Genomic DNA, 69,819 nt, shown 5'->3' on the forward strand with positions numbered 1-69,819 from the left:
AGGGACAGAAAGAGAGAGAAAAAAGCATTGATTGTTTGTTCCACTTATTTATGCATTCATTGGCTGATTCTTGTACCTGCTCTGACCCGGGATGGAACCCGCTACCTGGAGTGACGGGGTGATGTTCTAGGAATTCCAGTTTTATACCGCTCACTACTGTGACCAAGAACCTTGGCCCTGGAATATGAGCTGAGGCACTCACGAGGAACACAACTTTCCAAGCGACGGATTTCCAGAACTGGCTCAGGAATCTTGCGCCTGGAGGAAACATAAAACAGGATGTTGACTGTTTTTGCCATGGTAACAGACACAGAACCGGAAGTGGCGCCTGAGGAACAGGAAGTGAAGTGAGCTGCAAACCCACGTGGGTCCTGCGCGTGTTTCTGTGTGTCTGGGAGCCGCTTCTTTAAGTTTAATCGACATGGGTCGCTCGGGAAAACTGCGCTCCGGTGTCTCCGCCAAGTTGAAACGCTGGAAGAAAGGCCATAGCAGTGACAGCAACCCCGCCATCTGCCGCCACCGCCAGGCCGCCCGCAGCCGCTTCTTCAGCCGGCCCTCAGGTAGTGGGATCCAGACCCGGGTACGGCCGGCTACAGGGTTCTGAGCGGGCCAGGGTTTGGGTGGATCTGGGCCTCTTTGGCCCAGGCATTGGACCTTCCATCTCTTAGACTGCCGGATCTGGAGCCTGCTGTAAAGGTCCACCCTCCCCATTTAACATGTGCGGAAACAATCCATAGTAGGGAAATGACTTGTCTGCGACTATCAGAGTTGGGACTCATGGCTAAAATTAACCTGGTAGCTTTTTTCAAAGCGCTTTCACCTTCATTTATTTTCCATGCCTTTTGAGTGTAGCTACCAGCCGGTTCCTACCGGTGCTTATGGTATCAGACCGGGAGCAGAAACTTTTACCTGATGGGTTCCCTTTCTGGGTCCACCGGTTCGTTTTGTAGAGGTGATTCTTTTTCTCTTGGCCGAAAGGGTAGAGGTGTGGGGGGGGGGGGGTTCCTACCTTGTGCCTCTGGATTTCAGGAAAGAGCGACCTGACAGTTGATGCGCTGAAGTTGCATAATGAGCTGCAGTCAGGGTCCCTGCGCCTGGGCAAAAGCGAAGCTCCGGAGGTGACTCTGGAAGAAGATGTGTCGGCTCTCACGGAGAAGTCCTCCGCCACCTTCCTAAGCGGCCTCTCCGACTGCAGTAATGTCACCTTCAGCAAAGTGCAGCGCTTCTGGGAGTCCAGCTCGGCTGCCCACAAGGAGGTAGCGGGGAGTGTCGGAGGGCATGGGATAGTGAAGAGGGGAGCAACTCATGCTTTATATTTTCTTGCTGTTTCGTGACAGCAGCTGGCATTTCTTAGTGACGTGTCACCTCTCCTAACTGTTGAGTCCCCTACTTATTTCTTCTCCTAGGACAGGTTTCACTTTCTGCTTTTTCTAACAGCATCTCCCTGCTCAAGTTAAAGTCCTTCATGATAGAAATATTTTCTAAACATTTTTCTCTTCTACTGTACCAAACACAGGACTTTTTACATAGAATATTTTCAAGAAATATTTGTCGAGTAAAGTCATGCCGAGTAAGGGGTTGGAAAGTGTTTTATGTATAAATTAACTTTCTTAGTTTATTTTGTAAATTATATGTACTTATACTTTTTCATTTTTAAATGAAAAATGTCAAAATCACAAATAGTACCAAAGCGATGTGAGGGGAATGAAACATGAAAGTTGTTCTACCAACTTCTTCATGGTAGCTACTGTTAATTGGTCATTATATATCTACCTAGACCTCCATCCAATCGAAATGTAATGCAAATTATAAATATTTTAAATTCTTCTTGGCCCTGGCCAGTTGGCTCAGGGATAGAACATCAGCCCAGCTTGTGGAGGGCCCAGGTTCAATTCCCGGTCACGGCACACAGGAGAAGCAACCATCTGCTTCTCCTCCCTCTCTACCCTCTCCTCCTTCTCTCTCTCTCTCTCTCTCTCTCTCTCTCTATCTCTATCTCTCTCTTTCTCTTTCTTCCCCTGCCGCAGCCATGGTTCGATTGGCTGGAGCGAGTTGGCCTCTGGTGCTGAGGATGGTTCCATGGCCTCCGCCTCTGGCGCTAAGAAATGGCTCCGGTTTCAACAGAGCAATGGCTTCAGATGGGCAGAGCATCCGCCCCAGTGAGCTTGCTGGCTGGATCCTGGTGGGGTCACATGCAGGAGTCTCTCTGCCTCCCCTCCTCTCACTGAACTTTAAAAAAATAAAAAAGATCTTCTAGTGGCCATGTTAAAAAAAAAGTTAAAAGCAGGTGAAATTAATCTTTGTGTGTATGTGTGTGTGACAGAGACCGAGACAGAGAGAGGGACAGATAGGAACAGACAGGAAGGGAGAGAGATGAGAAGCATCAATTCTTCCTGGCGATTCCTTAGTTATTCTTTGATTGCTTTCTCATATGTGCTGTGATGGGTGGGGGGCAGCGGGCTACAGCGGAACGAGTGACCCCTTGCTCAGGCCAGTGACCATGGGGTCATGTCTGTGAGCCCATGCTCAAGCCGGCCACCTCGGCGTTTTGAACCTGGGTCCTCTGCATCCCAGTCTGATGCTCTATCCCCTGAGCCACCACCTGGTCAGGCAAAATTAACCTTAATAATATATTTCATTTTATCTAGTATATAATCAATGTAAAAAATAATAAGATGTTTTACATTCCTTTTATCATACTGAGTCTTCAAAATCTAGTGTGTTGTGTATTTACCTTTAACATCTCTATTTGTATGCTATATCTTTGTTGGAAATACTTGATTTGTATTTAGAATTCATAAAACTTACAGTTGCAAAAGTAGATACATATACCGAAGTTGTTCTAAAATTTTTTCTTTTTTTTTTTTTTTACAGAGACAGAGAGTCAGAGAGAGGGATAGACAGGGACAGCCAGACAGGAACTGAGAGAGATGAGAAGCATCAATCATTAGTTTTTTTCGTTGCGACACCTTAGTTGTTCATTGATTGCTTTTTATATGTGCCTTGACTGCAGGCCTTCAGCAGACCGAGTGACCCCTTGCTTGAGCCAGTGACCTTGGGCTCAAGCTGGCGAGCCTTGCTCAAACCAGATGAGCCCGTGCTCAAGCGGGCGACCTCGGGGTCTTGAACCCGGGTCCTCCACATCCCAGTCCAATGCTCCATCCACTGCGCCACTGCCTGGCCAGGCGATCAGTATTTCTCTATTAATGTACATTGCTGTTCGTTATTATTTCAAATAGTTACATAATATTTGAGTCTATCATTCTTTATTAAATAATAACAGTATAATATTAATTCCCTAGTGGTGGCTGCCTGGTTGTTCCAGTTTGTTGATGAGATGAACATATTCGTACATAAATGCTTGCACATTTGTGCAGATATTTCTGTAAGAGATAGCATCCTGACGGTGGAAGTTTGGCAAACATGTTTTGAGCTTCCTATGTGCTCGGCCCTGTGGTGTGTACCCCTGGCTCTGAGTGCTGCTCATTTTGTCGAGGAAGGAGGAAAAGAAGCTACTGTTGGGTGGGGCTGGATCTAAAATAAATGTCATCAGTGTCTTCTCTTCCATATGCAGATCTGTGCTGTCCTGGCTGCTGTCACAGAAGTGATTCGCTCCCAAGGAGGGAAGGAGACGGAGACTGAGTACTTTGCAGCACTGGTGAGGGGGTGTGACTTGGGGGTGGGTGTTCGGAGCAGTAGGTCATTCAGGCTATAGTGAGAAGGCCGGCACCCCTGACTTATAGGAAACAAAGGACAACCTTGAACAAGTGAAAGTATCATACTTCAGTCCTTCTCCAATGACTTGGTAAGGCTTGCTGCATTATTCATGTAAAACAAAAACCCACTACTTTGGGTTTTATCTCCTTAATCTATGAAGCTGAATAAGGCCTAGGGCAGGGGTCCCCAAACTTTTTACACAGGGGGCCAGTTCACTGTCCCTCAGACCGTTGGAGGGCCAGACTATAAAAAAAACTATGAACAAATCCCTATGCACACTGCACATATCTTATTTTAAAGTAAAAAAACAAAACGGGAACAAATACAATATTTACAATAAAGAAAAGTAAATTTAAATCAACAAACTGACCAGTATTTCAATGGGAACTATGGGCCTGCTTTTGGCTAATGAGATGGTCAATGTGCTCCTCTCACTGACCACCAATGAAAGAGGTGCTCCTTCTGGAAGTGCGGCGGGGGCCAGATAAATGGCCTCAGGGGGCCGCATGTGGCCCTTGGGCCGTAGTTTGGGGACCCCTGGCCTAGGGGGATCCTCAATAAAAAAATGCTTTTCAAAGTGTCATTTGGGAGTCCCTAACACCCTTTTGGGGAGTTGGCTGAGTCAAAGTTATTTCCATAATAATACTAGAACATCATTATCTCTTTCACCCTACTCTCTCATGAGTGGACCGTGAGTTTTCCAGAAGTGTATGTGATGTCTGATGACATTGTTTTGACAGCTAATGGAATTGTCCTTGCATATTCTTGTGTTTTAAAAATTCCTCAGTTTTAATTTTGTTATGGTAAATATCAGTAGATATAACCTACATAAACAAAACCTCTTTGGGGAATCCTTAATAATTTTTAAGGGTGTAAAAGTTTGAGAATCACTCCTCTAGAATGAGGTTAGCAAACTACTGTCCCAAGGCCAGAAAGTCACAGAAAGGGTGAATTGCTAGCCCAGAGACAAACAGTGGCAATGCTGGGATTTGAACCTTCGACACCTTCTTGGTTATAACCTTTCTGCTGGACACATGGTGCCCCCAGCACCCAGTTTGCCCGGCACGGCACCTTTCCTGCTCACACCCCATGATCTGGCTCACAGATGACGACGATGGAAGCAGTGGAGTCCTCGGAGTCTCTGGCTGCCGTGGCTTACCTGCTGAACCTCGTCCTGAAGCGGTGAGTCCTGGCTTCTGTCTGAACTCCGGGGCTCTTTGTGGGGAGGAGAAGGGAGTGTGGGCAGGAGGAACAGGATCAGGGAATTGTTAAAAAGGATGAAAAGATACTGGAGTATCAGGGTGGCTTTGTGTGAGTGCTGGGGCCTGGGCAGCCCAGGTGCAGTCAGTGGGGCAGGAGGGATTGGGGGTGTTGGTGCAGGTCTCTGGGGACCTGCAGCCAGGGAGAAGGTGGAGAGAGGATTGGCAGGGATTTATAAGGGCCCATCTGGTGGGTAATACAGAGAATGGGTAGTGGAGAAGGCGAGGGAGGCAGGGAGCTCACGCACCATGGAGAGCTCACTATATCAGCTGTCGGAAGGGCGAGCTCATTTGCTGAACAACAAGCAAGCTGTCCAGCTCCCTCCATCAGACCAGGGCAGGGGCTGCCCCCAGCAGCCCCTCTGGGGTTCTGACTTCCGCAGTTCTCTTCCTGCAGTGTACCCAGCCCTGTGCTCATTAAGAAGTTCTCCGATACCTCCAAAGCCTTCATGGATATCATGTCCGGCCAGGCCAGCAGCGGCTCCACCTCTGCCCTCCGATGGGTTGGTAGTTGGTTCTCAGTTTCTCCCCTGGGTGTATTCTATAGTCTGTCTGATTTGGCTAAAGCTGGGATTCTCCCTGGGAGGGCTGTGGGCACTCTCTGGACCCTCAGATGGATCCCTTTGGGATTTTCTTGGAATCAATGAGAAACTGGGCTTTCTCCCCACCTGGCTGAAGAGGGTGGAGCTGAGAGACTCCGACTCTTCTCTAAGGTCCTCTCCTGCCTGGCCACCCTTCTGCGGAAGCAGGACCTGCAGGCCTGGGGCTACCCCGTGACCCTTCAGGTGTACCACGGGCTGCTGAGCTTCACGGTGCACGCCAAGCCCAAGGTGAGGCTACTGGGCCCAGAATATGGAATGGACCAGCCACTCCCGGAGGCAGGCTGGGGCTGGGCTGGCGGGTTTGAATTGATGCCGAGCTTGCTTGGAGTCCTGGGCTCTTGTCCCCAAGTTCTGTCTCCTGCCTCTGAGTTCCCATCTGTGTGAGGGGCAGCCCTTCTATAGGAGGCATGTTCACTGTCAGGCCCTTCTGAGTCTCTACCGCCTCACTGGCTGGTGACGTATTAGTTACAGTGACAGGAGGGTTGGGAGAGGCCAGAGGGGGCCTTTGGAGTCACACAGACCTGAGTTGGATACTGGACTCACAGCTTGTGCTGCAACTTTGGGTGAGTAACTTAATCTCTGAGCCTCAGTTTCCCAGCTGTAAAAGAGGGATAATGATATCAATCACGCTGTGAGGGTGTGGGAGACTCCAGGTACTCACAGGCCGGACACAGTTCCTGCTTATGGCAGGTGCTTGGTTAGTGGGAGTTGGCCATAATTTCCTCCTGAAATTTAGGGCAGGGAGTATGTAATAGTAATGACAGTCCTGGTAACTGCTCACTGTGCTGAGCACTGTTGTCCCAGGTGGCTGTTTCCCTGGGTATTCCCATGGTCTTTCCCTCACTTTCTTTGCAGTGACACTTTTCTGACTGTTGGGTGAAAAGCAGCAGCCCTGCTTTATTGTTTGGGATGTACTTTTACATTCTGGTGTATAGTGTTTGTTTTTCTGCCTCCCAAGTCGGACACGGGTCGTTTACTCTGTTCATGGCCACACTGCCAGCACTAGGAACCGTGCCAAGCCCTGGCAGGGTAGCTCATCAGGTTAGCGCGTCGTCCCCATACACCAAGAACAGTGCTGGCTTGGTTGACGCTCAGCGTTGCTGATGATTGAATGAGTGTTGTGAAGATGAGGGCGCGGAAGCTCAGAGATTAAATCGTCTGGCTTGCTTAGGGCTGTTTGGTGAGTTAGGCGGACAGCAGGAATGAGAGCCAGGGTTTGTCTCACTTCACAGCTTGGGCATCTATACTTGAAGCTCAAGGTGTACCATCTGCCATGTGGGAGACACATCATCATGACTTGTTGGAAGACGGTTGTGCCGATCACCCAAGCTGCTGGTGGAATGCTGACCCAGCCCTGACACCTGTCTTTACCCCTCAGATCCGGAAGGCTGCCCAGCATGGAGTGTGCTCGGTCATCAAGGGCAGTGAATTTATGTTTGGCGAGAAGGCTCCTGCCCATCACCCTGCTGCTGTTTCCACCGCCAAGTTCTGCATCCAGGAGATTGAGAAGTGTGGAGGTGGGAGACGTACTGAGGGCGGGGCGGGCCGGGGCTGGTGGGGGAGGACGGGGAGAAGTGTGGAGGTGGGAGACGTACTGAGGGCGGGGCGGGGCGGGGCTGGTGGGGGAGGACGGGGAGAAGTGTGGAGGTGGGAGACGTACTGAGGGCGGGGCTGGTGGGGGAGGACAGGGAGAAGTGTGGAGGTGGGAGACGTGCTGAGGGCGGGGCGGGGATGGTGGGGGAGGACGGGGAGAAGTGTGGAGGTGGGAGACGTGCTGAGGGCGGGCCGGGGCTGGTGGGGGAGGACGGGGAGAAGTGTGGAGGTGGGAGACGTACTGAGGGCGGGGCGGGGCTGGTGGGGGAGGACGGGGAGAAGTGTGGAGGTGGGAGACGTACTGAGGGCGGGGCTGGGGCTGGTGGGGGAGGACGGGGAGAAGTGTGGAGGTGGGAGACGTACTGAGGGCGGGGCTGGTGGGGGAGGACGGGGAGAAGTGTGGAGGTGGGAGACGTGCTGAGGGCGGGGCTGGTGGGGGAGGACGGGGAGAAGTGTGGAGGTGGGAGACGTGCTGAGGGCGGGGCGGGGCTGGTGGGGGAGGACGGGGAGAAGTGTGGAGGTGGGAGACGTGCTGAGGGCGGGGTGGGGCTGGTGGGGGAGGACGGGGAGAAGTGTGGAGGTGGGAGACGTGCTGAGGGCGGGGCGGGGCTGGTGGGGGAGGACGGGGAGAAGTGTGGAGGTGGGAGACGTGCTGAGGGCGGGGCGGGGCTGGTGGGGGAGGACGGGGAGAAGTGTGGAGGTGGGAGACGTGCTGAGGGCGGGGCGGGGCTGGTGGGGGAGGACGGGGAGAAGTGTGGAGGTGGGAGACGTGCTGAGGGCGGGGTGGGGCTGGTGGGGGAGGACGGGGAGAAGTGTGGAGGTGGGAGACGTGCTGAGGGCGGGGCGGGGCTGGTGGGGGAGGACGGGGAGAAGTGTGGAGGTGGGAGACGTGCTGAGGGCGGGGCTGGTGGGGGAGGACGGGGAGAAGTGTGGAGGTGGGAGACGTGCTGAGGGCAGGCCGGGGCTGGTGGGGGAGGACGGGGAGAAGTGTGGAGGTGGGAGACGTGCTGAGGGCGGGGTGGGGCTGGTGGGGGAGGACGGGGAGAAGTGTGGAGGTGGGAGACGTGCTGAGGGCGGGGCGGGGCTGGTGGGGGAGGACGGGGAGAAGTGTGGAGGTGGGAGACGTGCTGAGGGCGGGGCTGGTGGGGGAGGACGGGGAGAAGTGTGGAGGTGGGAGACGTGCTGAGGGCGGGGCGGGGCTGGTGGGGGAGGACGGGGAGAAGTGTGGAGGTGGGAGACGTGCTGAGAGTGGGCCGGGGCTGGTGGGGAGGACAGGGCCTGCTGCGGGGAGTGGGCTAGAGCCTCGGCTCCCCGTTGTCGGCCAGGCTCCAAGGACGCCACCACCACGCTGCACATGCTGACACTGCTGAAGGACCTGCTCCCCTGCTTCCCGGAAGGCCTGGTGAAGAGCTGCAGTGAGACTCTCCTCAGGGTCATGACCTTGAGCCATGTGGTGAGCTCAGGCTGAGAGCCAGCAGGCAGGGCACGCCGAGGGCGGTGGGGGCATAGCTGTAGACCCCAGGCCCGTGGAACTCCCTGGTCAGGCCAGAAGCCGCGCCTGAATGTCTTCCTGCCTGATCCTGCTCTTAGCTACAACTGAGGGCGCCATTTCATCCCTGGTCGGACAGGCTGGGCCGTCTTCTGGTCTTCTGCGTCCTGGTCCAGCTGGGAGCTGGCCTCCAAGGAGGGCAGAGTGAGGGTGGCGCCCTGTGGGGCTGGTAACTCCAGTCCCCTCCCTGTCTCAGCTCTCCTCTAGCCAGTCAGTTATTTCTCTTCTTCTAACTCACCGACATTTTTAGGGTGACTTGAAAGATACATGATGCCTAACCTGTGGTAACGCAGTGGATCAAGCATCGACCTGGAACACTGAGGTCACTGGTTCAAAACCCTGGGCTTGCCCGGTCAGGGCACATATGGGAGTTGATGCTTCCTGCTCTTCCCCTCTTCTCTCTCTGTCTTTCTATAAAATGAATAAATAAATAAATTTTTTAAAAAAAGAAAGAAAGAGGCCCTAGCCGGTTGGCTCAGTGGTAGAGCGTTGGCCTGGCGTGCAGGAGTCCCAGGTTCGATTCCCGGCCAGGGCACACAGGAGAAGTGCCCATCTGCTTCTCCACCCCTCCCCCCTCCTTCCTCTCTGTCTCTCTCTTCCCCTCCCGCAGCGAGGCTCCATTGGAGCAAAGATGGCCCGGGCACTGGGGATGGCTCCTTGGCCTCTGCCCCAGGCGCTGGAGTGGCTCTGGTCGCAACAGAGCGATGCCCCGGAGGGGCTGAGCATCGCCCCCTGGTGGGCGTGCCGGGTGGATCCCGGTTGGGTGCATGCAGGAGTCTGTCTGACTGTCTCTCCCTGTTTCCAGCTTCAGAAAAATACAAAAAAAAAAAAAAAAAAAAAGAAAGATACATGTTAACAATCCCCTACATTTCCATCATCGTAGCACAATTCTGTTCATCTTTATATATTCTCTTGTAGTGTTTGTTCAGACACATTTTTTTTTGTTTGTTTTGTTTTCTAGAAAGGGAGATATATATATAGAGAGAGAGAGAGGAACATTGATCTGCTCCTGTATGTGCCTTGACTGGAGATTGAACTGGCAACCTCTGTGCTTCCAGATGATGCTCTAACCAACTGAGCTAACCGGCCAGGGCAGAGACACATTTTTTTAAAAAGATTTATTGAATTTAGAGAGATGATAGAGAAAGGTGGGAGGAGGTACGGAAAGCATCAGGTCGTAGCAGTAGTTGCTTCTCAAGCCTGCAGTTTCGAGCGGTGACCTCAGCATCCCAGGTTGAGGTTTTAGCCACTGCACCACCACAGGTCAGACTCTTCAGACATATTTTAAAGTATTTATTATTAAAATAGCATAGTCATTATTTATAAAAGAAGAACCATTCAGAAGTGTATAAAGTGAAAAATACAAGGCTTTGTTTCCCTCTAAACGTCATTTCCTAAGATAAACAGTACCAGCAACTTGCTATGCATCCTTTCAGATATTTTCTCTGTATAAACTAACATACACAAAAGCATGAAGCACAGCTATAATTATAGAATGCAAACTATTTATAGCCTGCTCTTTTCTCTTTTAGTCCTTAATGTTAAAAATATTTTGTTCATATTTCTCTATTATCTTTGTTTAAATCATTTAAGACTTTTTACTGGCTGCCAAGATTTGCTAAAGTGACAGTGCTCTGAGTATCCGGCTGTGGGGGGCATGTGTGAGGTTCAGGGGCCTGGGTCTGCCACCCAGCTCACTGGCTGGAGTAGGAGGTTGAGGAGCCCAGGGCTTTGCAGGTTGCCCACTAAGCCTGTGTGTACTCTCCAGCTGGTGACAGCCTGTGCCATGCAGGCCTTTCACAGCCTCTTCCATGCCAAACCTGGTCCTGGTACCCTGCCTGCGGAGCTCAATGCCCAGATCATCACGGTGAGGCCGGACTGCAGAGGGGCGTGGCCCGACTGCAGAGGGGCGTGGCTATCTTGGGGTGGGGTGGAGTGGTCCTGTTACTTGGCCTGCAGGGTGGGGCTGGCTGGGCTGGGCTGGGCTGGGCTGCCCCATTGCAGGAGGCTGGTAGACAGACAGCCGGGAGACTGGCCACCAACTTAGTCGTAGTTAACTTAATAAACGATTTCAGCGTGGTCTCCTGGTATTTTGAGCAGGGGTTCTCAGTCTTAGGGATCTGTGGATGGATTTGGGGAAGGGTACAGAAACTCCCCAAAATTGTTTGTCAAATGTGCGTTCATGTGCATTTTTCCAGAGAAGGACTCTGGTTTTTGTCAGGTTCGCCATGGGCTGTGTGACCTGTTATGCTCGCCTGCTCCTAGGGCTTTTTCTGCTAGAGCAGAACTAGAAGGGCGTCGTGGAGCTGGGAGTGCCACGGGGGTTGTCACTTTGGGGCTGCATGTGCAGGCTTGTCCCTGGAACATCCTGGTACCTAGGGATGGAAGGGGTCATTGTCATTGGGCTGCTGCTGAGCACACCTGCTGAGACACCTGCTTATATCTTATCTCCTCTCTAGGCCTTGTATGACTATGTGCCCAGTGAGAACGACCTGCAACCCCTGCTGGCCTGGCTGAAGGTCATGGAGAAAGCCCACATCAACCTGGTCAGGTAAGGTGAGGTGGAGGGGCATCCCAGGGCCTCCGGCCAGATACCTGCCCTGCAGTGCAGGCGGGAAAGATGTGAGCCGGCAGCCGGAGGGGGTGCAGCTGCCGGGGGTGGCGGCAGTTCTGCATAAAGTGTGCAGCAGACCATCTCCTTTTTTGGGAGGTACAGGGCTGGACAGCATAGCCTGTGTTTGCTGGGGTTGATGCCCTTCCCGGAGCATTGACCAGCTAGTTGCAAGGACAGGCCAAGAGTACTGCCCTTGGGTGGGGACCAAATGCCATCCTGGTGTTGTCACTCCTGGCTGTCATCCTGTGCGTGTGGTTTCCTTCTCAGAGGATATCATCCGCTTTCTGCAACTCTGCTCACCCCCCTGGGGTAATGGTCCCCTTCTCTGGGGTGCCCTGTGAACACTGTTTCTCCTTTGTGTCTCTGTCATAACACTCACCATTGAGCTTGACCATTAATAGCAGTACCCTCTTGATAATTCCATTTCTCCTGGGTGAGGCTGAGAAGAAAATGGGTCATGTGTCAATTGGTGATGTGCATTTTTACCTGGAGGGGAGGGTGTCTTAAGTCCACGGAGACTCCACGCTGGTGTGTCTGTCCCTGTCCTCCACTGACGGGTTCCCATTGGCCTGCTGCCCCCCAGGCACCATGCTGGGTGCTGTGCACCCAGGTTTCACTGCGCTGATCACAGCCACTCCATGAGGAAGGTCTTAGCCCACCCCATAAACCAGAAACTGAAACACTGCGAGCCAGCTAGTCAGGCTGTGGCGGGGCACAGCCTGGCCTACCAGGCTCACGTCCTTCCTGCACCAAACCGTATCTTACCTGGAGGTGCTGGAAGATGGCAGAGTAGCCTCATTCCCTGCTTCTCAGCATGTCTCCTACAGAAGGACTCTCACAGTTGGGTCAGGACGTGTGTCCCAGGTGTTTGTTGTAGCACCATAGGTAATGGCAAAAAATCGAGTGACAACCTAACCGCACCCCAGGAGGGGACTGGTTAAACACAAAGAGGGAAGTACTAGGCGGCCATGAGAAATAACACACAGTGGACAGACCTCTGAGATCTATTGAAAAAAAGCAAGGTGCACAACAGCGTGGATGGTGTGATTATTTGTACACTCTGGAACCAAACTACCAGGGTATATGAATGCTGACCCCTCCCTCCACTAGCTGGTTGGCCTTAGGCAAGTCACTTGACTTCTCTGTTCCTTAATTTCTTCATCTATAAAATGGGAATGAATTAATGCATGTTACATCAGTACTTGACATGTGATAAATGTTATATAAATGTTAGCAATTGATTAATAACTGGGGCTTGTTTGGTATTAGTACCTGGAAGAATACTTGAGGAGCTTAACCTTGATTTTTTTCCCCCTGGAAGTGCATGTGAGGGTTGGTCAAGAGAAAGGTGTAAGGGAGACATTTATTTTATACCCTGAGGACCTGTTTGAGTTTTTTTACCACCTGTAGCTATTACTTGAATGACAGCACTTTTTAAAATTGCCCACAGGAGGGCCCTGTAGAGCTCCCCAGATCAGTGACTGTCTTGGACCTGGGCCAACTAGGTCCCCCAGGCCCAGGGCCCAGCAGGCCTCAAAGTAGTATTTTGTCTTGACAGGCTGCAGCGGAACCTGGGGCTGGGCCACCTCCCTCGCTTTTTTGGAACAGCGACAACCTGCCTCCTCTCACCCCACTCACAGGTGGTGACAGCTGCCACCCACAGCCTCCAGGTACCGCAGCGCCCCCAGACCCAGCTTTAATGGGGGACTCAGAGCGCGGGAGGTTCTGTGAGCTGCCTGTCTCCTGGGGCTTGCCCGAGGCCTGCCCTGCGTCCTGGGGAGGTGGTTCTCGGGGTGGAACAGGCTTCCTAAAAGCTTCAGGAAGCGAGCACCGAGGACGGCTGAGTGGCGGGGGCTTCCTTGGGCCCAGACAGTGTGGCCTTTTTTTGCAGGAGATCCTGAAGGATTGTGTCGCTCCCCACATGGCTGACATCGGCTCTGTGACCTCCTCAGCCTCAGGCCCTGCCCAGTGTGTCGCCAAGATGTTCAGGTGGGAACATAGCATCTGAGATTAGAAGGAATACAGTGTATTTTGTAGAAAGTTCCTTATGAGAAGTTGCTCATCACTTACGCTGGGCCATGTGCACAGCGCCAGAGCAGCTGCTGTTGATTTGAGCACTGGCCACGTTCCAGGTGCTATAGTGTGTAGTGTGGTGCTCGTGAGTGTGGACTCTGCCAGTCATCTGAGGCCAGTCCCTCTGCTTCTCTATCCCTCAGGGTCATCATCAGTTAAAGGGGACTAACAAAGGTGAGGATTTTTTTTTAACAGAGACAATGAGAGAGTCAGAGAGAGGGATAGATAGGGACAGACAGACAGGAACGGAGAGAGATGAGAAGCATCAATCATTAGTTTTTCGTTGTGACACCTTAGTTGTTCATTGATTGCTTTCTTATATGTGCCTTGACTGTGGGGCTACAGCAGACCGAGTAACCCCTTGCTCGAGCCAGCAACCTTGGGTCCAAGCTGGTGAGCTTTGCTCAAACCAGATGAGTCCGCGCTCAAGCTGGCGACCTTGGGGTCTCGAACCTGAGTCCTCCACATCCCAGTCCGATGCTTTATCCACTGCGCCACCTCCTAGTCAGGCATAGGTGAGGAATAAGTGAGGTAATATGTGTGAAGTTCTCAGAATAGCACCTGGCACATATGTAGTTAGGCGCTCAATAAATAGGAACTACTAGTGGTTTGGGTTCTGGGAGATAGGTACTGCCCCCATTTTACAGATACGCAGGCTGAGGTCCCCCAGCTAGTAAGTGACAGCCTGACTGCAGACTCCATTCTTTTTTTTTTTTTTTTTTTTTAATTTTTTTTATTTATTTATTCATTTTAGAGAGGAGAGAGAGAGGGAGAGAGAGAGAGAGAAGGGGGAGGAGCTGGAAGCATCAACTCCCATATGTGCCTTGACCAGGCAAGCCCAGGGTTTCGAACCGGCGACCTCAGCATTTCCAGGTCGATGCTTTATCCACTGCGCCACCACAGGTCAGGCTGCAGACTCCATTCTTAATCATGTGTCGTCCTGCTCTCCATGCCTCCGAGGGGCACCATTCACTAACACCCCCACCCTCCCAGCGCGCATGACAGCCTTGGAGCAGCAAGCACACCGAGTGGTTCCAAGAGAGGGGCTAGGATCCTTGGTGTCTCCTCAGGGCCTCTGTGCTCAGTTCCAAGGTATGGTGCTTTGGGTACTACTCCTCGTAAGGAAATAGGCTTATTTCTTGTGGACACATTTGGAATGAAGTTTCAGGAAAACAGGAATAGAGATGCCCCCACCCTAGCCTGACCCTTTTCCCACATTGACCTGTGTTGGCTGCTTATGCTGAAAACCTCCATTGGCGCTAGATTTTGGGAGATGGAGCCGACCACGGTGTGCGCGTGCTGGAAGGGCTGGTGGCCGGGCGGCCCTCCCCACGCAGCTTCCCCTTTCCGCCCAGATCACCTGTTCTTACCCTGCCATCCCATGTCGGGTCGGGCCAAGAAAGCACGGGATACTGGCAGAGGGTGAGCTTTTAAGGCCCAGTGTGGCCACTAGCAGAGTGACCCTGGCAAGTTTTTTCATCTCTCTGAGTCTCATTTTCACCATCTGAAGATTGAACAGATAACCTACCTCATGTGTTTTTCTTTTTTTGTTTTTCTTTTTTTTGTTTTGTTTTTTTACAGATAGTCAGAGAGAGGGCTAGACAGGGACAGACAGACAGGAACAGAGAGAGATGAGAAGCATCAATCATCAGTTTTTCATTGTGACACCTTAGTTGTTCATTGATTGCTCTCCCACATGTGCCTTGACCACGGGCCTTCAGCAGACGGAGTAACCCCTTGCTCGAGCCAGAGACCCTGGGTCCAAGCTGATGAGCTTTTGCTTGAACCAGATGAGCCCGCGCTCAAACCGGCAACCCTGGGGTCTCGAACCTGGGTCCTCGGCATCCCAGTCTGACGCTCTATCCACTGCGCCACTGCCTGGCCAGGCTCATGTGTTTTTCTTTAAGTACAAGGGTTACACAAATTAAACTCTTAGCCTAGAAAGTAGTGTGGACGCTTCATAAATGCTAGTTCCCCCCTTGGCATTGGCCTTCCCTGGGCCCTGACTGCCTGCTGCCTTGGCAGGGCAGTGGAGGAGGGCCTGACCTACAAATTCCACGCGGCCTGGAGCTCCGTGCTGCAGCTGCTGTGTGTCTTCTTCAAGGCGTGCGGGAGGCAGGCCCACCCTGTCATGAGGAAGGTGAGCTGGGGGCTGCTGGGGGGCTGCTGGGGCCAGGGAGGGAAGTGGCACTTGGGCTTTCAGACTGTGGGCTCCTGGAAGGGGCCTGGGTCTCGGTTATCTCTGCATTTGAATCCGCCCTCCGCGACAGTGCCCATAGCGGCTACCCAGTACTGTGTCCCCAGGAAGCGGACTTGGGCCATTGTGGGAGGAGCAGGAGGAGGGGCGGGAGCCCCCCACCTGCTCAACAGGGTGTCTCTCACCTCTACCTGTTAGCTTTTCATTTTTAATTTTCTAAGTTTTCTGTAATGAGTAAGTGTAGTCTTTCAAGCAGCCTTAGTCTCAGAGAGGTGACTGCAGCCCGGAGTAAACCATCTAAGGATCAGGGGCAAGCTCGAGAGGGGGCGGGGCCTGAGGGCAGGTGCCACCACCTGTCATCAGGAGGAGCAGGCCCGACCTCTTGGCGCCTTCCTCACTGCCCGCCCTTCAGCTGGAAAGCAGGCTGCCTCTGGGGGCCCGGCCTGGGCTCCAGCAGATGAGGTTGGCAGACTCGGCCTCTTCCGGGAGGTCCATGAGGACTGAGGCTGGTCGGGCCTGGGGCCTGTGGTGAGCCAGAGGGTCTGCTCCCTCTCAAGGGGCAGCCACGGCTCAGTGCCTGCTCACTGCTGGATGTCACACACAGGTCTGCCTTGGCCAGACCTTTCCATTTTTCAAGATATACTGGAAATCTACATTTGTATGTAAAATATCTTGATTTTTACAGGTTACTAATAAATAGATATTTTTTATTTTTTTTTAATCCTGAGGCATAGGAGAGGGGTCAGGCACACCAGTGTGACACATTTGGTTATTGGTTTGTGAACTCTGACTCAGAGCTTAACCTGGGCTCAGGCTGCAGACCTCATCGCATTGGAGGCGACGGCTCAGACTCAGCCGTGGGTGCTTGCTCTGCGAGCATGTCGTGACGTATAATCTCTCGTCTCTCTGCTCCAGTGTCTCCAGTCCCTGTGCGACCTGCGCCTCTCCCCTCACTTCCCCCACACGGCAGCCCTGGACCAGGCCGTGGGGGCTGCAGTGGCCAGCATGGGGCCTGAGGTGGTGTTACAGGCTGTTCCTCTGGAAATCGATGGCTCTGAGTAAGTGTGAGCCTGGCTGGCTTCCGTAGGAGCCCCAGAGGGTCAGGCGGCTTGCTCTCCCCCAGGAGGGTGTCTGCTCCTTCAGGTGAAGCCTCCGGGTGCCATGTGGGGGTCAGTGGAGAGGCCAGAGCAGGGCTCGCCGTGCTGCTCAGCTCAGCAGGGGGTGCACTGTTGGCTGAGCCGCCTCTCAGGCTCTCTCCTCTTCCTCACGGGGCCTTTCCTGCCTCCTTCCAGAGAGACTCTGGACTTCCCGCGGAGCTGGCTGCTGCCTGTCATCCGGGACCATGTCCAGGAAACGCGACTTGGTTTCTTCACCACCTATTTCTTGCCCCTGGCTACCACCCTGAAGAGCAAAGGTATGGGGCTCCCTGCAGCCCTGGAGCTCAGCTGCAAGCGGTTGGGAAGGCCTCTGGGCCAGCACCCCCACCCCAGGTCATTCGGCAGTCTCCCTCTGCCAAACAGGTGGCCAGCCGGCGGTGGAGTGCCTGACCCAGCGGGGCTGTCCTCCTCTCTGCCCTGAGGCCTGGCCCCGCCTTCTCCCATTTCTGGACCCTGTCCTGTGGCAGGTAGACAGTGGCCTCCTCCCCCACTAAGGAAATAATTACCCAAGCACTCAGCAGTTTATATGTATGCAGAGATGTTCTTAGCAGAAAACTCTTAACACCACCTACACGTCCGTCAATGGGGTTCCAGTGAATTTAGCTATGGTAAAGCCCACTGTGGGACACAACGTGATCATTACAAAGACCTTACGTGGGCATGTGTAAGTAGATGGTGAGTTGAACAGATTAGATTCAAATCTCAGCTGAGCCACACTAGTTTATTAACTTTGGGCAAGTTTATTCCATTTCTCTGGGTGTTCTTCCTCTGTAAAATGAGGATGATGATCGCTACATGAGGATTAAGTGAAATAATCATGTAAGTGCTCATTACACAGCCTGTCACAGAAATTGCTCCATAAATATTACCAACTTAATTTTCTTTTTAACGAGAGAGATAGAGGGACAGACAGACAGAAGCATCAATTCTTTGTTGCGACACCTTATTTGTTCATTGATTGCTTTCTCATATGTGCCTTGACGGGGGTGGGGGGGAGCTCCAGTCAAGCCAGTGACCCCTTGTCAAGTCAGCAATCTTGAGCTTCAAGCCAGTGATCTTTGGGCTCAAGCCAGCGACCATGGGATCATGTCTGTGATGCCACGCTCAAGCCTGCGACCTCATGCTCAAGCTGGTGAGCCCGTGCTCAAGCTGGATGAGACTGCGCTCAGGCCGGTGACCCCACACTTAAGCCGGTGACCTCAGGGTTTCAAACAGGTCCTCTGCATCCTAGGCCAACGCTCTATCCACTGTGCCACTGCATGGTCAGGCACCAGCTTAAATTTAATTGTCAAGTAAAACAAGGTTTCAGAACAATATATGTATAGTACAATCTTGTTCGGGTTTTTTTCTTTTTTTTTTTCTTTTTTTTCCTTTTCCAAGTGAGAGGAGGGTAGATAGACCCCTGCGTGTGCCCCAACTGGGATCCACCTGGCAATCCCTGTCTGGGGCCATGCTGGCAACTAAGTTATTTTTTGTGCCTAAGGCAGAAGGTCCACGGAGCCATCCTTAGCACCTGGGGCCAATGTGCTCAAACCAATCAAGCCATGGCTGTGGGAGGGGAGGAGAGAGAGAAGGAGGTTGGGGATGGGTGGAGAAGCAGATGGTTGCTTTTCCTCTATGCCCTGACTGGGGATCGAACCCAGGACATCCACATGCCAGGCTGACGCTTTGCCATTGAGCCAATCTGCCAGGGCTCAATCCTGTTTGTTTTTAGAAGTGCATGTGTGTTTAAAGAAATATAAGCAAGTCAGAAGAGATAGTGGCATTCCCTGAGGGAGTAAGATTATGGTGAGATAACGCTTTCTGTTTTTTTCTTTTAATTAAAATATATTTGTCTGACCAGGCAGTGGCACAGTGGATAGAGCGTCGGACTGGGATGCGGAGGACCCAGGTTCGAGACCCCAACATTGCCAGCTTAAGCTCAGGCTCATCTGGTTTGAGCAAAGCTCACCAGCTTGGACCCAAGGTCGCTGGCTTGAGCAAGGGGTCACTCGGTCTGCTGTAGTACCCTGGTCAAGGCACATATGAGAAAGCAATCAATGAACAACTAAGGTGTCGCAACGAAAAACTGATGATTGATGCTTTTCACCACTCTCTCCGTTCCTATCTATCCCTCTCTCTGACTCTCTCTCTGTCTCTGAAAAAAAAAAAAAAATTCCATTAATTTGAGAGAGAGATAAGAAGAAAGCAAGAGAGAGAGAGTGAAACAACTCATTCCTTTTAGTTGTGCACTCATTGGTTGCTTCTTGTGTCTGCCCTGACTGGGATCAAACCCACAACGCCGGTGCACCAGGATGACACTGTCCACTGGGTGACCTGGCCAGGGCTATCACTTTCTGTTTCATACAGATATTTTTAGATTTTCAGAAAGAACAGTTTCAGTCTATGGTTAGGAGGGAATCACCAATATTGTCCTCATCACTAAGTTTTTGGTTTTGGTGAAAATGAGGCCTGGAAGCTAGGAGGGTGCCCAGGGTCACCCTGTGTCCTTTGTCACACTCCAGCAATGGACCTGGCCCAGGTGGGCAGCACAGTGGAGTCCAAGATCTATGACACACTGCAGTGGCAGGTAAGGGGTCAGCTGGGGGACGTGGGGTGGGCAGTGCAGGGGCGTGGGTTGGTAGATGGCATTCTTCTTTACCATCCCCGCCCCAGATCTGGACCCTCCTGCCCGGGTTCTGCACAAGGCCCACAGATGTGGCTGCCTCCTTTAAAGGCCTGGCACGGACACTGGGCACAGCCATCAGCGAGCGCCCAGACCTGAGGGTGACGGTGTGCCAGGCCCTGCGCACGCTCATCACCAAGGGCTGTGAGGCAGGTACGTGTGGGCTCTGGAGTTGGCAGCTGGTGGCTGGCGGGATGATGACTGTGATGGCTCGAGTTCCCCGACCCCCATCTCCTCTGGGCTTTCTGCGACTCATTGAACTGAGCCGTATAGTTCATCCGTTGCAAGGACCAGGAGCTTCTGCTAGGGACACAGGGGTGCCGAAACCACCCCTTTCCCTCTCTACTTCCAGTGTGCTGACAGCTGGGGAGTTTCCCAGTCAGCGTTGAAGGGTTTCACTGGCCCCCGAGGCAGGAGCCATGGAGGAGCATAGACTGTTGTGGCACCTCGTTCTCTTTGCCTGGCCTCAGCCTCTCCTGTCCCACAGAAGCCCCACACCCATGGTCCTGTCACAGGTCCTCCAAAAGGCTGCCTCTGGGCTGCAGCCTGCGGGGTCATGTCCTGTCCCTTTGATGCAAACTTTGGTCCTCCTGACAGAGGCCGACCGTGCCGAAGTGAGCCGTTTTGCCAAGAACTTCCTGCCAATCCTCTTCAACCTGTATGGGCAGCCTCTTGCAGCCGGGGACACCCCAGCGCCTCGCCGGGCTGTGCTGGAAACCGTCAAAACTTACCTCACCATTACTGAGCCTCAGGTGACCTGGTGGTCAGGGGAGGAATGCTTTTAGGGATGAGTATTGGGTCAAGTGTATCGGAAAGGCCAAGAACCTGTGCACCAGGGTTCACGTGGGCCTGGGCCCCTGGAGAACAGGAGACCAGATCCCAGCAGTGGTCTTGGGTTGAGGCTTCTAAACAGGAGGGGGGGAGGTATAGTTCTGTGACCTGCTGCTACTCTGTATTTCTCGTCCCTTTGGGCTGCCAGCTGGTGAATGGTTTCCTGGAAAAAGCCAGTGAGAAGGTGCTCGACCCTGCCAGCTCTGACTTCACCAGGTAAAATGCCCCCCTTGAGCTGGGGCAGCCCAGGAAGCTAAAAGGTGTATCTAGCAGAAGGCTGGGGATTCTCTCTGGAATAATTTAGGAAAGGCTTGGTATCGAAGGTTCCAGCTTTACTGCAGGGCCTGGCTGACTTCTTTTTGGAATAGCAATATAGCCTGCTAGGGAAGGATGAGGACCCTGGAGACTCACTGTCCTGGTTCAAACCCCAGCTCTAGCACCGATAGGCTGTGTGACCTTGGACAAGCTACTTCCCCACTGTTTGTCTCTATGTCCTCCTCTGTGCAGTGGATAGGCTAACAGTACCTATAGCATGGCTGTGAGGCTAGAAGGGGTTAACACCTGGAACAGTGCCTGGTGCCTGATGAACGCTTGATTAGGTGCAAGCTCTGTCATTCACAAGCTTCTTCAAGGCCCCTTGTCCTCCTCATCCTGACTTCTCCCACCGGCCTCGCACCCAGTAGACATAAGAACACTGGTAGTCTGCCCTTTTCCAGCCTTTGCTAAGCCCCTCCTTGGTCTCCTGCCCTGAGCAGATTGTCGGTCCTGGACCTGGTCGTGGCCTTGGCTCCCCACGCTGATGAAGCCGCCATCAGCAAACTGTACTCCACCATCCGGCCCTACCTAGAGGTGAGCCCTGGGCTGGGAGCCCCACACAGCCACACTTGGGGTAGGGGCTCCTTGGAAAGGTGGGACCTGTTTTCATCTCTTCCTGCTGCCCAGGATTAGGTCGTCATCTGCTTTCTCGTGGTGTAGCTGCCCTTTGTATCCTGTCTAACCCGTCTGTCACATAGAGGCCAAAATGATTAAAATGCTCAGCCGTACTCAGGCCTCACTGCCGAGGTGTGTCTGGTAGAAACGAGGGCGTACTCCTCTGCCTGGCTTGCTCCCTGGCCCAGCCGGGCCCAGCCCGGCCTGCTCCTCACTCTGATCACTCTCCTCTCCCCTTGACCCCTTCTGCCCCCTGCCACCACTCCAACCTCATTAAACTGTTTCAAGAGTTCTAGATATAATGGGCCCCTTCTGTGCCTTTGCACACGCTAGGTTCTCTGTCTGACATGTTGTGGCTAGCCATCAGGCAAAATTCAAACCAGCAGTGACCTGAAACTGTCACCACTGCAACAGTTTAGTAAGCAGGTACCGAACAATGTGACAAGTGCTCTGGAGTAGAAGGGGCAGACCCAGAAGTCCAAGGTAGAGCCACCTGACCTCAGGAGAGGTGTCCCAGGGGAGCGACAGAGTGCCTGCCTTTGAAACAGTAAGGGGTTAGGCCGAGAAAGGGAGCAAGCACAACAGGCACTGGGCGTTGGTGCTGCTGGTGTGAACGCAGCTTAGCGGTGGTGGGATGGGCTAGAAGGCTGGGTTGGCTTCTCTCCCTGCGGCATCTCCACCTGGCACAGTTAGCCTCTTGCTGCCCATGCTCTGCTGGCCCTTTTGTCAGACCTCATAAAGTCCAGAGGGCAAGGGCAGCTTTTCTGAATTTCCTCCAGTGCCGACCTGAGTTAATGGTGACTGCTCTGTTAATGTCATCAGGTTGGGTGGTGGGCCCCCAGGTACCCCTCTTCACCCAGCCCTGTGTGCCATGTGCCCTCCCAGAGCAAGGCCCACGGGGTACAGAAGAAGGCCTACCGCGTGCTGGAGGAGGTGTGCGCCAGCCCCCAGGGCCCTGGGGCACGCTTCGTGCAGAGCCACCTGGGTGAGCTGAAGAAGACCCTGCTGGACTCGCTGCGGACCACTTCCTCTCCTGCCAAGAGGGTGAGGGCTCCAGGGGCAGCCTTGCTCTGCTGAGGGAGGACCACTGGAGATGCTTAGTGGGCTGCAGAGGCTGGGGTGGCGCTGAGGGTCCCTCGCTGTCGCCTGCCTGCAGCCCCGTTTGAAGTGCCTCATACATATTGTGAAGAAGCTCACAGCCGAGCATGAGGAGTTCATCGCTGCCCTCGTCCCAGAGGTGAGGGCTGCAGAAGAGGGCTGTGTGCGTGTTTTGGGGGTTCCCTGGGTTGTGGCTCCTAAAGGCCTATCAGGATCAGGGGGGAGCAGTAGTGGGGGTGGGAGTGGGATTAATCCACTGCCCGGAATGTGGGTGCCCTTCCCTGCCCACTCTGCCTCAGGCCACCACCCCCGGGTGGCCAGCTCAGAGCACGTGCTGTGGGGCTGTCCGGGCAGGTGATCCTGTGTACCAAGGAGGTGTCGGTGGGTGCCCGGAAGAACGCTTTCGCCCTGCTGGTGGAGATGGGCCACGCTTTCCTCCGGTTTGGCCCAAGCCAGGAAGGTGAGGCCTGGGTAATGCAGGGCTGGGGTGGACGCTTTGCCTCCAGACCTAGGGAACACCCCTCAAAAGCACTGGTCAAAGAGGAAAAGGTAGGGAGCCCTGTCTGGCCCTGGACCCGGGCAGGCTGCTCCTCTCTGGCTGACTTCCCCTCCCCAGTGGGCCTGGGATGCAGCGTCTGGGCTGGGCTCTGCCCTGGTATAACTCGTCCTGCCCTCTGCCCTTCCAGAGGCCCTGCAGCGCTACCTCATCCTGATCTACCCTGGCCTCCTGGGCGCCGTCACCATGGTCAGCTGCAGCATCCTGGCTCTGACCCACCTCCTCTTCGAGTTTAAAGGTAGATGCTACCTCTTGAAGGACTGGGTGGCTGCCGATGGGGGACAGGTCAGGGGAGGGTGGGGAAAATGTTGGAGCCAAGCCCAGCTGCCTCCCATCTCCTCTGCTGCCCCGCTCGGCCCCCACCTCCTCACAGCTGCCTCACATCCCATTCTCAGTGGGTGGGAGGGTGTGGGTCCCGTGCCTGATTTCATTCCTGGGTCGACCTCGTCCCAGCGTTTGCAGTCCTCTTGGACTCTAACTCTTATCTCCAGACTGGGGGAGGAAAACAGCACCTCCTCCTAGGCGGCTGCAGGACCAGAGGAGATACTCCGTGGAAAGTGACCGGAAATGTCCCAGGCTCACAGAAGTCCCCCAAACAGCTCTCACTCCTGCGACCTGGCAGGTTGAGGTGGGGTTCTGGGGGTCTGAGGATGGCCCTCCGTCCGTGCCCCCACAGGCCTGATGGGAACCAGCACAGTGGAGCAGCTGCTGGAGAACGTGTGCCTGCTCCTGGCCTCCCGCACCCGCGACGTGGTCAAGTCAGCGCTGGGCTTCATCAAGGTGGCAGTGGTTGTCATGGATGTGGCACACCTGGCCAAGCACGTGCAGCTGGTGGTAAGTGTCCCCTTTCTCTTCTGGGTGGCAACGTGGCCTCCGGGCTGCCGTGTGGAACCAGTGAGTCCCAAGGCCAGCAAGTTTCAAATGTAGTTTAGCTACACGCTGGCTTATGCGACAGAAGGTCATGCGGCAGCCTCAGAAGGGACAGGTAGGGGAATGGCAGCTGGTGGAGGGAGGGGCACAGTGCCCAGGCTGCCTTTTTTTCACCACCACCCTTGGCTCCTCCACAGAAGTAAGGCTCCACAGGGCAAAGACCAGTGGGCAGGGCCATCCCTCATTTTACAGATGGGGAAACTGAGGCCAGACTGCCCCAGGTCACAGTGCCTAATGAGAGCAGCCCTGGGGACAGAACCCAGGAGGGCCCTCATTTCTCATTTTTTTCACCTCTTGTATTCTGATCTGGGTTTGCGGAGCTTCCTCCGGACACCCCTGCTGGGCTACAGAGACCTGGAGAGCTCTCTGACCGGGCATACCACAGGCAGCAAGCTGGGACTGACTCTCAGACCCTCTCTGCTGCGCCCGCTGCCTCAGCTCCCCTCTTCATGTGGGGTTGAGTTGCATCAGATCTCCAGGGTGATCCTGTTTGATATCTTCAAATCTGACAGTGGGTCAAGGCGAGAAGGAACAGTGAGAGTCAGGATAGCTGCCCCCACCTTCCAAAGCCTTCAGCTTAACTGGAGACCAAAGGTGGGAGAAGGGCCAGAGCAGGGTCCGTTCTGGAGTCACTGGAAATGATAAAAGCCCCAGAGGATTGGTGGGGACTTGTCCCCCGGCCCCATGGAGAGACACTGTGGGTAATATTTGCCACTCACATGTCTCCGAAACCAGGCCACATGAAGGCCTGAGAGCAGTCCAGGCAGAGATTAACTTCAGGCAATAGAAGGGACATGTGTAACCAAGAGAAACCTGCTGGTGTTGGGGCAAAGTGTGGGCCATGGAGTTAGATAGATCTGGACCAACGCCTTCCTGTGGCCACTTAGCTGCCACTCGGCTCTCTGTGCTCCATCTGTGCATGAGGGATGATGATGATACCTGCCTCCCTGGGTTGTTCTAAGGGTTCAGTGAGATATGCGTGTAAGGTGCCAAACACCGTTCAAGACTCTAAGCCGTAACCTTGGCAGTTTAGGGGAAAGACGGGTCCTGCCCGATGGTGGAGCCTGTTTGGCCCGATGGCTGAGCCAGGAGCAGGACCACTCTTGCGTTCACCTCTTAGCCGGGCCGGGTCCTCCCTTGTCCCAGTCTGGACAGCAGTGCAGGGGCAGGCAGGGGGGAGGCGCCCTCCTGCTGAACCCTGCTGCTCCACCCTGCAGATGGACGCCATCGGGAAGCTCTCGGACGACATGCGGCGGCACTTCCGCATGAAGCTTCGCAACCTGTTCACCAAGTTCATCCGCAAGTTTGGGTCTGTGTCCTGAGTGGAGGGAACAGGGGCGGTGTCGAGGGGTTTTCATCCCACCAGGGATCCTGCAGAGAGGGGGCCGGGTGGGGGGCCCAGTCTCTGCCCCGCGGCTGGAAGGGCGCTGGCTGCTGGGCGCATGCGCAGCCTGTGCACCTCACCTGCCCTTTGCTGCACTCAGGTTTGAGCTGGTGAAGGGGCTGCTGCCCGTGGAGTACCACAGAGTCCTGGTCAACATCCGGAAAGCCGAGGCCCGGGCCAAGAGGCACCGTGCTCTGAACCGGGCTGCTGAGGAGGAGGAGGAGGAGGAAGAGGAGGAGGAGCCTGCCCAGGGCAAAGGCGACAGGTGAGACCCCGATGGATTCCTGATGGGCTGGGCTTCCCCAGCGCGGCGCCTGCCCAGGCATGCCCAGCTGCCCGGCCTCTCCTGGGAGCCCCCTGACCCGGGGCCTCTGTGTCTTTAGCATCGAGGAGATTCTGGCCGACTCCGAGGACGAGGACAATGAGGAGAAAGAAAGTAGCAGGAGCAGGGAGCAGCGGAGGCTGGCTCGGCAGCGGAGCCGGGCGTGGCTGAAGGAGGGCGGTGGGGACGAGCCCCTCAACTTCCTGGACCCCAAGGTGGCCCAGCGAGTCCTAGGTAAGCAAGAAGCAGCTGGCCCATGAGCTCAGAAGACAGGCTTGTCTTGGTGCTGGTTTGGGGTAGGGGGTGACTCCCATGGAGGCCGGTGGGCACCACTCACCCTCACACATGCGCATCATTGTGCTGTGGGCACCCATTCAGGGCACAGGCCTGGTCTTGTTGGTTATGACAACAGTGTAAGTGGGTTAGGACTGGGCTTTCACCTCCTCACTGCCCATCTGTGCCATGCCAGCCACACAGCCTGGGACCAGCCGGGGCAAGAAGAAGGACCATGGCTTCAAGGTGAGCGCCGATGGCCGGCTCATCATTCGGGAGGAGGAGGAGGAAGAGGAGGAGGATGCCACCACCAGGATGGAGGAAGAGGAAGGCACTAAAGGTGGGGCCATCTGCCCACTCTGGGAATGCGGCTGCTCTGGCAGGGCCAGTGCTACACTCTGTTGTTCATTCATTCACTCATTTCTTCAGACCATTTGTCATGGGAGCAAACGTAAAAACAGCTTGTACATAAGGCAACTTGCTCAAACTTTTTGAGTTTCTCAAACTTTTTTTTGACCACATTAAGAAATCTTTGGCCTGACCCAGCCCTGGCTTAGTGGAGAGAGCATCAGCCTGGGATGCTAAGGACTGAGGTTCAAAACCCCAAGGTTTCTGGCTTAAGTGTGGCCTCACTGGCTTGAGCCCAGGGGCACCCGCTTGAGTGTGGGATCATAGCCATGACCCCACAGTCTCTGACTTGAAGCCCAAGGTCACTGGCTTGAGCCCAAGGTCGCTGGCTTAAGCAGGAGGTCATTGGCTCAGCTGGAGCCCCCAATCAAGGCACATATGACAAAGCAATCAATGAACAACTAAGGTGCCACAACTATGAGTTGATGCTTTTCATCTCCCTTCCTTCCTGTCTCTCGCTCTCTCTCACACACACATGCGCACTAAAAAAAGGGAGGGAAAAAGAACTTTGTATGTTGTAATGCAGCCATTTATACAATTCCATAATTCAAACAAAACTGAAAATGCAGTACTTTCCCTTACCGTGTCTAGAGCACTGTTAGTCTCTAATCTGTTCTGTTCTGTTTCTTTCTTTCTCTTTTTTCCCCAAAAGTGGGAACCTAGCCGAGGCCCAGAATCTCACTGAGAGGTAGGAAGAGCCAGACTCCTGCTCCCAGGTGTCTGACCCCATTGTCCCCTGTTGTCCAGGAGCCACTCGGATGGAACGTCTCCGAGGACTGTTTTGTCTTTCCTGCTGCCGCACTGCACGTAGCATCCTTTAGGTCACAAAGGCCTAGGTCTTCTACAATAAATCTGTCTTCCTTGTTTTCTGTTCCCACTGCCATGATCCCTGGGCCAGACTCACTGAAGCCTCCTAATCAGTGCTCTCCCACTGCCCCTGCCCCTAACTTACTAGCTGTGTGACTATGGACAATTACTTAACCTCTCTGTGCCCACATGGGTACAATACCGATACCTACTTCAGAGGATGAAATGGGTAACCTGAATGGCACATGTGCATGGAGGGGATAAATGTGACGACACTATTTTCTGATCTGGTCTCATCATGGCTCCTGTCTCACCCTTGATAATTCCATCTCCTTCTCGCTTCTGTGTACATGTCTTCATGCTGAAAGCACCCTGCTTCTCCTGCCTTCCCAAGCGCTCCCCACTCTGTAGGGTCCAGCCCAAGTCCTTCTGTGCGGTCTTCCCATGGCTCTTGAGCCTTCAGGCCTTGCTCCCTCAGAACTCTTGGCGAGTCCAGGCACTGCCCAGCCTTCAGTACTTGCTCACATGCTCTCTTGTGATGTCATGTGATTGTTGATTGACTTTCTTTGAGATTGTCTTCCCTCCAACTGGTCAATATTATACCTTTTTCTTTTAATATACTGATAGGTTTTTTTTTAAATCATGGTAAAATACACATGACCTAAAATTTACCATCTTAACCATTTTTATTTATTTATTTATTTTATTCATTTTTAGAGAGGAGAGAGAGAGGGAAAGAGAGAGAGGAGAGACAGAGAGAGAGAAGGGGGGGAGGAGCTGGAAGCATCAACTCCCATATGTGCCTTGACCAGGCAAGCCCAGGGTTTCGAACTGGTGACCTCAGCATTTCCAGGTCGACGCTTTATCCACTGCGCTACCATAGGTCAGGCTATTTTTTTTTAGATTTTATTTATTGATTTTTGGAGGGGAGGAAAGAGGGAAAGAGAGGGAGAGTAAGAAAGATGGGGGAGAAGTAGGAAACATCATCTCATAGTAGTTGCTTCCTGTATGCGCCTTGACCGGGACAAGCCCAGGGATTTGAACTGGCAACCTCAGCATTACAGGTTGATGCTTTATCCACCACAGGTCAGGCCATCTTAACCATTTTTTTTTTTCTTTATAGGACAGAAGAGTGGTTGAATTTTTTTTTATTATTATTCATTTTAGAGAGGAGAGGGAGAGACAGAGAGAGAGAGAGAGAGAAGGGGGGAGGAGCTAGAAGCATCAACTCCCGTATGTGCCTTGACCAGGCAAGCCCAGGGTTTCGAACCGGCGACCTCAGCATTTCGAGGTCAACGCTTTATCCACTGCGCCACCACAGGTCAGGCCATCTTAACCATTTTTAAGTGTACAATTCCCTAGTGTTAAATACACTCACGTTGATGTACAACTAATCTCTAATCTACAGAACTCTTTTCATCTTGCAAAACTGAAACTCTGTACACATTCCGCAATTCCCCATTACCCCTCCCTCCACCCCTAACAACCACCATTCTGTAGGAATTTGATTTTGAATAGGAGTCAAGGTACCTTACATAAGTGGGAATCATTCAGTGTTTGTCCTTTTGTGACTAGCTTATTTCACTTAATATAACGTCCTCATGATTCAGCCATGTTGTAGCATTTGTCAGAATGTCCTTTTCAGTGTGCATGGTGTTTTGGTTTTTTGGTTTTTTTTGGTTTTTTTTTAAATTTTTTTTTTATTTATTCATTTTTTTTTTTTTTTTAGAGAGGAGAGGGAGAGACAGAGAGAGAGAAGGGGGGAGGAGCTGGAAGCATCAACTCCCATATGTGCCTTGACCAGGCAAGCCCAGGGTTTCGAACCAGCGACCTCAGCATTTCCAGGTCGACACTTTATCCACTGTGCCACCACAGGTCAGGCCTTGGTTTTGTTTTGTTTTTTAATTGATTTTTAGAGAAAGAGGAAAGGAGAGAGAAAGAGAGAGAGATTGATTTGTTATTCCACTTATTTATGCATTCATTGGTTGATTCTTGTATGTGCCCTGATCGGGGCTATTTTTGGGGGGGGGGGGGTGTATTTTTTTCTTTTTTTATAGTAGCCATGGTTGTGATGTGGTATCTTATGGTGGTGGTGGGTTGTTGTTTGTTTTTTTTTAAAGACTTTATTCAATTTTCAGACAGGAGAGAGGGTGAAAAAGAGAGGGAGATAGAGAGAAGGGGGAGGAGCAGGAAGCATCAACTCTCAGATGTGCTATGACCAGGCAAGCCCAGGGTTTTGAAACGGCGACCTCAGTGTTCCAGGTAGATGCTTTATCTCACTGCACTACCACAGGTCAGGCCTTATGGTGTTTTTTGTTTTTTTAAGATTTTATTTATTGATTTTACAGAGAGAAAGGGAGGAGAGTGAGAAGTATCACTCATAGTTGCTCCACTTTAGTTGTTCATTGATTGCTTGTTGTATGTGCCTTGACTGGGCAAGCCCAGGGTTTCAAACCTGTGACCTCAGCGTTCCAGGTTAACGCTTTAACCTCTGCGCCACCATAGGCCAGGCCTTATGGTGGTTTTGATTTGCGTTTCCTTAATGATTAATTGGTGATGAGCATCTTTTTATATTTGTTTTGCATTTGTATGTCTTTTTGGAGAAATGTCTACTCCAGTCCTTTCTCCCACTTTTTAATTGCGCTGTTTTCTGCTGTTGAGTTGTAAGGGTTCTTTATTATTTTTTAAATGTTTATTTTATTGATTTTAGAGAGAGGAAGGGAGGGGGGAGACAGGAGCATCTGTTCCTGTATGTGCCCTGATCAAGGATTGAACTGGCAACCTCTGTGCTTCAGGATGATGCTCCAACTCAGTGGTCCCCAACCCCCGGGCCACGGACTGGTACCGGTCCGTGGGCCATTTGGTACCGGTCCACAGAGAAAGAATAAATAACTTACATTATTTCCGTTTTATTTATTTTTAAGTCTGAACGATGTTTTATTTTTAAAAAATGACCAGATTCTCTCTGTTACATCCGTCTAAGACTCACTCTTGACGTTTGTCTCGGTCACGTGATACATTTATCTGTCCCACCCTAAAGGCCAGTCCGTGACAATATTTTCTAACATTAAACCGGTCCGTGGCCCAAAAACGTTTGGGGACCACTGCTCTAACTAACCAACTTATCCAGCCAGGGCTGTAGGGGGTCTTTATATATTCAGCATATCAACCCTTTATCAGATATATAATTTGCAAAGTTTTCTCCCATCCATAGGTTGCCTTTCAGTCTTGATATGTCCTTTGACACAAAGAAGCTTTTAAATTTTAATGTATATAGTCCAATTTTTTTTTTTTTTTTACAGAGAGAGAGAGTCAGAGAGAGGGATAGACAGGGACAGACAGACAGGAATGGAGAGAGACGAGAAGCATCAATCATCAGTTTTTCGCTGCGACACCTTAGTTGTTCATTGATTGCTTTCTCATATGTGCCTTGACCACAGGCCTTCAGCAGACCAAATAACCCCTTGCTCGAGCCAGCGACCCTGGGTCCAAGCTGGTGAGCTTTTGCTCAAACCAGATGAGCCCGCACTCAAGCTGGCGACCTCGGGGTCTTGAACCCGGGTCCTCCGCTTCCCAGTCTGACGCTTGATCCACTGCGCCACCGCCCGGTCAGGCTATAGTCCAATTTCTTAATGTAGAGCCAATTTATTGGTTCATACTTCCTTATATCCCCACACAAGACCCAGCTGTACAGGGCAGAATGAACGTTCTCAAGTAGGAGAATAAAGCGGTCGCCCAGCCGAGTGGAGTGAGTGGGGCTGCAGGAGTGCCTGCCCCCCGGGGAACCTGCATTCGCTTCGAGTTGCAGAAAAACACTGTATTGACCTCAGAAGTGGGATCATTGCTTCCTTAAAGGGCAACTGTACCTGGGACTTAGGAAGGGGAGACTAAAGGGTCAGTGTTCAGGGGTCTCATCTCCTACAAAAGGACACAGGATTTCTGGGGTGCCAGAAGGAGGCAGGGGAGTTCGGGTGGGCTCTGGGAAAACAGCCTCCCTGCGTGCTCACCGGCTGCTCTTCCTTTTGGCTCCAGGGGAGGATGAAGAGATGGATGACCTGATGGAAGACTTGAGCATCAGAAATGTGAGTAATTCCTGCTGATGGAGGGCTAGGGCCTCAGCCTGACAGCTTCTTCCTGACTGCTGAGGAGCGCTTGGGGATGTACACAGCAAGAAGTCCAGGGTGTGGGTGCCTGTGCCCGGAGGGCTGGGCTCTCTCCTATGTACCTCGGCTTCCTCCGTTGTTGGCTGGGTTGTCCAGCTGAAGGAGGATAGAAATAAAGCCATGTCTCTCCATGAGGACAAATGCTGTGCAAGGGCGACAGCTGGCCTGCATGCTCCCGGGGCGAGCTCCCACGTGGGGTGGGGGCATCCGTCATCCAGAAGTGCTGAGGACCGCACAGGTCACCTCACAGGAGATGGGGGCCATTTATCCCCATTTCCAGAGGGGCCCACAAAAGGTAAGTAGCCTGCCCAAGGTCATAGGGGTCATTAAATGTCTGTCTTCGGGCCCAGACTGCCTGAACCCAGATCCTGGTTGAAGTGTGTGGCATCTAGTGATACTAAATAAGTGATGGCTGTTGTTACTGCATTTTCCCTGGAGATCTTGATCTGGCTAGAGCCTCCCCGGTCGCTTCAGCGCCTCTTTCCCCGTGGCTCTGCAGCCCTCCCAGGTCTGCGCTTCCTCCTGACCACAGCCCTGAGGGAGCACTCCCATTCAGCACAGCAGGACTGGGGCTCCTTGTCTCACGTACCGAGAAGGACCGAGGGTGGCCACGCTCTGAGGTGGCTCACGGCAGATCATCGCCTGCCATCGGGACCCCCAGGGGCTCTTTTGCATGGCAGTTGCTCAGTCCCACTCCTCTGCCTGCAGTAATGGCTGCAGTTTCGGTGGCACAGCTATTGCCAGGTTCCAGCTGAACCAAGAGCAAGCTGAGCTGTCACCCTTTGTGCTGTAGCCAAAGTTCCGTCTGTTTCCAGCCACTTTCTGTTTCTCTACGAGGAGTCCACTCTGCTGGGCCTCAGTCAGTGGAACTGGTGCCCACAGCCTCCCACGCACCCTGTGTGTGCTCCCTGCTGCTCCCTTAACTGCACCCTGTCCACTGTTGTCGCCACCCGCGCGACAACTATATTCCAGGGTCTCAAGCGGGAATGGTACGAAATTAAATGAAAATAGACAAAGAACTGAAGACATATATAAGATGGGTTTCAGGAGGAAGCCACAGCTCCTGCCAGCAACAAAATTACCACCCTGGCCTAGCCGCATCCTTTTTTATTATCTGGGCAAGGTGTAAATTAGCAATTCAGTGACATTTCCAAGACAGTCCAAGAACCCCACTATGTGTAGAAAACCCTCCACCAATACTTAACATACACAAAGAAGTAACTTCCTTCCAGTCCTTCTGGGGAGCATGGGAGACAGGACGAGCATCACAGCCTTTTGCAACTTAGGCAGGTGAGGTGGGGGGTTGGGCAGACTCTCAGCTTACAGTCAGCTCCGTCCCCAAAATCCAAACTGTAAAATACCCTGTTGATTTTTCTGTCCCCAACACACTGTCCCTAGCCGTTAAGCCAGTGAATGTTCCTCAGAATAGGGGCCTGAAGCCCCCTTGCCTGGGGATCCCTGGGTAGCTTGAACCCCAGGAATCTGTAGTTTTAAGAGGCTTCCTAGGCAGTGGCATAGACCGTAGCATGGTACAACATTCTTCTCTGCCTTGCCTGGTTGTCTGCTTTCTGGGCTCAGATCTCCCAGTGGGCTGGGTTGCTGTCAGACCCACCTCTCCTGCTTGGAGCCCCTAACACGGTGCTGGCGTGTAGTAAGAGCTGAGTCACTTTCTGTTGGATATTATTGGGTGAACTCTCCTGTTGCCACATTGCTCACAGCTCCTGGGACGGTAGCATGTTGAGGGACTGTGATGCCTGGCGTGAGCAGGGGTCTACCACCTGCCTGAGAGCCCCTGGACCACAGCAAGGTGGTCCTGTGTCCTGTGTCCCCAGGACCTTGCCCTTAGCAGGGGATCAGTGACTGTTTGACTCCTGCGTAGGGCAGAGTGGAGGTCATGTCAGGCAGAGACCTGGTAAAACTTCAAAGAGGCTGAGAACCTCGTTTACCCTGCGAGGAAGACTGGGGCTAAGCTGAGGGCAAGGTGCCCAGATAGGCACTCGCGACCCTGTGGGAGTTGAGTGGAGTGCCGAGACAAGCTCAGCGGGAGGACTGGAGATGGGACCTTGCCTCTGCACCGCCTAGCTGTGGAGTGCTGGACAGTTACTTGCCCTCTCTGAGCCTTAGTGTCCTTACCTGTAAGTAGGAGTCAGGTGCTTGGCAGAGGGCCTTTCCTGCTAATGCATTAGTGAGGATGATCGCATCCCCTGGTTCACGGACTTTGCTTACCCCTTTGTAGAAAAAACACCAGAAGCGCAAGCATCAGAAAGAGGCTGACGAGGAGGAGCTAGAGATGCCCCCTCGGTACCAAGGTGAGGCTTCCATTCTTCCTTGGATCTGTGTTTCCTGTCATGTAGATTAGGCAGGGTGTGTTGCAGGCAGAGCCGCGAGGTGGCACAGCCTGGTTGTCCTCAGTCAGCACAAGCGAAGACGGGCTGATACGTCCTCCCGAACCAGCACTGTGGGAGTCCATCCACGATGGTGTTGAAGTGCAGGCCGTGAAGGACACTGATTTGGAAGTGTCCTGATCTCTCTTAGCTGCAGCTCCCACGTCTGTGCAGGGGACTCGGAGCTGCTGTTCTCTCTCAGTGGCGATGTGGAGCCGGAAAGAGAGAGCCTGTGTGCCTCATGTGACAGATGAGGTTAAGAGGCTCCAGAAAGTTAAAAGAGCTGTGAGTTGAACCTGGGTCTGTCTGACTTCAAAGCCTGTGTTCTTTTTCCTAGAACAAATGGAGCAGATTTAGCTTTGGAGAGTTTAGGGTATTTTATGTTAGTAGAGAATATATGCTCCCAGAGGAGCCCAGTGGTCTGTCAAGTCAGCGCACAGTCCTGAGAAAGGCCTTTGTTCTTGGTTGTTAGGGGACAGAGCCAGGCTCCTGGCCATGACCCAGCTCCCCAGAGAGAAGGTGCCCATTGCCTCCTCCCACGGGAGGCTGCCCTGGCTTCGTCGGACTTATGGTCTCTGTGTTCCCCCTTCAGCTGGAGGCTCTGGCATCCATCGTCCTGTGCCCAAGAAAGCTACACCCGGGGCTGAGTACAAGGCCAAGGTATGGGGTATGGGCTGCTGGTGGGACGAGGGATCTGCTGGCAGAGCGTCTGGGAAGGGGCAGGACCGCCGTGCCCCTTCCTGTCCTGGGAAGGCACCTTTGTGGAGCCAGACCAGGGGCACACTGAGGAGCTTCTCAAGTCCAGGCCTTTGTTGCTTGGCCTTCTAGAACAATGGAAAGTCTTTGGTGCCACCAAAGCCAGAGAATGAAGGGGAGGGGGCAGAAGGGGAACCCCGCATTCCTAGCTGACTCTGTTTCTCTCCCTGAGCAGAAAGCAAAGGGTGACGTGAAGAAGAAGGGTCGGCTCGACCCCTATGCCTACATCCCCCTCAACAGAACTAAGCTCAACCGCAGGTACAGTGCCTGCAGGGTGGGGGGTGCAGGGTGGGGGTGCAGGGTAGGGGATGCAGGGTGGGGGCGGGGCCTGCTCTGGAGGGCCTGATGCTCATCAAACTCAACTCAGCTCATCAAGTCTCTTCCAGGTTTTTATTTTTCCCTTTTAACTTGCACCTTCATGTTGTTCATACCTACATGTTTTGTTAGCTTGAACTTCCCTTTGAGACGTGATGGGCAGCTGGTGTGGGGCAGCCGTCTTTTGACATCGTGGGAAGGCAGGCCGCCTGTTCTCAGTGAGATGTGACCCTTCTGTTCCTTGTCACTGCAGGAAGAAGGTGAAGCTGCAGGGACAATTCAAAGGCCTGGTGAAGGATACCCAGAGGGGTGCCCGGGTGGGACATAAACTCCGCAGAAAGGATCGTCGATCCTAAACCGCAGGGCCCCCAGGGCTGCGCTGTGGCCCAGTCTGTGGCATAGCCTGGACTCAGAATGACTTGTTGGAACCAGGACTTGGTTACTAGGAGGTACCCAGGGTTTTGGAAATTTCAAATGGCAATTGAGTTCTGGAGACATCCTCAGGACCTGGCGAGGGAGTTATGGCCTCAGTGCCTCTGCGTAGGCTGGTGAGGCGTCTGCATTCTGCCCGGTGCGGCGGGTGCAGCACAGGGGACGGTCTGCCATTTCCTCCAGCTGCTTCTAGCCACGTGCGCTCTCAGCATGGCTGTCCTCGAGGTGTGTGAGATTTGCTGTGACCAGACATAGAATAAACGTGCGCCACCATGCATTGTTCCTGGAAACATTGTGTTTTATCACCTACCCCCTTCAAGGACAAGAACAATGTCCGGGCCCTGGCCGGTTGGCTCAGTGGTAGAGCATCGGCGTGGCGTGCAGGTGTCCCAGGTTTGATTCCCAGCCAGGGCACACAGGAGAGGCGCCCATCTGCTTCTCCACCCCTCCCCCTCTCCTTCCTCTCTGTCTCTCTCTTCCCCTCCCACAGCCAAGGCTCCATTGGAGCAAAGTTGGCCCAGGCGCTGGGGATGGCTCTGTGGCCTCTGCCTCAGGCGCTAGAATGGCTCCGGTTGCAGCAGAGCAACGCCCCAGATGGGCAGAGCATCGCCCCCTGGTGGGCATGCCGGGTGGATCCTGGTCAGGCACATGCGGGAGTCTGTCTGACTGCCTCCCCGTTTCCAACTTTAGAAAAATACAAAAAAAAAAAAAAAAGAACAATGTCTGGTCATTGGCAGCAGTGTCTGGACCCCTTCCTCTCAGCCCTGGCATCCAGTCTGGGGCTTAGTATGTTAGCCCTAAGTCAGGCCTTGCATCTTGCTCGGGGACAGGAGGTCTCCCCAACTTTATTTTACGTCCCAGTCAAGGTGACATTTGGGGGATCAGGAGAGGCAGCAGTTGCTCCAGGGCTGGCCTGTGGAGCTGTGGTGGAGCACCGAGGACTGAGACCAGAAAGGGGGCTACAGTGTGGGCTGCTGCTGGGCTCAGGTTCCTCCCAGCCACTTTGTTCATTGATTCAAGTGTTTATGAGCCCCTCCGTCTGCCAGGCACTGCCTGATCACCCACCTGTCTCACCCTCACACTCTCTTTTTCCACACAAGTGGATCAAGTTGTGTACAGAGAGTCGTGTGATTTCTGCTGCCCTGGCTTTGTTGGTCGAGAGCAGATGAAGGAGCGGTGCAGACCTTTCTTGCTCCTCAGATCACTTGTCCATCATCCCAGGGTCCCCCTTGTGTGTGCTTTCCCAGCAGGTATCAAGAAGCAAACAACCCAGGGCTATTTCCCATCCCCAAATGGGAGGAATTATGCTTTATGGTTTAATGCCCTTGGCTCTGATAATGCTCCCAGGAGGCCCTGTGCACTGTTTCATTCATCCTCTGAAAGTGCTCAAGTCTTAACTTGATCCACTGTCCCCAAATTAGGACATTTCCTCCTGCTGATTTTGAGCTAGGAAGTTTAAGGAAACCACACTTCACCCAAAGGTGGCGCTGTTTACATGCCTTGTTCACAGAAAGTCTGGAATTGGACCACAAGCAAGAAAGGTGGTCAAAAAAAAAAATAAGAAAAAAAAGTAAGATTTGCAAAGGTGGTCTAACCGTCCTCATCATCACACTTCTGGACACTGAGATAGGCTTATCCATTATCTAGCCAGTTACTATTTCTTTTCTCAGGAAATAAAACCACAGGCAGTAGGAGCTTCATGTAAGTAGGTGTGGGTATGAGCCAATTGCCCAGTATTGATGTCTTTAAAAAAAAGTTTGAAGCCAACTTATTTATAGCATATTTTCTAAGGAGCTTTGTTTTCTTTCAAAGATGAGAAGGGCAGGTAACTGAGGAAGGTTGGTGTTAGTGATGTGCTGAACTCAATATTCTTTCTTTCTAGATTTTATTTATTGACTTTATAGAGAGAGGCCAGAGGGACCAGGGAATGAGAAGTATAGTTGCTTCATTGTAGTTTTTCATTGCTTGCTTGTTGCTTGTCGTATGTGTCTTGACCAGACAAGTCCAGGGTTTTGAACCAGGGACCTCAGCATTCCAGGTCAATGCTCTATCCACTATGCCACCACTGGTCATGCTGAATTCAGTATTCTTTTGGAAGTAGACTTCAAAAGCAAATTATCTTGATGCAGAGGCAAGAGTGAATATACCTCATAAACTTCAGGTGTTTGAAACATCTGTTATGAAAGTGCTGCTTTTGTTTCAACAGTGGGGGTGAAGGGGAATCAGGAGTGTTCAGTGTAAGGCTCACTCAATTTCACGGCAACTACAGTGGCTAAGGGTCTCCACCAAGATCCACATTTACCACTTTAGCCTGACCTGTGGTGGTGCAGTGGATAAGCATCGACCTGTATCACTGAGGTTGCCAGTTCAAAACCCTGGGCTTGCCTGGTCAAGGCACATATGGGAGTTGATGCTTCCTGCTCCTCCCCCTTCCCTTTTCTCTCTCTCACCTCACTAAAATAAAGCAACACACATTCACCACTTTAATTTCATTTTGCTTTTGGCAATGTCAGACTCGGAGACTTCTTCAGGCTCTTTTCTGGGGTCCATCCTCTGCTCATCCCCAGAAATGGAAGCCAGAATACCCCACCTGACTGCACTAAAGCAGCAACCCTTGTGTTGGCAGAGGGTTTGGTCAACGTGGGGGATTTGCAAGGGCAATTTGCTCATGACATGTCTGGACATAGGTGGGTCAGGTGAAACCAACCCTACCCAACGCACAGGCAGCAGGCCGGTGGGAACTGTCCTCACTGTTCATTCCTGGCAGTGGCTGTGGTATTGAGTCTCCGGTCTTATTTGCAAGCCTGCCTCAGTCCACATGCTTGATCACGTTTTTTCTGTATTGTTTGCATCGCGTAAGAAAATTACTTAAGATATTCAAGTAGTCTAGGCCTGATCTGTGGTGGCGCAGTGGATAAAGCATTGACCTGGAAATGCTGAGGTCGCCGGTTCGAAACCCTGGGCTTGCCTGGTCAAGGCACATATGGGAGTTGATGCTTCCAGCTCCTCCCCCCTTCTTTCTCTCTGTCTCTCCTCTCTCTTTGTCTCTCCCTCTCCTCTCTAAAATGAATAAATAAATAAAAAATAATAATGAAAAAGAAAAAAAAAGATATTCAAGTAGTCTCTTCATTCTTCTTGGTTGCATATCCTTCTTCCAAGGGTAACAAAATTAGAATGTATTCTATTTTTCACTATAAAAGTAATAAAGATTCGCAGATTTGGAAAAAACAAAAGTAAAGCAGGGGCGCCTGACCACGCGCTGGCGCAGTGGATAGCGCATCGGACAGGGACGCCTAGGACCCAGGTTTGAAACCCTGAGGTTGCTGGCTGGAATGTGGGATCATAGACATGACCCAAGGCTGCTGGCTTGAGCCCAAAGGTTGCTGCGTTGAAGCCCAAGGTCACTGGCTTGGCTGTAGCCCCCTGGTCAACGCACATAGGAGAAAGCAATCAATGAACTAAGGAGCTGCAACGAAGAATTGATGCTTCTCATCTCTCTCCCTTCCTGTCTCTCTGTCCCTCTCTCTGACTCTCTCTGTCTCTGTCCAAAAAAAAAAAAAAAAAAAAGTAAAGCAGGCTAGAATCTTCCAACCAAATTCTTCTGTTAACCCTAGTATATTTCATTCCTACTTATATATTTATTTAGTATTTTTCTGGAGTTGGAAACAGGGAGGCAGTCAAGACTCCCGCATGTGCCCGACCAGGATCCACCCGGCATGCCCACCAGGGGGCGATGCTCTGCCCCTCTGGGGTGTTGCTCTGTTGTGACCAGAGCCATTCTAGCGCCTGAGCAGAAGCCACAGAGCCATCCCCAGCGCCCGGGCCAACTTTGCTCCAATGGAGCCTTGGCTGTGGGAGGGGAAGACAGAGACAGAGAGGAAGGAGAGGGGAAGGGGTGGAGAAGCAGATGGGCGCTTCTCCTGTGTGCCCTGACCGGGGATCAAGCCCAGGACTCCTGCATGCCAGGCCGATGCTCTACCACTGAGCCAACCGGCCAGGGCCTATTTTATTTTTCTATAAATAGAACTTTTTTTTGTTTTGTTTTGTTGTTTTGTTGTTTTTGTATTTTTCTGAAGCTGGAAACAGGGAGAGACAGTCAGACAGATTCCCGCATGCGCCCGACTGGGATCCACCCGGCATGCCCACCAGGGGGCGATGCTCTGCCCATCCTGGGCATCACTATGCTGCGACCAGAGCCACTCCAGCGCCTGAGGCAGAGGCCACAGAGCCATCCCCAGCGCCCGGGCCATCTTTGCTCCAATGGAGCCCTAGCTGCAGGAGGGGAAGAGAGAGACAGAGAGGAAGGAGAGGGGGAGGGGTGGAGAAGCAGATGGGCGCCTCTCCTGTGTGCCCTGGCCGGGAATCGAAACCCGGACTTCTGCACGCCAGGCCGACGCTCTACCACTGAGCCAACTGGCCAGGGCCAAATAGAACTTTTTTTATATAGAAAATTAGTGTTTTAATATACAAGTTTATATTCTAAATTTGCATTTGACCCTCACGAAATTTTTACCCTGCCAATGAACGCACTTCATAACCATAGTTTCCAATGACTGCTACTTAAACATCGGCACTGTGGACCTGGCTCAGTTTATTTACAAAGGATCTTTGAGTCCATGAGGATGTTGCTCCTTATTGTACACAGGTGCTTAATGCCATCACTAGATGCTAGATCATGTGCAAAGCTGTATTTAGAAAGTGACATGATGACTGCTCTTTGTTCTATTTTTGGTTTACATTATGAACAGATAGATATCTGTACTCCAGAAAATAACCTTGATTTGGGCACTGTAAGCTGGCTTGCTGTCTCCTGAAGTCATACTTAATGTAGCTACTGCCATTGGAAACATTTATCAAGCTGTTTAAGGCTAGCCGAGTCATCCAGGACCATGGCTGCAGAGGCAGGTTTTGTCTCGCTCCAAGTCTTATTTTTTTTTTTTTAAAGGTTTTATAACTTTTTTTTTTTAATTTTTTTTAATTTTTTATTTATTCACTTTTAGGGAGGAGAGAGGGAGAGAGAGGAGAGAGAGGAGAGAGAGAGACAGAGAGAGAGGAGGGGGGAGGAGCTAGAAGCATCAACTCCCATATGTGCCTTGACCAGGCAAGCCCAGGGTTTCGAACCGGCGACCTCAGCATTTCCAGGTCGACGCTTTATCCACTGCGCCACCACAGGTCAGGCTCGCTCCAAGTCTTATTGATTGGTCACTAGCAGGCCCAGAATAAGGTTTTAAGGATGTGGTCGTCTATCAGTAGATACTAAGAATGTGGGTAGAGAGTGTGGTCCCTTGCAGCCATATACTCAGGGGTTGGTCTACATATTAGCTTTGCATATCTAAAATCAGCTGATCGCCTGACAGGGTGGCACAGTGGATAAAGCGTCAACCTGGAGTGCTGAGGTCACTGGTTCGAAACCCCAGGCTTGCCTGGTCAAGGCACATATGGGAGTTGATGCTTCCTGCTCCTCCCCCCTTCTCTCTCTCTCTCCCTCCCTTCAGAGAGGAAATAACCTAGCCAAACTGGTAATGTATTAATGTGTAATGAGAAATCTAACCGCGAAGGGGCCCAAGACATGGTGTCATGGTGACTGCTCTGAACATTCTCTGCCCTGCATAGAAAGTCAAACTCCAGGGCTTTAGTGAGCATGAAACAGTGAGGGGAATCGTACGAGTGATATATTAAAGATGTCATTGAGGTAGAACAGCTCTCCAGGTAAATGGAACGTGTCTCCCCACTGGGTCCCCCTCTATTCTAGTCAGTGCTGCAGAGTCAGCCAGACCCTTCCTAGACTCTTTGGAGCCACTTACCTGCTGTTCAGAAGCTTTTCTGAAATTTCACTTGGCTCCTACTTCCTTCACATGCACGTATGCCCGGATTGAATTTCCAAGCCCTACTCTCTGGCTTTCACCAGGGAGATGTCCTATTCCCTCTGGGACCTTGTACAGATAACTTATCCTAGCCATCATGTGTAGACTTCAAGGGTTTAACTTCTAGAGGGCAGCTTGATTTCCAGATTCCAGGGATGTCAGCCTGTAGACCCATAGCTACCAATTACGGGACTGATAACGATTTTAGATCAGAATTTCAGGGAGGATCTGAGGTACTGGTGACAGGCAGATGGATTTGTGAATGCTGCCAGGAATAGCCTGTGCAGTCCTTATGGCTCCTCTGCAGGTTTTGCAGGCTCTGGAAAAGTCTTGCTTTGAATCAGAACAGTTGCTACACCATACATCTTGGACTTGGGGCCACTGAGCCAGAAGTACACACCAAGCGATAACCTGGGACCAGCCCTCAGTTGTAAATATGCTCATAAAAAATGATGAGGTGCAGTATTACTTCAGTACATTTTACACAGCCATGTACAGTGATTGGATCATTGTGTGATAACACTTATCTAAAAATGTTTGCCTTGCCTGACCTGTGGTGGCGCGGTCGCCGGTTCAAAACCCTGGGCTTGCCCAGTCAAGGCACATACAACCAGCAGTCAATGAACAACTAAAATGAAGCAACTATGACTTGATACTTCTTGTTCTCTCCCCTTCTCTCTCTGTAAAATCAATAAATAAAATTTTAAAAAGAATTTTTTAAAAATTTAAAAATAAAATAAAATAAAAATGTTTGCCTTAATCATTCCAAAACATAGTCCAACTCCTTATAAGTAGGTGGGATACACACCTCCAAAACATAATAATCAGCAAAGCTGACAGCCAGTATTCTAAGAAAATCCTTTCCTGCCACATGAGGACATCACAGAGCTCACACGGACCCCTCAGGATTTCACATGGGTGCAGTCACACCTGTCAGTACAGAAATGGTAACAACTTGGGCTATACAGAGTCCTCCAGTTTACCAAACAGCCACATGCATCATCTCTTGATCCCTGTGACAGTCACATTATGATTGTGGTTTTTAGGAACATGATTCCACTTTACAGCTGAGAATCCAAAGGCAAAGTTAAGCAGGTGTGTCATAAGGTAAGCTCCCAAGCCTAAGGTAGAGATCGAGCCCGAGTGGTTGCACCCTAGGTAACTTAGCTCTGGAGGACGCGGTGCTGCAAAGAGGTTTGGCTATGAATTTTTTTTATTTTTTATTTTTACTGATTGATTGATTTTAGAGAGAGAAGAAGGGAAAGAGAGAGAAACATCAATTTGTTGTTTCACTTATTTATGCATCCATTGGTTGATTATTGTATGTGTTCTAACCAGAGATCAAACCCACAACCTTAGAGTATCAGTACAGCGATCTAACCATCTGATCTGCCTGCCCAGGTTGGCTGTGAATTTCAAAAGCCCTGGTGCAGTTGGGTCACCAGTCTGTTCCCTTCCCTTTCATCACCTTGCAGGTTCTTCACCCCCAAAGCCCTGAAACAGGCACTAAAAATAATTGTGCAACAGGTTTCTTTGTACTTGGTGAGAAGAGGGTGGAGCTGTCCCGGAACTGACTTCCTTGAGGACTGTTAGGGGCTGGGCAACAGGACTGGGCGGGGTGGGGTGGGGTGGGGCGGGGCGGGCGGGGCTGCTGGCTGGATATTCCTTCCTCTTCCCTTTCAAGGAAAGCGTGGTCTACGGCCATACTACCCTGAACACGCCGGATCTCATTTCAAGGAAAGCGTGAATTGGCCTACAGTCTTTCTTCTTCCTGTCATTTTCTTCTTCCACATTCCTTATTCTGACCCCCCACCCCAATCAGACAGGATCTTTGCCTTCACAAAGATTATGAGGAGACATGAATCTAAGTGTGTATGCCACGAAGGGACCTGATTTGGACAAGGGGGCCACGGTGGGAGGGCCTCTTGGAGTGAATGATATTTGTCTAAGACCGGAAGGGTGATAAGCTTTAGGTTAGGTTGTTTGCCTAAATAACCAAGACTCCAAAATTTCCAGATTCCCAGGGCCAAATGGCAGCAATCTGGTTGGAAAGTGGACTCCAGCAGGGCCCTGTCTTGATGCCCGCCCTGTTGCATACCAAGCTCATTGTTTTTACTTAGACTGTATGTGTGGGAGGGGTGCGGGGGAGGGGGGGTTGTCAGGCTTGGGAGGTGGCACTGCTAAAGTTCCTCTCACTTATGGGCTGTGCTCCAGATTAAGCAGTAGCATGTGCAGAGGCCCTAGGGCCAAAAAGAGTTTGGTCTCTCCAAAGAATTGATAAGCCCTGGCTGGATGGGTGGATTGGTTGGGGCATCATCCTGAAGGGCAGAGGTTGCCAGTTTTATACCTGTTCAAGGCACATACAGGAACAGATTGATGTTTCTGTCTCTCTCTCTCTCCCCCCCCCCCTTCCTCTCTCTAAAATCAATAAAATAAACATTTTGTAAAGCCAGTATCCACGGCCACCATCACAGCCGCCTGGCCCATGCAGGTTCGCATTGGATTCGGACAGATGGTAATGAAACAACGGAGCCAAGAACTGGTGGGCCATCATCTTTAATCCTAGCTTGCACCCAGCGGGCAAGTAAAAACACACACTGGGCTCCAAAACCCACTCATTCAGTGCTCACAAAGCTACTGACTTATCTGAGTTTCCTAGAATCAAAGGTTTCTAGCTCACCAGACTTATTCACCTCTGTTCCCCATCTCCTTCTCTCTGCACAAACTGGCTTCTTTTTCAACACTCCGCCATCTTGGCTACTTCTCCTGGCCTCCTCCGCGTAGCCTCTCTCTGTTCTCTGCTCTCTCCTCTAATGCTAATCTCAGGAACCGAGAGAGCAAGCTCCCTGTCTACCCCACTTTATAGTGCAGAAATCAAAACTTTTAATCCAATATACAAAATAGGGAAGTTTCCAATACAAAGTCACTTATCTGAGGCATGATGGGATTGCACCACCCCACATGAAAAGGTGGGAAAGGCTTAGTCCTAAAACTAAGCCCCAGGCTACAAGGATCCTAGCTGCCCACAGCCTGCCCCCAACACACATTAATAAATCACGCCCATGCCAGGAAGAAGGGCAACTAATATCAGCTGGGCGACGGGCTTCCACGTGGGCAGAACCATCTTTAACAAAGTGAGCATAATATATTTTATCTGACCAACAGTATGTAACAACTACAAATAAATGTTAGGTATTTTTACCTAAATTCTTTTTTTTTTTTTTTTTTTTTTTTTTTGGTATTTCTCTGAAGCTGGAAATGGGGAGAGACAGTCAAACAGACTCCCGCATGCGCCCGACCGGGATCCACCCGGCACGCCCACCAGGGGGCGACGCTCTGCCCACCAGGGGGCGATGCTCTGCCCCTCCGGGGAGTCGCTCTGTTGCGACCAGAGCCACTCTAGCGCCTGGGGCAGAGGCCAAGGAGCCATCCCCAGCGCCCGGGCCATCTTTGCTCCAATGGAGCCTTGGCTGTGGGAGGGGAAGAGAGAGACAGAGAGGAAGGAGAGGGGGAGGGGCGGAGAAGCAGATGGGCGCCTCTCCTGTGTGCCCTGGCTGGGAATCGAACCCGGGACCCCCGCACGCCAGGCCGACGCTCTACCACTGAGCGAACCGGCCAGGGCCTACCTAAATTCTTACCTAATTTAACATTTCAGGGTTTGTTTGCTCTTTTGGGGAGACAGCAGTCTCCCTATGTGGATGCATAGTCCATCTACAGCCACAAATTTATATAATAAAGCCAAATATACAGCAAGACTGCTAGAAAATATTAAACCCATATAGAAGAGAGAGAAGAGTGAGCCCCCAAATCAAGGCTAACGAGTTTCTAGAAATGAGCATTTGGTGGGCCTGTAGTCAGAGGGTGGAGCCATGGTGTACTTGGGGCTGGGAAGCTGATCTTCCTTCCCTGCTGAGAGCAGCTCCTGAGTTAAATGTGGTTTTTTTTTGTTTAATATTTTATTTATTGATTTTTAGAGAGAGAGAGAAGGGGGAGGAGCAGGAAGTATCAACTCCCATATGTGCCTTGACCAGGCAAGCCCAAGGTTTTGAACCGGCAACCTCAGTGTTCCAGGTCGACGCTTTATCCCACTGCGCCACCAGGTCAGGCCAGTTAGATGTTTTTATTATGTCCATTTTACAGAGCTAGAAACAGAGTCAGCTTTTTCTGAACTGGCATCCCATTGTATGAGAGGAATATCAGGAAGGGTTAGACTTGATAGGCCTGGATATAACAGCCAAGCTGCTCACCCAGCATCTTAGAGCCGGGGCAGCTTTGCAAATGGGAGCACTGAGGCCCAGAACTGGGACTGCTGCTCCCAGAATCTGGGGACTGGAGGAACCAGGACTAGAACCCAGGTTACCCAACTCCCAACCCAGTGGCCCCTCTAAAGTTGGTCAGGATACAGCCCTGGCTGGATAGCTCAGTTGATTACAGCATTGTCCCAATACACAAAGGTCAATATATTCAATGTCCTCAACACTGCATTTCCAAATGGGCAGGTAAGTGGGAGGGGTTTATGTTTTCCCAAATGATGTGAAGTGAGTCTTCTGTGGCTGAGACCAGTACTGTCTTCAATGAGATCCCCAGTGTCTGCCTGAAGGCATCTGAGATGGGAAAGGGAAGGCCTCAAGTGTACTTGCTTGTCAGAGTCTACAAGGTTTGTGGACTTGCTTATCCCTTCCCACCCCCAAGAAACCAGAAGCAAAGCTACTTGGGGAGGAAAACTTAATGACTTAATTGAAACAACCTGCCCTCTCTGGGACAGACTCACTAAGATTCCATGAAACAGAGGGCCTGTGAGACTTGGGAAATGGTTGTGAGCAGCTGAGAAGGCAGGCCAGCAATAACTCAACCCATCTTCGGCTGTGGGGAGAAGGTGTGGGGCTGCACCCCATCAGACCATGGAGCCCTTCTATTGAAGAGAGGCCTCTATTTCACCATCAGTTGGAACTAGCATCTGGCCCCTCTGTTCATTTCCCTGGTGTTCATCTCTTCTGAGCCCTGGTATCACTGGGTTATTGCTCTTTTTATTTTTATTTTTTTATTTTTTTTATTTTTTATTTTTGGTTATTGCTCTTTTTAAAAAGCGACTCAGGCCTGACCTGTGGTGACGCAGTGGATAAAGCGTCAACCTGGAAACACTGAGGTTGCCGGTTCAAAACCCTGGGCTTGCCTGGTCAAGGCACATATGAGAGTTGATGCTTCCTGCTCCTCCCCCCTTCTCTCTCTCTCTCTCTCGCTCACTTTCTTTCCCCTCTCTATAATGAATAAATAAAAAGAATCTTAAAAAGCGACTCAGGTCCCCGTGCCCACCTTGCTCACACTCCAACCCAGTGTTTACCATGCGGCTCACCCCTCATCCCTGCACATCACACACCCATTTTTTTATATATATAAATTAATTTATTTGTTACAGAGAGAGGGATAGATGGGGACAGACAGACAGGAACGGAGAGAGATGAGAAGCATCAATCATCAGTTTTTCGTTGTGACTCCTTAGTTGTTCATTGATTGCTTTCTCATATGTGCTTTGACAACGGCCTTCAGCAGACCAAGTAACCCCTTGCTCAAGCCAGCGACCTTGGGTACAAGCTGGTGAGCTTTTTTTTTTTTTTTTTTTTCCTCAAGCCAGATGAGCCCGCGCTCAAGCTGGCGACCTCGGGATCTCGAACCTGGGTCCTTCCACATCCCAGTCCAACGCTCTATCCACTGCACCACCGCCTGGCCAGGCACACATCCATTTTTTTTACCTCCCCCCGGACACAGATCCAGCCACACCCAGCTCTTTCGAGTTGCTTGGACATGCTGCTCTCTCCACTTTTCCATGTTAGCCTTTCTCCATCTGTGTGTTATGCTAAATGCTGTAACAAATCTCAAAATTTCAGCTTTTAACTCAAAGTTATTTCCAGATTTTCATAAGACTTCTGTACTGCTGTTTCTAGATGTTGTGCAATGGTGGTGGGGGTGGAGTTGCCATCTTGCACACATAGCTCCAAGATTGCCCTGAGCATTGACACCCCCAACCCCTCGGTGGCACAATAGGAAAGAGCAACGGATGATCTTATGAGGTTTTTATGGGTCAGCACACACCACTTCTGCTCACATTTCAGTGGCTAGAAATCAGTCACTTGTCAGGACTTAAGTGCAAGGGAATCTGGGAAACATTCCAGCTGTGTTCCCAGGGAAGAGGGAATGGGTTTTGTGAACACTCTGCCATACCATCCTTGAGGTGTCAGCCTGGGTCACCTTCACAAAAAATAATCCCTAACTCATTATGACTGGGTTGAGTTGCACCTTCTTGGTTGAACCACCATACTTGGTACCTAATCCTTTTTTTTTTTTCAAGGTGAGAGGAGGGGAGATTGTGAGTCAGCCTCCCACATGTGCCCGGACTGGGATCCACCTGGCAACTCCATCTGGGGCCAATGCTTGAGTACTGAGCTATTTTTAGTGCTTGAGGTTGATGTGCTCCAACAGAACTGTCCTCAGTGCCCAGGACCATGCTTGAACCAGTCGAGCCACTGGCTGCTGGAAGGGAAGAAGAAGAGAAGAGGGAGAAAAAGGGAAGAGGGAGGGGGGAGAAGCAGATGGTCGTTTCTCCTGTGTACTTTGACTGGGAATTGAACTCGGGACGTCCATACACAGGGCCAATGCTCTATCCACTGAGCAACCAGCCAGGGCCCCTAATCCTTTTATAACCCATGTTCAAGGTAGGGTACAATGATTGTGTTTTTTTTTAAGTTTTTATTTATTGATTTTACAAAGCTGGAGGGAGAGCGAGAAGTATCAACTCACAGTTGCTTCATGTTAGTTGTTCTTGATTGCCATTGTATGTGCCTTGACTGGGCAAGCTCAGGGTTTTGAACTGGCGACCTCAGCATTCCAGGTTGATGGTTTATCCACTGCACCACCACAGGCCAGTCCAATGATTACTTACTTATACATTTTAATGTGTTGGACCCTGTGGTTGTTTCCTATTGCTGCTGTAAAAAATTACCACAAACGCCTGACCTGTGGTGGCGCAGTGGATAAAGCGTCGACCTGGAAATGCTGAGGTCACCGGTTCAAAACCCTGGGCTTGCCTGGTCAAGGCACATATGGGAGTTGATGTTTCCAGCTCCTCCCACCTTCTCTCTCTCTATCTCTCCTCTCTCTGTCTCTCCCTCTCCTCTCTAAAATGAATAAATAAAAAAAATTTAAAAAGAAATTACCACAAACTTAGTGGCTCAAAACAACACAAAAATGTAAGCCCTGGCTAGGTAGTTCAATTGGTTAGAGTGTTGTCCCAATATCCAAGGTTACTGGTTTGATACATAGAGCAAGAATCAACCAATGAATGTAGAAGTAATTAGAACAAATTGATGTTTCTCTCTCCTTTTCCTCTTTCTCTAAAAATAATACAAATTTAAAAAAACAAAACAAAAAACAAGTACTGGCCCTGGCCGGTTGGCTCAGTGGTAGAGCGTCGGCCTGGCGTGCAGAAGTCCCGGGTTCGATTCCCGGCCAGGGCACATAGGAGAGGCGCCCATCTGCTTCTCCACCCTTCCCCCTCTCCTTCTTCTCTGTCTCTCTCTTCCTCTCCCGCAGCCAAGGCTCCATTGGAGCAAGGATGGCCCGGGCGCTGGGGATGGCTCCTTGGCCTCTGCCCCAGGCGCTAGAGTGGCTCTGGTCGCAACATAGCGAAGCCCTGGATGGGCAGAGCATCGCCCCCTGGTGGGCAGAGCATCACCCCTGGTGGGCATGCCGGGTGGATCCCGGTCGGGCGCATGCGGGAGTCTGTCTGACTGTCTCTCCCCGTTTCCAGCTTCAGAAAAAACAAAAACAAAAAAAAAAAAAAAGAACTATCTTAGTTTTGGTATTCATAGGCTTGAAGTGGATCTTGCTGGGTTACAGTCAAGGTGGCAGCCGGGCTGTGCTCCTTCCTGAACACTGGAGGGGGAATCTGTTTCCTTGCCTTCTTCAGCATCCAGGGGCTGCTTACAGTCCTTGCCTTGTAGCCCCTTCCATCACCACATAGTCTCTGATTCTAAACTGACTGCCTCCCTCTTATAAAGACCCTTGTGATGACATTGGGCCCACCCGGATAATCTAGGATCACCTTATCTCAAGATCTTTAACTTAATCACATCTGCAAAAATCTCTTTTGCCATATAAGGTAATATTTATATATATCTTTTTAAATTTTTTTACTTATTGATTTTAGAGAGAGAATGAGAGAGAGAGAGAGACGGGAACATTGATCTGTTCCTGTATATGCACTGACTGGGGATAGAACTGGCAACCTCTGAGCTTTGGGATGATGCTGAGCTATCCAGCTGAGCTATTCAGCCAGAACCGAGCATTTTCTTCTTTTCTTTCTTTTATTTGCCTTTCTTTTCTCTCTCTCTTTCTTTTCTTTCTTTCTTTTTCTCTCTCTCTCCCCTCCCTCCCTCCCTCCCTTCCTTCCTTCTTTCTTTTCTTCCTTCCTTTCTTCCTCCCTCCTTGCCTCCCTCCCTCCCTCCCTTCCTCCCTCTTACTTTCTTTTAGTGAGAGAGAGACAGGAAGAGAGAGAGCTGAGAAGCATCAACTCATAGTTGCAGCATCTTAGTTGTTCATTGATTGCTTCTCATACATGCCTTGACTGAGGGACTCCAGCCAAGCTAGTGACCCCTTGATGAAACCAGCAACCTTAGGCTCAAGCCAAAGGCTTTTGGGCTCAAGCCAGTGACCATAGGGTCATGTTGATGATCCTATGCTCAAGCCGGCGACCCCTTGTTCAAACTGGTGAGCCTATGGTCAAGTTGGATGAGCTGGCGTTCAAACCGGCGACCTTGGGGTTTCAAACCTGGGTCCTCAGTGTCCCAGGTTGACGTTTTATCACTGCACCACCACCTGGTCAGGCACCAGGCATTTTTTTCAATGTGACCTCAAAGTTGAAAAAAATTCAGCGCCTACCCTGTAGTGGCCCAGTGAATAAAGTGTCAACCTGGAATGCTGAGGTCGCCAGTTCAAAACCCTGGGCTTGCCTGGTCAAGGCACATATGGGAGTTGTGCACATCCTGCTCTTTCCCTCACTTTCTCTTTCTCCCCCCACCCCATTTCCCTAAAATGAATAAATAAAAAATTTTAAATTAAATTTAAAAAACTGCCCTGGCCAGACAGCTCAGTTAATTAGAGCATCAGCCTGCACAGGTATTGCTGGTCCCATCCCCAGTCAGGGCACACACAGGGACAGATCGATGGTCCTGTCTCTCTACCTTCCTCTCTCTCTAAAATCAATTTTAAAAGTTTTAAAAAAGACTTGTTAAAAATATATTAAAAAGTTGAGTAAGAATGTAACACACACACATATATTTTTAAATTAGTGACTTGCATTGAAAGCATGGTGAATAGATCAGCAAATAGATGACAGTCACAATTACAAAGAAAGAGCTAGATCAAATACCAGATACAGCATAGACTTTTTCTTATTGAGGGGAAATTCACATAACATAAATTAGTCATTTTAAAGTGTACATATCAGTGGCATTTTGAATATCCACACTGTTTTTGCCACCTCTAACAAGTTTCAACACATTTCAACATTCCAAAAGTAAACTTTATACCCATCAGCAGTCACCCTCCCCATCCAGGCCCCCAGACTTAAGCAAACACCAATCTGCTTTCTGTCTCTACGGATTTATTTCCCTATTCTGCATATTTCATTTAAATAGAATCACAGTATATGACCTGTGTGTATGGTTTCTTTCATTGAGCATCATGTTTTTGAGCATAATGCTGTAGTGCGCATCAGTGCTTCATTCCTTTTTTTTTTTTTTTTTTTTTACACGGACAGAGACAGAGACAGAGAGAGGGATAGATAGGGACAGACAGGAACGGAGAGAGATGAGAAGCATCAATCATTAGTTTTTCGTTGTGACACCTTAGTTCATTGATTGCTTTCTCATATGTGCCTTGACCGTGGGCCTTCAGCAGACTGAGTGACCCCTTGCTCGAGCCAGTGACCTTGGGTCCAAGCTGGTGAGCTTTTTGCTCAAGCCAGATGAGCCTGCGCTCAAGCTGGCAACCTCAGGGTCTCAAACCTGGGTCTTCCGCATCCCAGTCCAACGCTCTATCCACTGCGCCACCGCCTGGTCAGGCTCATTCCTTTTTATGACTGAGAAATATTGCTGTGAATGGGTATACCACCGTTTGTGCACTTCTCTACCGATGGACCATAGCATAGAATTTGCCTTCTTTTGGACTTGAACATCACGGAGACTATTTCTCCGCCCCAGAACCTAACTCTAATATATCTGTCCGGGTCTGTGCGATAACCCTTTCCATACATGTTCTCATGTAATATAAAAGTTTTGTAGGGGCCCTGGCCGGTTGGCTCAGCGGTAGAGCGTAGGCCTAGCGTGCGGAGGACCCGGGTTCGATTCCCGGCCAGGGCACATAGGAGAAGCGCCCATTTGCTTCTCCACCCCTCCGCCGCGCCTTCCTCTCTGTCTCTCTCTTCCCCTCCCGTAGCCAAGGCTCCATTGGAGCAAAGATGGCCCGGGCGCTGGGGATGGCTCTGTGGCCTCTGCCCCAGGCGCTAGAGTGGCTCTGGTCGCAACATGGCGACGCCCAGGAGGGTCGCAACATGGCGACACCCAGGATGGGCAGAGCATCGCCCCCTGGTGGGCAGAGCGCCGCCCCATGGTGGGCGTGCTGGGTGGATCCCGGTCGGGCGCATGCGGGAGTCTGTCTGACTGTCTCTCCCTGTTTCCAGCTTCAGAAAAATGCAAAAAAAAAAAAAAAAAAAAGTTTTGTAGCCTGACCAGGCTGTGGCATAGTGGATAGAGCGTCAGACTGGGATGCAGAGGACCCAGGTTCGAGACTTCGAGGTCACCAGCTTGAGCACGGGCTCATCTTGTTTGAGCAAAAGCCCACCAGCTTGAACCCAAGGTCGCTGGCTCCAGCAAGGGGTTACTCAGTCTGCTGAAGGCCCAAGGTCAAGGCACATATGAGAAAGCAATCAATGAACAACTAAGGTGTTGCAACACGCAATGAAAAACTAATGACTGATGCTTCTCATCTCTCTCTGTCCCTGTCTATCCCTCTCTCTGACTCATTCTCTGTCTCTGTATAAAAAAAAAAATTTTCCCCTGGCCGGTTGGCTCAGTGGTAGAGCGTCGGCCTAGCGTGCGGAGGACCCGGGTTCGATTCCCGGCCAGGGCACACAGGAGAAGCGCCCATTTGCTTCACCCCTCCGCTGCGCTTTCCTCTCTGTCTCTCTCTTCCCCTCCCGCAGCCAAGGCTCCATTGGAGCAAAGATGGCCCGGGCGCTGGGGATGGCTCTGTGGCCTCTGCCTCAGGCGCTAGAGTGGCTCTGGTCGCAACATGGCGACGCCCAGGATGGGCAGAGCATCGCCCCCTGGTGGGCAGAGCTTCGCCCCATGGTGGGCGTGCCGGGTGGATCTCGGTCGGGCGCATGCGGGAGTTTGTCTGACTGTCTCTCCCTGTTTCCAGCTTCAGAAAAATGAAAAAGAAAAAAAAAAGTTTTGTAAAGAAGGGATTACTTGCCCCCATTTTACAGGTTCAGAACCTGAGGCACAGAAGGATGGGACTGTGTTGGGCAGATAAAATATATTATGCTCACTTTGTTAAAGATGGCGCTGCCCACGTGGAGGCCATCACCCAGGTGATATTAATGTGTGTTGGGGATGGGCTGTGGGCAGGCAGAATCCTTGTAGCCTGGGGCTTGGTTTTGGGATTAAGCCTTTCCCGCCCTTTTTGATGTGGGGTGGTACAATCCCATCATGTCTCTGATAAGTGACTTTGTATTAGAGACTTCCCTATTTTGTATATTGGATTAAAAGTTTTTATTTCTACACTATAAAATGGGGGCAGAATGGGAGCTTGCTCTCTTGATTCCTGAGATTAGCATTAGGGAGGAGAGAGCAGAGAGGAGAGCAGAGAAAGGACATTGTGGAGGAGGCCAGTTTGTGCAGAGTTTGTGCAGGGAGAAGGAAGGAGATGGGGAACAGAGGTGAAACCTTTGGTGAGCTAGAAACCTTTGATTCTAGGAAACTCGGATAAGTCAGTAGCTTTGTGAGCACTGAATGTGAGTGGGTTTTGGAGCCCAGTGTGTATTTTTACTTGCCCGCCGGGTGCAAGCTAGGATTAAAGATGACGGCCCACCAGTTCTTGGCTCCTTTGTTTCTTTACCGACTGTCCGAATCCAATGCGAACCTGCATGGGCCGGGCTGCTGTGATGGTGGCCGCGGCCTCCGGCTACACAGACTGCAAGAGTCCACCCCTCTTCACCTCAACTGGTGGTAACTGAAAACGAAGTCCATATGAAAAGCAAATCCTTGGGAAGGATTTCAATGCAGTCTAAACAAATGCAGAAAATCCTTGAATTCTGTGTCCTTCCACCCGTGATTCGGAACACCCTCAGTGTCTCCTCCCAGGCAGGCTGCCAGCGTGCCAAGCACAGAGTGCTCATCACTTCCTTGTTTGATACCTTCTCATTACTTTTAATTGCATCTGAGCCTCTCTAGCATCTTGTATGCTGACTCCTAATCCAGGGCATTTCTCTGCCTCCCACTGGTCCAACACAGCACTTCCCTCTCAGAGCTCTCCAGAGAAGTGCCCCCAGAAAATGGAGTTGGTCTTCTGTAATGAATTCACCTCTCTAATGAATAGTATAATATCCAACTTCCAGGCATATTTACATAGCAATCTCCACACACAAGCAACATTACAAAGGGAAGATGTTTAAAAGAATGCCATCTCAAAGCTCCATTTCCTATTGTACTAAGAACACTGGGAATTACCCTGACAAGAAGATAAAACGACTTCCAGGGATGCTAGGTTAGAGACAATAACACCAGCCCCATTAATGTTTAAAGTCAATGGAGCATAAAACTGCTTTTCTCTACTTACAGGCAGGCATCATCTTACAGCGAGGATGAAAAAAAATTACCATTTAACTCTGCTGCAATCCATAAACTCTCCCCTAATTTTCATTCTCTTTGAAATTCTCCAGTAAGTACCATAAGAATGAAAATGAGAATCACTCTCTCTGGGGAAACGGCTTCCAGTCCTCACCACTAAAATGTGTGAAGAGCCCTCCACTGTACTGGAGGAGGAAGTCTGCCTGTCAGGAAAGGTTCTGTCACCAAAACCTGCAGAACTAGTTGTGGTGACACACCTTGGGACTTGGGAGCCTCTGGGCTGGCTTCAAGAGAACCTTAAACAATCCCAGGTCAGCGTCGACCCGAGGCTGAATACAGAGGACTGGGCAAGGTCAGGAAGTAATACCTTTAGGGTATGTTTTACTTAGTGGGCTGCAAGGGGGAACTTTCATTATCACCATATTAGCTGTTTCCCTGGGGGAATTTCTGTAACTGAGCCAGGCCTCTGTTAGTAAACCATTGGACCTAATCCCACATTACATTTGTGTAATGCCTGACAAAGCCTGTTCCCATTATCTCATTTGATCCTGAAAACAATCCTCAGAGGGAGGCAAGGCAGGGATTATTTTTTTTCCATTTTACAAGTGAAAACACTTGTAAACTGATTTGCCAGGAGCCACACACCCCAGACACGGCAGGAATGAGACTTGAAACTAGGTCTTTGTACAACCTGTTCAGGATTCTTTTGACTCCGCACCACAGACGGGTCAAAATATTCCCAGCCACACCCAATCCTCACATTCATCAGTTTAACAGCAGCTGGGAGCTCACTACCACAGAGCTTGTATTTATACTGCCCACACCTTTGTCCTAATGAAAAATACAGCCCTGATTGGCAAGCTCTCTGGGGCAGAAAGAAAAAAAAAATTATATCATCTCTACACCAAAGGTAAAATTAATCAGATTTGAATTTGAAAAAAAAAATCAAAGCATTAGAAAAAATCTAAGAAAAATGAAACTGAGTATTTAATAAATTTCTGGAGGCAAGAAGACACTAAATTTAGCACTGTGTTAGAAATCTCAAAGAAAGGATTTTTATAGATTTGACTACATTAAAGTTTTAGTGAAAAAAAAAATGCCTGTACCGGGCGAAAAAAAAAAACCCTGAAAATATACTCACACCAAAACATGAAAATAAAAAAAATAAATAAATAAAACAAAAACAAAAAACATGAAAATAAAAAAGAGTTAACTTCTCAGATGTAGAGGAGTCATGCAAAAAATAAGCTCGATAGGAAAAGTTTATTAGGGAACGATTGGCAAAAACAGGAAGTAAAGGTGGTTAACACTTAGAAAACTACTTTATCCAACTAAAAATCAAAGAAATAAAAACTGAAAGGAGTTACCAATTTCATTTATGGAATCAGCAAAAAAAAATTTAACTCTAGTACTCAAATACTAGTGAAGGTGCAATGAATAATGTATGCTCACATATTAGTGATGGGAAGGAAATTTAACCACTGGAAAGCAGTTTGGAGCACTTACCAGAAACCTTAAAATATCCATATCCTTCGAACTAAATTTCTAATCCTGGGAATATGTTTCTAGGAGTCATCAATATGGAAAGTTATAAACACAAAAATATTAGTCCATAAACTTATTTACAATGGAGAAATTAGGTAAACAGTAAATGTTAAAGTAATTTTTAAATTATGCTACAGCCATTTGATGGAAACTTACGTAAGCATTTTATGTTCTCCAAGTGTATGCAATAACACAAACACCGTTCATGGTGTAATACCAAGTGGAAAAGTGTACAACATTGTATATGTGGCTGTTTCTATCACACTTTAATAGAAAAGGCTAGAAAGGAAAAATTATGTTAATAAGAACCATGTTTGAGTACTATAAGAGATTTTTTTTCATCGCCCTATAGTTCTATTTGAATCTTTTCTTTAATGAAAAAAAAAATCAACTCCTCTTTAGCCATGCGGTGGCGCATCATTCTCGCGTTGGTGCTTGAAGACAGCTCAGGGGAAAAGCTCAGAAACCCTAACCCAGATCGAAGACGCACCACTTTCCGCGGGTACCGCAGCACCCCCAATTCTTCCCCCTTTCCCCGCCTCCACCTTTCGGAAGCCGGACCAGGCAGGGCCCGTCCCTCCCCCACCACTCCCGAGTCTGGGTGACGGCGAGTGTGCGGGGGAGGAGCAAGGCGGTCCCAAGTGTTGATGACACGTGGGGAGGGAGCTAGCGGCTGAGGAGGAGGGGTTAGGCGTGTGGGTGGGTGTGTCTGCGAGTGGGAGAAACCAACCCAGGTAACCTCAGAGTCCCCATTTTCTTGTGTTGCCCATCCGCTCCGGGACCTACCGAGGTCTCCCCACACATGAAACCCTCTTATATGTGGACACCGAGCTCACATAAGAGAAGGCTCTGGCCATGACCCTCCGCTGCCCCAGACGCCCGCCACGCGACACCGCCCCCCACGTCTCCCCCCGGGCCCGCGCGGTGGTAGAGCCCGGCGGCGACGTCAGCCATTGTTTACAAATCTACCCGAGCCGGTAGGATTCAGGCTACCGCGGCTGTAGTGAGCGGTTCGAGGGCCCGCGGGTGCCCGGTCTTCGCGTCCGCCCCGGCTCGGGCTTCGGCCTCAGCCCCGCGACCGGCTCCGCCGCGGCCCACAGAGCCACCAGCGACGCCCGCAGAGCTCCGGGTGCCCGGGTTGGGGGCCATGCCGTGCCGGAGGGAGGAGGAAGAGGAAGCCGGCGAGGAGGCGGAGGCGGAGGAAGAGGAGGAGGACAGCTTCCTCCTGCTGGAGCAGTCCGTGACGCTGGGCGGCTCGGGCGAGGTGGACCGGCTGGTGGCCCAGATCGGCGAGACGCTGCAGCTGGACGCGGCGCAGGACAGCCCTGCCTCCCCGTGCGCGCCCCCGCTGCAGCCCCCGCGGCCCCCGGCGGCGGTGCGGGCGGACAAGGCCCGGCCCCCGGTTCTGCCGTTGCTCCTGCCGCCCGCGCCGGCCGAGGCGGTGGGCCCGCCGCCCCCGGGGGCCCTTCGCTGCGCCCTTGGGGACCGCAGCCGCACGCGAGGCCGGGCTGCGCCCTACTTTGTGGCGGAGCTGGCCGCAGGTCCCAGCGCGCTGCCGGGCCCGTGCCGGCGAGGATGGTTGCGGGGCGCCGTCGCCTCCCGCCGCCTGCAGCAGCGTGGATGGCCCCCAGCCGGGGCGCGCTCCCACGACGACGACCCGCACCGGCTCCTGCAGCAGCTCGTGCTGTCGGGGAACCTCATCAAGGAAGCTGTGCGGAGGCTCCAGCGAGCTGTCGCTGCAGTTGCAGCCACAGGCCCGGCGGGCACCTCCGGGACTGGGGGCGGCCGCAGCGGACCGGACCCAGTCGCTCTGCAGCCCTCCGGTGCCTTGCACTGACCCGGGCCCCTGAACGAGGAAGAGGAGGCCGCTGCGCAGACCCATCAGCGTCCTGCCTTTACCAACCTGAACTGAAGCCGCGGTCGCAGGGAGGCTTGTGAGGAGAAACCTAAAGCCGAGAAGTTATCGGCCCCTGCGAGGCTGTCGGAGAAAATCTGAAAGGGGAGAAATGCACGGCCAGGACACGTCTGTGCCGCGTGCGAATTTCCCCAGCCACCTTGGGGCCAAGGACCTGGGGTAAACTGGGAGAACTACGGCAGCTACTTTTATCTATTTGTACCTGACTTAACCCTTGGGGGCGTTGTGTGCTTGGATTGTTTAAGATAGTGTCCCAAAGGGCGGGAATCGTGAGGGCTTTTATAACAATACTTGAAAACTTAATGACACGAATACATTTTCTTTATTTTCCGGTGGAGGAGCTTAGTGAAAATGGTGCTACAATTGCTGTGCAAAGAAATTCCGGAGGAAAGAAGAATACAAAAGCTTGGTGGTGGGTGGTTGGCATCGCTTCCTTTCTTCCACCTAATTGGCGACTGGTCGAGGTGGGAGATGTGAACTCCAATTAGAGTGGAAAAGAGGTAGAGACTTTTGAAACTGGATAGAGTTGGAGTTGAATTTAGACTTTTAAGTGACTTGACCTTGTTACCTATGCTTGAAGGTCACGGTTTGCTGTATGTGGGAGGATGTGGGGTTCCTGGGAGAGCTAACTCACCCGCATGCCCTTTCTTTCTCTTGTTCCAAGAAGAGCCCAGTCTGTGCTTTCCCACCTTTTGGGAGTCTCCCAAGGAGATAGGCAGAGAGAGGGACATGTGGGGAGTTATTTGTTTTTTTCTGTGCTTTCCTCTTCCCAGAACTCCTCCTCCTCCTCCCATGAGGCCACTCTTGGCCATGTCATGAGCTTTCTCAGAAACAGTCATAAACAATCTCAAGTCTCTCTGGTCCTCCCATTCTGCCTTTCTTATTTCACCAGTTCTGGTGTTCACGTGCGTAGATGAGACCCTGGCTGTTTTCTGCTCTGTTCTGGCTCTCTCTGGATCCATGGTCCTGAGCCTCCGTGGGTCCTCACCCCTCACAGTTTTCTCATGCCACCAACTCTTCTTTGTGAATGACTGAAACCGTTTTAAAAATGTGACTCTCCAGGAGGAGAAACCATTACCCTTGTGAAACTTGATGGCGCTTTAAGTAAGGTGCCACCCCCAGACTTAAAGGTAGCTAAACGCATTAAAAAAAAAAAAAAAAAAAAAAGATTCAATGGCTTGTTCATCCTCCAGATGTAGCTATTGACGTACACTTCGCACCGGAGTGTCTGAACTTGTGGTGGTCCTGATTTATAGGATTTCTTAATTAAAATGTCTGCTGAATAAATCTGTTTTTTGTTTTGGAGCATGGTTTGGCTTTTTGGTGGGAGGTGAGGGGAACAAAAGAACTTGGGAATACATTTAATAATGAAGAATGCACTTGGGAGAGACCTAGGCTCAGCACAGAGTACTGGTAGCCCTGCAGGACTTCAGTGCTTCTGGGTAATGGTCCACAAGATCAGAAAATTAAGTCCAGGTTTTTTATTTATTCATTTATTTATTATTTTTTATTTTTTTTCTCTGAAGCTGGAAACGGGGGAGAGACAGTCAGACAGACTCCTGCATGTGCCTGACCCGAATCCACCCGGCACGCCCACCAGGGGGCGATGCTCTGCCCATCCTGGGCGTTGCTATGTTTCGACCAGAGCCACTCTAGCGCCTGAGGCAGAGGCCACAGAGCCATCCCCAGCGCCCGGGCCATCTTTGCTCCAATGGAGCCTTAGCTGTGGGAGGGGAAGAGAGAGACAGAGAGGAAGGAGAGGGGGAGGGGTGGAGAAGAAGATGGGTGCCTCTCCTGTGTGCCCTGGCCGGGAATCGAACCCGGGACTTCTGCACGCCAGGCCGACGCTCTACCACTGAGCCAACCGGCCAGGGCAAGTCCAGGTTTTTTAAAGCTGTTAGATGGGCTTCTACTCCCTTTGTGGAATAAGAACATATTCCAGAAACACTTTCTAGGCAGGAGCTCAAAGGCCAAGGGATTTGTGTCCGGAGGGGATTGGGGGAGCATTTACTTTTCTTTTTTTTTTTTTTTAGCAAGAGAGTTACTGAGGGAGATAAGGAGCATCAACTCCCTGTTGTGTCACTTTAGTTCATTGATTGTTTTCTCACATGCCTTGGGGGGGGTGGGGACGGAGGTCAAGCTGAGCCAGTGACCCCTTGCTCAAGCCAGTGACCTTGGGCTTCAAGCCAGCAACCTTTGGGCTCAAGCCAGCGACCATGGGATCATTTTGATGTTCTCATGCTCAAGCTGGTGAGCCTATTCTCACACCAGTGACCTCAGGTTTTTGAAGCTGGGACCTCAGCGTCCCAGGTTGATGCTCTATCCACTGTGCCACCACCTGTCAGGCTTGAGGGAGTGTTTTCATATAATTTTTTGTGTGTAAAGAATGGGGAGGGTGCCTGACCTGTGGTGGTGCAGTGGATAAAGTGTCAACCTGGAAATGCTGAGGTCGCCGGTTCGAAACCCTGGGCTTGCCTGGTCAAGGCACGTACGGGAGTTGATGCTTCCAGCTCCTCCCCACCTTCTCTCTCTGTCTCTCTCCCTTTCTCTCTCCTCTCTAAAAATGAATTAAAATAAATAAATAAATATGAATAAAAAATACTTAAAAAAAAAAAAAGAATGGGGAGGGTACAGCCCTGGCCGTTTGGCTCAATGGTAGAGCATCGGCCCAGAGTGTGGAAGGCCCAGGTTCAATTCTGGGTCAGCACATGCAGGAGAATCACCCATCTGCTTCTCCACCCTTCCCCCTCTCCTTCCTCTTTATCTTTCTCTTCCCCTCCTGCAGCCAAGGCTCTACTGGAGCAAAGTTGGCCCCGGGCGCTGAGGATGGCTCCATGGCCTCTGCCTCAGGTGCTAGAATGGTCCTGGCTACAAAGGAGCAACGCCCCTGGTGGGCATACAGGGTGGATCCCGGTCGGTGCATGCAGGAGTCTGACTGCCTTGAGGCTTCTAACTTAGAAAAAATACAAAAAAAAAAAGAATGGGGCGGGTACAGACATAGCCAGCCTTATTTCCCCCAAGAGATGACCCATTTGTGAGCTGTGGCGAAGGGAAAGGAAATGGTTTTACAGCCAAGTATTTGATTGGGAAATGGCTGGGTTTAGTAGGCAGCGTTAGATTAACAGAAGTAGCACCTCCTCATTCTGCTGCCCTTAGCCCCATTTTCCCTTGTCACTGAACCTTTTGGAGTTCCTAACTTGCTCCCTTGCCATTTTCAAGGAAGCCTTCCTTGGCATAGACTAGCTAACCAGCCCCCTGAGGGATCTCTCCTGCCCAGCACCCTCCCAGGCCGATGCTGCAGGGCAAGGCTAGCGCTGAGTGACTCAGATTGAGTCAACCCTGCTGCTCACCAGCTGTGTCATATGGCCAGTCACTGCTCTGTGCTTTTCCCTTTTCATTTATAAAACAATATACTTAATAGGTTAGTTGGGAGAGTCATGAGGATCTGAGGTGTCTGGGATACTTAAAGTGCTCAAAAAATGATAGCTGCTCATTCTTGACACCTCTATTGATTGGCCCTCCTTCCTTCAGGGGGCCCATATCTGTCTTACAAATGTGCCCCACTTGTCCTCACTTCAGCCACCCCTTCTCTTCCACCTTGAGCATTAGCTATTGTTTCTGCTTTTGCTTCTGTGCCCTATAAGTCCCTTTTCCTGAACTCCTTCCAGAAGGCCATTTCCATACACCTTACAAACTCTCTGCTTTCATCATTCTGGGGCGTAGCATTTGCTGAGCCAGCTACTTTTCTGGGTATTTTAAATCATTAGATCATCTCATTATGTCATGGCTTTATTTGCCATGAGGTAGGAACTGTTTTTTCATTTTATAGATGAAGACACTGAGGCCCAGGAGTTTAAGTGATTTGCCTGAAGTTACTACCTTTTTTTACATGGTGAAGCTGGGATTTGTTTTTGTTTTTATTTATTGATTTTAGAGAGGAAGGGAGATAGAAAGAGACAGGAACATTGATCTGTGCCCTTACAAGGAATTGAACCTACAGCCTCTGCACTTCAGAGGATGTTCTAACCAACCAAGCTACCCAGCCAGGGGAAAGCTGGGGTTTGAACAAAGACAGTCTGGTTCTAGGATCTTCCCTCGATCAGATCTTCCAGTCATACTGGACCACACACATGAGACTTTCTTTTTTTTTTTTTCTTTCTGTACCTTTCTGAAGCTGGAAACGGGGAGAGACAGTCAGACAGACTCCCACATGCGCCCGACCGGGATCCACCCGGCACGCCCACCATGGGGCGACGCTCTGCCCACCAGGGGGCGATGCTCTGCCCATCCTGGGTGTCGCCATGTTGCAACCAGAGCCACTCTAGCGCCTGGGGCAGAGGCCAAGGAGCCATCCCCAGCACCCGGGCCATCTTTGCTCCAATGGAGCCTTGGCTGCGGGAGGGGAAGAGAGAGACAGAGAGGAAGGGAGGGGGGTGGAGAAGCAAATGGGTGCTTCTCCTATGTGCCCTGGCCAGAATTGAACCCGGGTCCCCAGCACGCCAGGCCGACGCTCCACCGCTGAGCCAACCGGCCAGGGCCACATGAGACTTTCTTGACACCGTTTTCACCCATGTTGGATTTATTAAAGTCTTATGAGCATCCCACAAACCTTGACCCACTAAATTACAGAAATCATCATTCTCAAACATTCCTTGCACACCAGCCACCTATGTGGAAGGTGCTGGGAATCGGAATGAAGCAGGGTCTCAGACATTCTGGAAGAACCCATAAGTAGGTTTAGGGCCAAGACCTTCATTCACATAAGGTAATGGAAATTGCATAAGAGAAGCACAGGTAACAAATGGTGTATGGCTGCTTCTTTTAGACCCTCAAGTCCTCTAAAATGAGGGCATAGGGCCAAGATAATAAGGTGTGCCCCAGGGCAGATGTCCTGTGGGTCTGCAGGACAGCCAGAACAGCACTCGGAGATGAAGGAAGAATGGTGACTATGGACAAGGAGGGCAGAGCTACGGGACCTCAGAAGCGAGGGAAAGGGATCACCCCTGTTATAGGCAGGCACTCTGCAGGCGCCGTTCACAAGATGTTGTTCTTCAAAAGGGAGAGGTAGGGGCCTGACCTGTGGTGGCGCAGTGGATAAAGCGTCGACCTGGAAATGCTGAGGTCACCGGTTCGAAACCCTGGGCTTGCCTGGTCAAGGCACATATGGGAGTTGATGCTTCCAGCTCCTCCCCACCTTCTCTCTCTGTCTCTCTATCCTCTCTCTCTCTCTTCCTTTCTCTCTCCTCTCTAAAATGAATAAATAAAATTAAATTAAAAAAAAAAAAAGGGAGAGGTAGGAATTATTGGTGGTAGAGCAGGATCTGAACTCATGGCTCTTCAGGCGATCCTCTTGCCGCCTAGTTGAGCCTACATGCACCTTGCTTCCTTTACCCTAGCCGCTGTTACTGATCAACCATTTGTAAAGGCTATAGAGAGCCTAGTCCTGGGCCTGGGCCTGGGCTTGGGAAAGTGTCCTTGTCAAGGAGACAGTGGTCATTTCCAAGTGTTGCAGCTTAGGATAGCATATTACTAGTCCTCGGCCTAGAAATGACTGTGATTGGGACATACAACCCCGTGGAGCAGATAGGCACAGAACGAGGGGCATGGATGTGGGCAGAGTTGAGACAACTCCGTCTTTTTAGGCGGCTGATTCCTGGGTTTCCATGGTAACATTCTGTAGTCTTGAGACCAGAGGACCAGAGCAATAGAGAAGTGGTAAGGAGAGGCTGATTGTGTGAGTGTGTATGTAGCGAAGGGGCTGTCGGGGTTGACTAGGAGTTTCATGTGGGAAGTTACAGGGACAGTAGCCTAGAAGTTGGAGGGATCAGGGTTGAAGATTGAAGATTAGGCATTTAGTCCTGGCCAGGTAGCTTGGTTGGTTAGAGCATTGCCAGTTTTATCCCCGGTCAGGGCACATACAGAAACAGATTGTCTGTCTCTCTCTGCTAAAATAAATAAATAAAAATAAAAAAGATTTGGCATTTAGAGCTAAGAGGGGTGGATTGAGCCTGGGAGGTGCTGTCAGTTAGGAAGTAATAATAACACTAGCTAATGTACAGATGTGGTACTTTACTAAGTACTTCATCCAATCTATGTGGGAAGAAAAAGAGTAAATAGAAGGATCAGAGAACAAGTGAGAGCAGAACCAAGAAAAACCAAGGGAGGCTAGAAGGTGAATGGAGGAATAGGGGGGTATGTGAGTGTATCTACAGACACGGGCACAAACACTGAGCTGTATTTATATTACCATATCTCTTTGTATGTCCTTTGTGGTCAGGTGCAGGGTATGTGAAATCAGATATTGCTCAGTGACTTTTTTTTTTTTTTTTTTTTACTAGATAGAGAGGGACAGATAGGCAGAGAAGGAAGGGAAAGAGATGAGAGGCAGCCCTGGCCGGTTGGCTCAGCGGTAGAGCGTCGGCCTAGCGTGCGGAGGACCCCGGTTCGATTCCCGGCCAGGGCACATAGGAGAAGCGCCCATTTGCTTCTCCACCCCTCCGCCGCGCTTTCCTCTCTGTCTCTCTCTTCCCCTCCCGCAGCCGAGGCTCCATTGGAGCAAAGATAGCCCGGGCGCTGGGGATGGCTCTGTGGCCTCTGCCTCAGGCGCTAGAGTGGCTCTGGTCGCAATATGGCGACGCCCAGGATGGGCAGAGCATCGCCCCCTGGTGGGCAGAGCGTCGCCCCTGGTGGGCGTGCCGGGTGGATCCCGGTCGGGCGCATGCGGGAGTCTGTCTGACTGTCTCTCCCTGTTTCCAGCTTCAGAAAAATGGAAAAAAAAAAAAAAAAGAGAGATGAGAGGCATCAATTTGTTGCGGCTCCTTAGTTGTTCATTGATTGCTTTCTCATATGTGCCTTGACGGGGGCAGGGGGCTACAGCAGAGCAAGTGACCCTTTGCTCAAGGCAGTCACCTTTGGGCTCAAGCCAGTGACTATGGGTCATGTCTATGTCAGTGACCCCCACGCTCAAGTCAGCGACCCCTGTTTTCAAATTGATGAGCCCATGCTCGAGGTGGATGAACCAGCACTCAAGTCAGCAACCTCAGGGTTTCAAACCTGGGTCCTCTGTGTCCCAGGCGGACGCTCTATCCACTGCGCCACCACCTGGCGGCTTTCTCAGTGACTTTCTTTGTCTCTTTTGAATCCTGAAGTTATTCAACTTCCCTTGTACCAGCACCAGTGAGTGGTGTGTTCTGAACATCTGCACTTGGAGTTTTTCCCTCCTTAACTCACCTGAGGAAACCCACCTGAGGAAAAGTATCAATTTATGCTGCATCTGGAGAAAGGTAATTATGACTCCTGTGTCTGGGGAAGATTTTCTTTTTCATTTTTTTTTTACAGAGACAGAAAGAGGATAGACAGGGACAGACAGACAGGAACGGAGAGATGAGAAGCATCAATCATTAGTTTTTCTTTGCACATTGCAACACCTTAGTTGTTCATTGATTGCTTTCTCATATGTGCCTTGACTGCGGGCCTTCAGCAGTCCGAGTAACCCCTTGCTTGAGCCAGCGACCTTGGGTTCAAGCTGGTGAGCTTTTGCTCAAACAAGATGAGCCCGCGCTCAAGCTGGCAACCTCGGGTCTTGAACCTGGGTCCTTGGCATCCCAGTCCAACGCTCTATCCACTGCGCCACCGCCTGGTCAGGCTGAGGAAGATTTTCAAGGATCCCATTTGTCACCCATATAAGGCTATTTCCGAATCTGATTTAGACAGTCAAATAGAAACGAGCCAAAGGCAGGGCAAAGGTAATGAGATGAGATAATTAGCTTGTGACTTTTTTAACCCACCCAAATCAATAAGTCAAGCTGCCTGAATAGCTTATCAGTTGGGGGTTGTGAATTTTACCTCTTATGAGTCAGTTAATTGATAAAAGGGAGCAGTTAAAAAAATTCTTGGGGTGTGCCTTCCCTCTGGGAGCACGCCTGAGCCGTTCCCTTCTCCTCTTCCCCCAGGTGCATTACTTATGCCTCTCTCTCTCCTAAGCTCCAACTGCCCTTCTTTTGCATCTGTAACTTGTTTCCTTAGTCCATTTCTTCTACAGCTCACTTTTACTACCTCTGTAACTTTCTATATACACTTTCTCTTTTAAAAAAATATCCCTTTGGTGCCTGGCCAGGCAGTGGCGCAGTGCAGACTGGGATGCAGAGGACCCAGGTTCGAGACCCCGAGGTCGCCAGCTTGAGCGCGGGCTCATCTGGTTTGAGCAAAGACCCAAGGTCACTGGCTCGAGCAAGGGGTCACTCGGTCTGCTGAAGGCCCACGGTCAAGGCACATATGAGAAAGCAATCAATGAACAACTAAAGTGCCACAACGAGAAACTGATGATTGATGCCTCTCATCTCCGTTCCTGTCTGTCTGTCTGTCTCTATCTATCCCTCTCTCTGACTCTCTCTCTCTGTCTCTGTTAAAAAAAAAAAATCTCTTTGGTGCCTGACCTATGGTAGCACAGTGTATAAAGCGTCAACCTGGAACACTGAGGTTGCCAATTCAAAACCCCGGGCTTTCCTGGTCATATGGGAATTGATGCTTCCTGCTCCCGCCCCCTTCTCTCTCTCACTCTAAAAATGAATAAAAATATATATATAAAAAAATCCCTGCCTGACCAGGTGGTGGTGCAGTGGATAGAGCGTCGGACTGGGATGCAGAGGACCCAGGTTCGAGACCCCGAGGTTGAGAGCTCATCTGCTTTGAGCAAAAGTCCACCAGCTTGAACCCAGGGTCGCTGGCTCCAGTAGGGGGCTGCTTGGTTTGCTGAAGGCTCAGGCTCGCAGTCAGGGCACATATGAGAAAGTCGCAACGTGCAATGAAAAACTAATGACTGATGCTTCTCATCTCTCTCCGTTCCTGTCTGTCTGTCCTTGTCTGTCTCTCTCTCTGACTCACTCTCTGTCTCTGTAAAAAATAAAAAAATTAAAAATAAATAAATAGAAAAAAAAATCCCCTAGTATCAGGTTTAGCTTTATTCTATTGTAGTATAAGGTGCAGAGAAAAAGGTTTCATTCACACAATAACAACAGAAACATAGCCATCCTGGGCATAAAGGGTTTCAACAGCTGGCCATCAGGTCCCAGGCCTTGCTATGGTGTGACAATTTGTGACATAAAATCCTGTCATGTGGGACACCCAACACTACAATCCCTCTGAACCCTGCCCTTCAAACCTGTCCAGCCCAGGGAACCCCATCCCTTCCTACTTCAAGGAGCCTCGTCCTTTAAGCATCTGCCCTTCAGTTTCTCATCCACAGTCAGCAAGCACAGGTCTCTTGGTTCAGCAAATCCTTCCTTTGGCCCCGTTTACCCTTTTTAGCTGCTATCTCTCCTTTTCCATCTTCTTTGAACTTCTAGGCAACACAGCTCATCATCTGTACCCAAGCACCCCACACCCTTAGCTTCCACAAGTCTGTTGAAATCGCCCAATTCGTTTGCTCTGCAAATGTTTACTAGATGCCAATACGCAGGCGTTTTTACTAAATGCAGTTATGTTTCAAGCAGTGGTCTAAGCATTTTCACTAGTATTAGCTCAATGAATCCTCACAACCCTATGATGCAGGGACTTTATTATTGAACTCCGTGGATGAGGAACGTGAGGTTAGACAGATGAAGTGTCCCCCTCCCCCAAGGTCACAGAAAGGTGCTTTAAAGGAAAGAGCCAGGATTGTGACCCAGGCGGTCTCTTCCAGACCTAGCATTTTGTACTATACGGAGGCCTATGGTTTTCTTTTGAGAATGTGTATGTTCTTGTCTCTTTCTCTTTCTTTCCACCCAGGACCTTATCACCTGGGGCCTGGATGTTTTAACAGCCATCCAACTGATCTAGCTGACTGCCTTTGCCCTCAACCACTGTCCACCCCCACGCTGTGTCACCTGATAATCTGCCTAAAACATCCACTTCATCTTGTCACTCCACTGCCATCAAATAATATATAATCTCTGGGGAAAAAAAGATACTCACATATGAGCTCCAGAGATAAACCTATAACGACAGTAAATGAAATGAAGAGTAAGGCAGAGGCAGTGGGGAAGATGGCAGCGGGCAGTCCATGGGCCTGGACCGTGGAGCAGCTACCCAAGAAGGACATTATCAAGTTTCTACAGGACCATGGATCAGATTCATGTCTTGCAGAACATAAGTTATTAGGAAATATTAAAAATGTGCCCAAGCCTGACCTGTGGTGGCGCAGTGGATAAAGCGTCGACCTGGAAATGCTGAGGTCGCCGGTTCGAAACCCTGGGCTTACCTGGTCAAGGCACATATGGGAGTTGATGCTTCCAGCTCCTCCTCCTTCTCTCTCTGTGTCTCTCCTCTCTCTCTCTCTCTCTCTCTCTCTCTCTCTCTCTCTCCCTCTCTTCTCTAAAATGAATAAATTAAAAAAAAAAAACTGTGGCCGAGACAGCTAACAAGGACCATTTGGTCATACCCTATAACCATCTTTTTGAAAGTAAGCATTTCAGGGGTACTGAAAGTTTAAGTAAAGTGTCCAAGCAGGTGAAAAATGTGAAGCTTAATGAAGATAAACCCAAAGAAACCAAGCCTGAAGAGACTCTGGATGAGAGTCCTCCAAAAAAGGAGACGTTGTTCACTGCTGGTATACAGGAACACGATAGGACAGACTTTTTATACCAATATTCAAATGAGTTCAAAGAAGAAAAATGCCAAACCTTTAAGATTTAAAGTTGGGCCTGACCAGGCGGTGGTGCAGTGGATAGAGGTTCAAAACCCCAAGGTTGCTGGCTTGAGCGCGGGCTCACCAGCTTGAGCGCAGGGTCGCTGGCTTCAGTGTGGGATCATAGACATGACCCCATGGTCACTGGCTTGAGCCCAAAGGTCGCTGGCTTGAGCAAGGGGTCACTCACTGTAGCCCCTGGTCAAGGCACATATGAGAAAGCTATCAACGAACAACTCAGATGCTGCAATGAAGAATCGATGCTATAACCTAGACATGTTTTCTTTGAATATATGTACCCTGATTTATTGATGTCACCCCATTAAAATAAAAATTTATTTATATAAAAAAAAAGAAGTTGAAACATTCAAAACAAAACAAAAAAAAGAATCGATGCTGCCTGATCAGGTGGTGGCGCAGTGAATAGAGCGTTGGACCGGGATGCGAAAGGACCCACGTTCGAGACTCCGAGGTTGCCAGCTTGAGCGTGGGCTCATCTGGCTTGAGCAAAAAAAAAAAAAAAAAAAGCTCACCAGCTTGGACCCAAGGTCGCTGGCTCGAGCAAGGGGTTACTCGGTCTGCTGAAGGCCCGCGGTCAAGGCACATATGAGAAAGCAATCAATGAACAACTAAGGAGTCCCAACGAAAAACTGATGATTGATGCTTCTTTTTTTTTTTTTTTTTTTTTTTTTTTTTTTTTTCATTTTTCTGAAGCTGGAAACAGGGAGAGACAGTCAGACAGACTCCCGCATGCGCCCGACCGGGATCCACCCGGCACACCCACCAGGGGCGACGCTCTGCCCACCAGGGGGCGATGCTCTGCCCATCCTGGGCGTCGCCATGTTGCGACCAGAGCCACTCTAGCGCCTGAGGCAGAGGCCACAGAGCCATCCCCAGCGCCCGGGCCATCTTTGCTCCAATGGAGCCTTGGCTGCGGGAGGGGAAGAGAGAGACAGAGAGGAAAGCGCGGCGGAGGGGTGGAGAAGCAAATGGGCGCTTCTCCTGTGTGCCCTGGCCGAGAATCGAACCCGGGTCCTCCGCACGCTAGGCCGACGCTCTACCGCTGAGCCAACCGGCCAGGGCAATTGATGCTTCTCATCTCTCTCCGTTCCTGTTTGTCTGTCCCTATCTATCCCTCTCTCTGATTCTCTCTCTGTCCCTGTAAAAAATAATAATAAATAAAAATTAAAAAAAAAAAGAATCGATGCTTCTCACCTCTTTCCCTTCCTGTCTGTCTGTCGCTATCTGTCCCTCTCTCTGTCTCTGTCACAAAAAAATAAAAATGGTTAAGATTTAAAGTTGGAATAGGCAAAGTTATCAAAGGACGGGGTGAAGTATTCTTGACTGTAAATAAAGGAGAAAGGGCTTGCCCTAGCCGGTTGGCTCACTGGATGGAGTATCAGCCCAGCATGCAGATGTCCCAGTTTCAATATCTGGTCAGGGCACACTGGAGAAGAGACCATCTGCTTTTCTTCCCCTCCCTCTTCCCCTTCTCTCTCTTTCCCTCTCTCAGAGCCAGTGACTTCATTGATCTGGGCATCGGCCTCAGGTGCTGAGGATAGCTCAATTTGACCCCAGGTGGATCCTGGTCAGGTGCATGCAGGAGTCTGTCTCTCTAGCTGCCCTCCTCTCACTTAAAAAAAAAAAGGGAGGGGGGGGGGAGACGGCTTGACGAGATTGAACCAGAAAAGATTTATGAAAAGAAAGGGCAGCCTGATGGCAAAGTTACACCAAATACAAAACTCATATTTGAAGTGGAATTGGTGGAATTAGTGGATATTGATTGAAATAACAATACTTCAGATCTAAAGACAGCAATGGCCTTGAAGAAATTTATATAACTAATTACGGCTGGTTACTATTGTAAGGAAAGAGTCTACTGGAGAATTTAAGAAGTTATATTAAACTTGTT

At 50.8% G+C, this 69,819-nt stretch overlaps 2 protein-coding genes across 2 annotated transcripts; both read left to right on the plus strand.

Moving 5' to 3' along the window:
- The first annotated feature begins 353 nt into the window (after positions 1–353).
- RRP12 (ribosomal RNA processing 12 homolog) lies at positions 354–35,292 on the plus strand. The gene is made up of 34 exons (XM_066355580.1): positions 354–560; positions 1,030–1,256; positions 3,575–3,658; positions 4,823–4,899; positions 5,374–5,479; positions 5,690–5,806; positions 6,957–7,095; positions 8,497–8,624; positions 10,489–10,587; positions 11,180–11,271; positions 12,893–13,004; positions 13,226–13,323; positions 15,433–15,547; positions 16,520–16,662; positions 16,897–17,018; positions 19,266–19,330; positions 19,417–19,579; positions 20,024–20,178; positions 20,406–20,473; positions 21,013–21,106; positions 22,073–22,231; positions 22,344–22,424; positions 22,640–22,745; positions 22,972–23,079; positions 23,518–23,675; positions 24,989–25,080; positions 25,256–25,420; positions 25,539–25,711; positions 25,947–26,090; positions 30,998–31,047; positions 33,365–33,437; positions 34,105–34,172; positions 34,444–34,526; positions 34,837–35,292. Exons 1-34 carry the CDS (start codon positions 422–424, stop codon positions 34,937–34,939), a joined length of 3,906 nt encoding a protein of 1,301 aa, XP_066211677.1. The 5' UTR covers positions 354–421; the 3' UTR covers positions 34,940–35,292.
- Positions 35,293–56,213: 20,921 nt separating this feature from the next.
- Positions 56,214–58,411, plus strand: FRAT2 (FRAT regulator of WNT signaling pathway 2). Its single transcript, XM_066355396.1, has one exon. The coding sequence runs from the start codon at positions 56,477–56,479 to the stop codon at positions 57,164–57,166; it is 690 nt and encodes a 229-aa protein (XP_066211493.1). The 5' UTR covers positions 56,214–56,476; the 3' UTR covers positions 57,167–58,411.
- Positions 58,412–69,819: the final 11,408 nt, after the last annotated feature.

Source organism: Saccopteryx leptura, chromosome 13 (genome assembly GCF_036850995.1).
Source record: "Saccopteryx leptura isolate mSacLep1 chromosome 13, mSacLep1_pri_phased_curated, whole genome shotgun sequence".
NCBI lineage: Eukaryota > Metazoa > Chordata > Mammalia > Chiroptera > Emballonuridae > Saccopteryx > Saccopteryx leptura.

Excerpts from the sequence above, each read along its gene's own strand:
- RRP12 (XM_066355580.1), top strand. The coding sequence starts at position 422 with ATGGGTCGCTCGGGAAAACTGCGCTCCGGTGTCTCCGCCAAGTTGAAA. Across the intron at positions 16,663-16,896 it reads CTGGAAATCGATGGCTCTGA|AGAGACTCTGGACTTCCCGC; the intron begins GTAAGTGTGAGC and ends GCCTCCTTCCAG. Across the intron at positions 20,179-20,405 it reads TCACCATTACTGAGCCTCAG|CTGGTGAATGGTTTCCTGGA; the intron begins GTGACCTGGTGG and ends TTGGGCTGCCAG.
- FRAT2 (XM_066355396.1), top strand. The coding sequence starts at position 56,477 with ATGCCGTGCCGGAGGGAGGAGGAAGAGGAAGCCGGCGAGGAGGCGGAG.